Here is a 72,089-nt window from a genome sequence, read left to right on the forward strand (position 1 = left end):
TAAGCTTAGCTTATGCTTACTCTTGTAAAACTGGTATATTGAAGCAAATATTTCTCTATATAAGTGCCTTTGAATGAGTATTTTACAACTAACTCTAACCTATGTGCCAATCAACTTTTCCTTCTTCCATTATTAAACGGCACGTCGAGCGCCCATCAATACATTTATACTATCTGATCAAAACCCTACTGTCTTCTGTTTGTAAAACCGCAAGTTAAATTCAGTGAATGCATTGTTAATAGCCTCCAATATTCCCGATGTTTATTGTGTTTTCTGGCTGTTCTTGACTTAAGTATATTTTTAGATATTAGTTTTCAAGAACTTAAACAATGATCCCCTCTTTCTCAGTATTTGCTCTGTCACTGGATCCGTCACGTAAAAGAAACTGAAATAGCCGGCATCATATAATAGACTGTAAACATTGTCACAATACTCCCCACCTATGTCATTACTTAATTTTTGTCACTTTTACCATTAACACATGCGTCTCCTAAAATGTTTTGCAGTTCAATCATTTTTTCAAAGTCTGTTAAAGGTTTCTAAAAAAACGCGTGAGACGATCTAACTAGGCGATCTTTTTGCGGGTTTTAAGTTTCATTTTAGTTTTTATACAAACATTTATTGAAAAGTAGACTTTTTTACAGTCGCCACATCAGCGTTGTTTGTGCCGTGTGGAGGCTGTAAAAAGTCGCCCCGTACATTCAATTAGGGATGTTATATTTCCGATCCTTAAAGATCGTTCAGCACGGCATTATTGTTGAGCTTGTGGTATTTTAGTTCTTTCTATTAGGCATCTTTCTTGTTGGGTAGTTCCAGTATTCCTCAATTGAATGCTGTTGAATCACCTTTAGGATATGTGGCCTGCTTTTTAAATTTGTCTTTAAACGTCATATCTGTGATATGCCGGCTTCAAAACCTCAGATCCCATATCAAAATGCCATTTTAATTAGTTCCGCCCATCGTTTTCTCGTTTAGGGCACACGGATTTTTTTACTTGGGGACCATATGCCGCTTTTCATGGAATGACACTAACGTGTCACACTGAAGGTTACATGATAACTGCCATATGAACACATCTGCGGATGTTTCAAAATTCTAAATTTTACCAGTTCAATTCTGCTTAAGCCGGTGCTAGAGGGCGTGAACGGTATTTGTTTTTACTTGACAGTACCGTCCATGAACAGGCTCAATCAAACCGAGCCTGCAACATTTTCAATTTTGCCGTGTTAGGCTGTCTTTAGGGATTCTTATTTCTCTCTATTTTATAGACTTAAGTTATTTTTTATTCACTCGCTAAAATATGCGAGCGGCTTTTATTGTTACCCGCTATTTAGACATTCTACAAATAAGTAGCGAATATGCGTGTCTACATTCGAACCATGCAGTCATGTTTAGCTATGTCAGCGAGAGATATGACCAAAAACTGTGATGAATCGGAGTAATACCAAACAAACAAAAAGCGAACTTCGTGACTCACTGACTTTTTTCGAAATCCAAAATTCAATCATATATCATTGTACTGTACACGTAAACAATAGGAAACAAACTCATTACATTTGCGGTTAGAAATTCTATAAGTGACAGGGACATTGAACACTAAAATTGAGAAAAACAGAATCCCTAAAGAAAGCCCAACAAAACTAAAAATGTTGCAGACTCGGGTTTGATTTAGACTTCTATGGCAGGAAGTAGTAATTGCAAGCTTCCGTACATGCCCACTAGTACCGGCTTAAACGTTTAACATGAACTTGTAAAATTTTGAAACAGTCACAGATATGCTCGTATGACGGTTATCATAAAACCTTCAATTTAACATTAATGCCATCCATGTAAAGCGGCATATGGTTTTCAAGTAAAAACAACCCGTGTCCCCGATCAAGAAAAAAATGTGCAAAACTAAATAAAATGAAATTATTAGGGGGGTAAGTGGTTATGAAGCCTTTATTTTACAGATAAGGTGTTCCAAGACAAATGAATAAGGAGGCAACATATACTAAGGGTGATTAAACAGTTTTCCTTGTACGCCGTCCTTCCTTGTTTGATCTTGTTTTTTTTTCAAGTGAGGAATAAACCACACGACTAGAAAAAAACACCAATTCCGAATAAAATGTTAATTTTCTACATTATTAATCGTAACAATAAATAAATTGAAAAAACTTTTATTCAATCATCATTTTTAAGGATAAAGAGCATGTTTTCTGTTTACAGTTATCAAAGATATAATTCGGATTTCAGGGTTTATCATATTTTAAATCACGGTATACATTTTGTGTGTATACCTAACTAGTAGGCAAATTCTTCCTTTCTGTAAACGTTATGAACAAAACAATGTTCTGAAAATGCATAAATGTTCAAAAAACACGCTCATCCATCACAGATAACATTTACACAAGTGATATCAGGAAGACTCTCTTAAATTAACTTCTTCCAACAAAACGTTCACTCATGAAATAAATCTGACACAAGTGAATATGCGGGCGAAAATGAAATTAGTTTTAACTGATTTAATTTGAATGAGAAAATAATTGTGTTCAAGTAAAGAAATCATCCGGTGTTACTATTGTAGAAACATGCAACTAAAATAAATCAAATAAGAAATAATGACGAAGGACGTAATTGATAATTTACAATTTTTTTCTTTATTTTCAGTTACAGTGCTATCTTTATCTGCGACAATTGATCTCGCACAAGGAGTCACTTGATTAAGATACTGGTCAGTTACTTGACGGGGGCCAGCAGATGGTTACCCATTTGTGTCGCAGCCTTCTTAGTCCACTGCCGGTTTAACCGGAGGGGACTTTAGGTTTACCCTCCGTCCGTCTGTCCGTCTGTCTGTCTGTCAGTCCGTCAGTCCGTCCGTCCACAAAACTGGATCCCGCGATAACGCAAAAAGTACTGAAAATATTTTTATGAAACTTGATATATGGATAGATGGCAGTATGGAGATAATGCACGTCTTTTTCTTTTCTTCCTATGTTAAAAATTCTGGTTGCTATGGCAACAAATATTCTGAAAATATGGCAAATTTAACACATAAACTGAATCCAGTGATTACTCAAAAAGTACTGAAAATATTTTTATGAAACATAAAATATGGGTAGATGGCAGTCTGCAGATTATGCACATCTTTTTCTTTTCTTCCTATGTTGAAAATTCTGGTTGCTATGGCAACAAATAGCCTGGAAGATTTCTGATTTAATTTTTTCAGCTTTTTCACTATAAGTTCTTTATTTCTTAAGGTGTTTACTTTAAACTTTAAATATAAGTTTCTGGTCATCAACCACATCATATGTGACAAGGTTTACAACTGTAGCACAAAAATTATCAGTATTACCTCCCTTGAACTTAGAATTTTTATGGAAAAAAATGTTGTCTTTTTTAAATAACTTCTTTATTTCCTAATGTATCTACTTCAAACTTCATATATATGTTTCTTATTATCACTCAACATTTTTGAGAAGGTTAAATACTCTAGCAAGACTATTTCCAGAATTATGTCCCGTTTGAACTTAGATTTTTTTCGAGAAATTGGTATTTTTTACTCCAACTTCTTCATTCCTTATAGGATTTACTTTAAAATCCCACATCGTAATAATATGACAAGGTTGTATAAACATAATTGCCTTACTAGGCAGGGAAACTTAACACATTACTGTGAAATAGACAAACTTAGAACTCAAAAGTTTTAAGATCATTCATGTCATTCATTCACTGGTAAAATTGAAATCAGAATGTTGCTGGGGTTCTAACCGGTAGGGGTCTTATGGATTGCTTGCAATACTATGATAATTGCTTGTTAAACAAGTTAAAACTGTAGAAAAGTTTCAGAATGATAAGAGGAATATAAGAAATATGCAACAGTTGACGGGTAAATAGCAAAAATAGGATGCCCAAAGTCAAGCGAATATGAAAAAAAGAGTTAAAATCATTATTAATGAAGACAGACATCAAACATCAGACATTGTAATATTTCAAAAATGTTAGACTGTTAGATTTACTGACTATGCTGAGAATTTTAAAAGACAATTTGTGTATTTCAGGTATAAGTAGGGAAGTAGCTTGACACTTTAAAAAGGAGAAACATTAACCTTATGTCACAGAATGTAATTTTAACATTGGAGTCTAGGAATCATTGCGTTACCAGATATTTTTTTAATTTGTTCTGTGTAATCAAATTTAATGATTTTAATGATTTTGCATGTTCACTGAACAATGGCGTATTAAATACAGGTAAAAATGTTTTGAAGCCCATTGAATATTTTATATTTAAACGCTGTTGTCAGATTGTCATTAATTACTGTTACCTGGTCAGAATGCACACACAGGTATACAGGCTGGTCACGCAATATGCTGATGGCAAAGGAGTAGACCTGTATGATTACCTGTCTTTGTTATAATAGGTTTTGTCGATGTTTCTCATAAAAACAATGAACTCATTTTACTTGCCGACATTTTTCTATATTTGTTTATTAATATATTCTAGACAAGATTCAAAATTCGAGAGAACAAACAAGAAAATAAACATCCAGACACACAGAATGTGTTCAACATTATCAACTACAATAATTATAGTGGCTTTAATTATATTTTTCAAAGGCAACTATCATTTGTACATGGCAACATATTAAATGCTGTTTAAATAATTATTATTTTTTCTGATACTTAAACAGATTAAATATCAAGCTGATGATTTCTGTTTTGTGTTTTAGTAAACATGTTTTAGAGTCAAGGGTCCCTAAAAGTCTTTCATTTTTGAGAAATTAACTTTGCTTACATTCGTCTTCTAAATGAATATAAATCAACACTCTGTGAAGGCGAATATGTATCTTTTATCGTATCGTCACTGACGTCATAATTCGTATTATAATCTCCCCAAAGTTCATAAGCTGGATACTGTTCAACTTCGGCTCTTAAATGAGGTTCTGACTGCAATGGTGGTGGATCAGCAACATGTCCGAGTCCTGTGCCCAAGTCGTTCAACAATTGGTTTGCTTCTTTCATGTCCTCATAGGTTTCCATGTTTGGCTCAGAATAAGGGATTCCTTCTATTTCATCTTCTATATACTTTGATTTCAATGATGGAAATAAATTCAATACATTATCTTCATACATTGGAAAACCATAATTGGGTTGCTCATTTTGTAGACTCTTAGAACTGAACAGTTTCTCTTCTCCCGTTCTATGTGACGATTTCGAGTCCTGATTTGCATCGTTTTGTTTATATTTTCTTTTATACACTTTCAGTTCATACAGATCATCTAGTCCCCCTTTAACTGGCTGAAATATGAATTATGCATATACGAAAATACATAAGAAAGGACAGATCAGATTAAAAAAGGGCTTTTCCTTATTATTGTTTTACTGATGGTTTATGATAAATGTATTTACGTACCCATCAACAAAATAATCAGGCATCATATAAGTGACTGAATTAAATAAACAAAATTTATAACAGTTTAAGACATAAAAATCATAAAAAAATTCTTTCCTTACTCGGTACATGAAATGTTTTATTCAGAACACATATTTGTTTAACTTGATTGGGTAATTTATTGTATGAAATCTACCTATTGGTAGCTCTTATTATACATGTATGATTAAACTTTAAAAAAATGGTATTTTTATTTAATAGCCCCCACGCTGTATCATAAATTTTCATAGTTAAACCTTAATCATTCTGTTATCAACTAATGTATACTTACGTCTTCGATAAGTCTTTTATGAAACTGAAAATATATAAAATGTTTTCAGAGATAGATTAAATTATGCTAAATGGATTATGATTGTAGATATACTTATTGAAGCAAGTGCTTGGCGTATTTATCAAAGGTTGACTGTTTTTTTATTGTAAAATAATTGACTATATACACCTCGGTTCAAGTATTTTTGATGAATAAAATTAGCCTGATGTTTACTGAATTTCACTTTTGAATTGAAAACGGGTTTACGTTACCCATTCTTTTAATAAAGTAGTTTCATTAGAATGTGAACAAATCACATATGAAGATTTTATGTACTTACACCTCCTCTGCAGTTGCGAGGATGCAGCTGAAATAGAATGGTAAAAATAAGATAAATCGTCTCCATACGGACGACATGGCAAACACATAAAATACTTGCTTAAATTTGTCAATGTGCAAACACAAACATAAAGTCATAAATATCTGTAACAAATGTATATAAACCAAATTATCCAGATATAGCAACAGGGGCCTCCGTGGCCGAGTGGTTAAAGTCGCTGACTTGAGATCACAGGTCCCTCACCGCTGTAGGTTCGATCCTCACTCGGGTCGAAATCTTTCATGTGAGGAAGCCATCCAGCTGGCTTACGGGAGGTCGGTGGTTCTACCCAGGTGCCCGCTCGTGCCTGAAATAATGTCCGAAGGGGCAATTGGGGTCTTCCTCCACCAATAAAGCTGGGAAAAAAATCGACGAAAAAATATCGGCGGGACGATCTAGGATGGCCCGACTTGAGTGTATGGTCGCCCATATGGACTTTCCGGCGGCGACCTTAAATAAACGCATTAAAAAATATATATAGCAACACCAGTTCTCAACATTTAAAGAGGTAAAAAGATTTGTTCATATATATTGTATTTTCCAAACATCTTTGAATCTTTAATAATTAAAAACAAAACAGAAGTATGTTGTTGCTGTTTTTTTTTTTGTTTTTTTTTAATAAGTAAGAAAACACAATTTTGTATAAATATATTTTGGTGCCAAATCATGACAAATTTTATTAAGTATTGTGTATTGATCTATAATGGAAGATCTGCAATTTCATTAATAATTATATCATTCGTAATAACAAACCATAAAGGAAACATTAATTAATGTTATTAGTTAATGCGATATACATGATCCGATATCATGTATCATTATTTACCAGATTTAAACAAAATATTATTCATCATAAAAATGCTTATATTAAAAGTTTTAACGCTCTGTAAACAAAGTTTTTTAGAAGAGATACTTTATACGAGTATCAAATTGATACATTTGTATTGTTTTGATCGACACTTGAACTAGTGATGACAAATGTGTCCATCTATCCACTTTAAGTTTTCTTTATGCGCAAGACGTCGGATTATTTGTTTACTGCAAATAAGTTTCATATTGCAAAAGGATAAAGAAAATAACAAACATCATTTATGGGCAGTTGTGCAATATACATAAAAGGTTACTTACAAAACACATCTGTTTCAGGCAGCGTGAAAAAAAGATAAATATAATAAGTCGAATGATAAAAATCACTTCAAATACCGTTTATAAATTTTCTTTTAATGAATTTAATGTTATTTGTTTGCGGAAAGTAAGAAACACTGAACATGTTAACAATTTGTGAAAATGACAAAAAACAGATGATTTTAAAATCTGATAATCACTTAGAAATTTTATCGAAAAGTATCAAATAGGGGGAAATTTTGGGGAATATAAGGGGATATAATTACCAGATACAGATGTAATACAACACAATATTATTTATCATAAAAAATGCTTATATTAAATGTTTTAACGCTCTGTCTTTTACAAAAAAAATACTGTATACGAGTATCAAATTGATAATTTTTTATTGTTTTGATCGATACTTGAACTTCTAATGAAAAATGTGTCCATCTATCCACTTTAAGTTTTTTTATGCGCAAGACGTCGTATTATTTGTTTACTACAAATAAGTTTCATTTTGCAAAAGGATAAAGAAAATAACAAACATCATTTATGAGCAGTTGTGCAATATACATAAAAGGTTACTTACAAAACACATCTGTTTCAGGCGGCGTGAAAAAAAAAAATAAATATAATAAATCGAATGATAAAAATCACTTCAAATACACGTTGAATAAATTTTATTTTGAATTTCGCATGAATTTAATGTCTATTAAGTCATATAAATTCGCGAAAGTGAAGAACACTGCAACTCAATATAATCAGACATGTATATGTATATAACTCAAATTTGTGAAACTCTCTGTAGACATAATGTGAAGCAATTTAATATTGAATAAATGCTTCGGAAAAATCACGAAAATTATCTAAATACTGTTATTTATATCAATTAGAAATTACATGAAACTAAAGCTTTTTATCTTTCAAAAAATTAATCAATAGGTAGAATGTTTTGTGAAATTTACGACATATAGAAAAAATATCTTAGCAAGGGGAATAAGCCTTTATCATATGGTACAAATAATATAGTGTAGCCAAAACGAGTTTGTATTTGTGTGTAAAAGAATCTATCAGATGGTTCTATGAGAGTTCTAGACGTATGACGTTGTATGCTAAGATATGCAAATCTATTTGACTTAGTTGATTTCGTTAACAAAAATGATACGCAGTGAGATAATTCTTTAACAAAATACTAGTAGTTATTATGTACGGTTCTGTCGCTGTTTGTAAACATGCTATGAAAATTATTAAATAATCAGGGACAAAAGAGAGAAAAAAGGATACCTATAAATAACATCCGGTTTGACATAGAACTAAAATATATTACAATAATACAATCAAGTACATGTAATACACTTCACAAACACAATTAAATGAAGGATATTGAAAAAGATTACATGCTTGTACTCACCACCTGTCAAAGTAATTGAAAAATATAACATTAATAAAAGAGCAAAACATAACATTATTTTTAAGAAATGTTCTGATTTTAAAAGACGGACATTAATTGTATTTTATAAATAATGATGATATTTGTTTTAGAATCTTCAGTATTTATTTATACTTCGAAAAAGGCTTTTTGCATGCCAATGAAACAAAGTTTTCTTTAATTGTGTTACACTTAGCGAATTTCGATTGTAAAGATATACTCAATTATAAAAACTTAAATATAAAATGATAGAATGTAAACTTATTACTTACACGTGACCCCTGAAATTAAAACAAAAAGACATTGTATTTGTTAGATAATTGTTATTAGCTTCTAATGTGATTATGTTGTTAAACATACATCAAAAACATTGATTATATTATTATTTTATCTAATCATTGTCTTTGGAAGCATGAACATTCGTTCTAAATGCTTTAATTTTACTAGTATTGTAATATTTTCGAGTCAGTAGCTCAATAGGGAGAGCATATGGCTAGGCAACATTGCTCCATGACAATTTGACCTCGAACATTTAATCTTATGGTCATTTGTCTCTCAACACTGATTAAGGAAATTATATTGGATTAGAAGTCGGTCACTTGTGGAGAAATTGGTAATTATAAGATACTTATCAAGAAAGTCGTTAGGTGGACCGACTGCCGAGATGTGAGCACACATGAATGAAACACGGCATGAAACCCCAAAGAGACAAATAATCAATAACACACTTGTACGAAACATAAAAACATTATTTATAAGAACATGTATTTCTCTTTAAATATAATTGTTTCTCGAGCCAATATAATACAAAATGAGCATAGCAGCTGTGTGGTCAATATGTTTGTCGCTCTTTTCCGGTATCGTAGGTTCGAGCCCTTTCTGGTTCATGGTTATGTTTCTTTATAAGACACATATACTGGTTAGTTCCCGAAAACGGGCTCGAAATTTATTAATATGAGCTGCAAGGATTTGTTTCACAATCGAGTTTCAATTGATATAACTAAACTAAATAAAAGTGTTTTTAACTTAGTATACTGTTTAATGAATAGCAGTTTTCTCTCTTTATATTGAAATATGATTTTAAGTCAACCACTCTCATAATGATATGTTACATATTCTGATAACTGAATATAAACGTGTACTCACGTGGTTCTGCAGAAAGCATGGAATGTAAAAAAAAAAAAGATCAGCAAAAGCATACTAAAATGTCCACGCATAATCCTATTTCTTGAAAAATGTTTCTTAGTAAAAGCTGTTTAACTATTTATATTTTGATTCATTCAAATATACTTAAGCATTGATGCGAAACGTAAATTTGCTCGACTTATACTATTGGCATATAGACGTATTCTCTTCCTGCTTTCTGATAAAATGGTATATGACATTTCTATATACATGCTATTTTCTGCACTTTGTCAGTGGGTTCAGAATTTTTAAGAATAAACTTATTTGAAGCATTTACATTCTGTCATTCCGCCATCTGTGCTTTAAATCGAGAAAAATTAAGTTGGAAATGTCTTGCGATGAAATTGATTTTATTATATGTTTAACGTTCTCCTTTGAGTATTGAAGAGACTCTTTATCGGTACAATCATTTTAATGGATAATGCTGTATGTTTAAATAGTTTGCCAAGGGTTTTCTGAATTATTACATGAAGAAAGTGCCAATACTGTGTTATTCTTCTGAAAGCTTTAATCTTTTCCTATATTTGACAACGTCCCTGTGGAACAATGCATAATATTGCGCTGATTGTTATGACAGATATAACTTTCTGAGGATTTGGAAAATTGTTGCTATTGAATAAATATGCAATGTCGTTCATTTATGTATAAGTGTGTAAGAATAAAATAAAAAGAAACAGCCAATAATGATATTTAATATTGCTTATGAAATATTCCCTTAAATAATGTAGAGCAAATAATCCATCCAGTCGCAATTTAGAAATATTATTACATTTCAATCAACGTTGAAAATCAAGCATTCAAACATGCTAATTGTAAAAAAATATTTAACTATTTAAGACTTGATTAAATACTATAAAATATAAAATTGTTTAAATTTTCTTTCGACGGATTATGTCATTGCTTACGATTCAAATATCATATGCATTCAAGAGGATATCTCGCTTTTATTATACCGGGCAAAACGAGTTTTTTAAATTACTTTTTTCAGATTTATGTCGTTTGTTAATTCAGACATTTTAGATAATTATATAGACACATTGTATAAAAATTTATTACAGCCATAGATGTATCGTTGTTTACCGACTGAATGTGTATGTTAAGTGTGTATCATACTTACGCCTTTTTTGTAGATCTTGAACGGTACTAATTGACCATTTTCGTTTATGATATATCCTAAAAAAAGAAAATAATGGCATGTATATCTTTACATCATGATAAACTTATTTTAACATTTCTACTATGTTTACAATAATCAACACAAATTTATACCTTATATTGCATTGTTTCTGGTATGCATGTGCATATGAATCAAAATAGGTTTTATACGCACATATGTGCGGGTATATTTGTTCGCATGCAAACACTCGATATATTACATTGTTGAATGTTAATTTAAATTTTGAGAAACACCATATCGCGCCATTAAGTTAGAGAATTCCCTCTCGAGGATATTAATTTGATTCATTTACATAATTAACTAAATAGTCGATACACATTCTGTGTGTCGCTAAATGTGACATCAGAATGTGGTATTTTCAGTAAGATATAGAAATATTGTTTTTGTTTATTGTAACTGTAGTTTGAGGTGTTAATTCATTATTTTTTTTTTTGCTTCTTAAGGAAATTCCCCATTATGATACGTATATCTTTTAATTAACAAATAACTGTAAAGAAATAAACGACGACAATAATCGTAATAACAATGTCTTATGGTTTATGAGGTTAATTAATATCATTTTTGATATTAAAATCATTGTACTGCAAGCACTTTCATTCATCTTTTGGCGCGTCTTAATAACATTTTACTTGACTCAAACAATGAATGACAATGTTATCATATAATTCAGACCGAAGTGTAATTGATTAAATATATACGAGTAATACGGAACAAATTGCATATATAAATAACATAATGTGAATCAAATGCAATGTTAAAAAAACGACGTTATTATATCAGAAGATGAATATTGTGCAATGAAATTGACAACAAGGGTGTATTATAAGTTAACATGAAACTCTTCATTGAATGGCATTTATAATACTTAGCTGATTGAGTTTATGTATGAAATATTTCTATTTGAAAGAATATGAGCGTAAAATAAATGCATATAACGGTTCTCAATATTAATACTGTTAGCTAATACTGGTTATTTTTTTCTGTTGTAGGAACGAATGCGTTTGTTCCATTAAATAAATCAAAGTCTTCTTCTCGCGAATACATTCAAACGTAGCTGCTTTGATGAATGCATGTTTATTGATATAGCTAACTTAAAACACCCGTATTTGATATACAAACAATTTCTTGTTTTGCCTTATATTTTAATTTTTTTAACATAACACGCAAACACAATACAGGAAGGAAGACGCTCCTATGATAGCCATTGATTCAATTTCAAATCTTCCTTCATTTAACCAACAATTAACTCTCACGTTTGTGGTTTCATTACTTGCCTATGTCGTTCATTTTTAATAACAAGAGAGAAAAGAATAGTTAATTGTGAAAACAGATTCATATTTAAGGCAATTAAATCCTACACCACTACCTAAGTGCAATAAAACCACGAAGAATCGTACATTATTATTAATGATTAGGTCAATATTTTTAATAATGAAACAGTTCAATTTAAAAGATATTCTGTACAAAATACTCTAACCGAACATTTGTAAGCATTAAATACCCCCAAAATTTATTTCCAGATAACCACTAACTTACAATGACACATGGTTTGCGCTTGCACACATCTTTAGAGTGCATCTAACAACAATTGTTTTTAACAGTGTATTTATAATTCAGGACTGTTGTTTTAACAACAAGGGGGACTGGGAATGTTTATTCTTATTTCGTACTAGGTTGATACGGTTGACAATTATTTTCAATCTTTATGCAAACGCAATTATACAATTTTTGAAATTTAGAAAATAACAGTATAAAAGATATTCATTCACTTAAAAGTGTGTAAATATATATATTTCATGTCTGTAGTTAATAAACTTATCGTTAGAATTTGGAAAAAGCATGTTTGTATATTTTCTTTAAAGCGAATGGCATATGCACTAAATGGAGAAAAGAAAATCCTATTCAAAAGAGCAAAATAATAGTTTGTCTCGGAACATTTAATTTGGTACACTATTCGTGTGTTTTTAAAACAAATATATTTATCTTACAACTCTTTGAAGAATTTACCATAAGTTCAGAGAAACAACATAATTTCTAATGTTTATAAATTTTATATATAGCTTTATACGCTTTTACAAATTTTATATGATTTTATTTGAATGAAAATGTGCAGTTCATACTAACAGGGATTGTTGTAAAACCCTGAAGCAATAGAAACTACAAAACCTTATACCAAACATATTTATTCAATGTAATACACATTCATAATTCATTCATTTAAACTATATGGTTATTTTTTATGTTTTGCATTATATGTAACATCAATTTGTGAACTTTAACGCAGCAGTCGTATAATTAAATAACAATAATTTAGAAAAAAAATAAGTAAAATGCTAAAAAAACGTTATGGAAGACTTTTTCAGCTTGAAAGTGGTTATATTTATTTGCATACATTTATAGAAATTAAAATTAACCTTCTTCATCGAGATGCTCCGGAACGTAAAACGAATATGCTCCTTTATGTTCACGAAGCTGATACTCCAGTACAAGTTTTAGAAACTCCTCGGGAAAGGAAAACTTTTCATCCGTTCTTATGTCATATACAGGTAATAATCTCGAGCAGTACCTAGGCACGAGACTTTGATAAAGCACGAGAAAAACAACTATCACACGCGCCATTTCATAAATAAGAATACTCTGATTTGTTTAGCACAACAGTGAAAAGGATTATCTTAGCTCTTTCTGACACCAACACAATAATAATGATTCGCACGAAGTGATTTATTTTTCCCAAAAGGCAAATGTATATATATGGCACCAAAAAACTCATTAAAGTCAAACACCCAATTACGCCAACCAGAAACAACAAATATATAAACCTATCCTAACTATGTTAAATACTTATTTACCAGATCCATTCAAATCTAATGAAAATGTACTTTATTCCAGTACAAATACCATATGAATCTTATAACAATAAGTTATATGGCCCCTAAAATGTAAATTACCCTTGTGCTAAATTCAGAAAAGTTGATTCAAGTTTCTGTTCAAGTGCCTGTAATAGTTTCCGCGAGGGAGTATGCCATCAATCATAATGTGTAACCTAACACTAAGTCTGAAAAGGTATAACAGTACCTGTTGTCACATAGTGACTAACTCTTATTTAAGATGTCATTAATTTAAGTACCAGTCATTTATAAATGTATTTATGTTAACGAATTTGTATAGAAAGGAAACAGGACATATGTCAAACTCCTTTATTTCGCCTGATAATTTCAGAAACGAGCGCAAATTTACTTCAAAATGTGGTAATTATCATAACACGGACATTTCTTGTAATGTATGCTAATTAAGGAAATCAAATTTCGCCTTTAAAATACTACTAAGTACATCTTTTGTGTGCATGATGTACTTTAACACAGTGAATTAATTAAATCACAAAGTCACAAACTTGAACAAATCTTTAAACGTTTATTTTTTATGATTTAAGAAATAAATATAAATCATGTATTTTCGATACATGTTTGTTATTTAAAACATTGTTTACCAACAAAAACATAAATGTGAAAGCTATGTTACTATAGATAATATTTGCTTAGATATGCTATGATATTTTTACTGTGAAATGCGCATAAGTACTCACATAAATAAAACAGATACATACTATTCAATACGGGTATAAGGCACCAGACACATTGAGCCTATATGTCACAAGGAAATAAAAAACGTTTATATTTCTGTCAAGTTCGTTCTTTTATACAAAGGATTGTAATTAGTGGAACAGGAAGAAGGATTAAGAATCACTGACGATAACTTCCTTGTAAGTTCAAAGTAATCAAATATTTCTAGCAGCCTAAACATGTTACGACAAATACTTTACACGAAACCAGGGATATAACATAATGATTTTTTTTAACCTTTTGTAGTAATAAAATGGTTTAGATAAATAGTGTTTTTTGTCACAAAAACTGATGTCTCCCAAAACAAGGTATGGTACTGATCACTGTGAAGTTTCTTTTACATCCCGCCAGCTGTTTTTCAATTTATAACTCTGACAGCCATTGTGTGCAGCAAAGCGGAACATGCCGGCGACATACACAACTAGGGATGGCACTGATCACTGTTCACAGCAGTTTGACCTGTGAAAAACGGACAAAATTGTTTAGCTCTTGCGGTTACTTGTGTAGCGTATGAACGCGCCGGCCAAATGCACATCTAGGGATGGTACTGATCACTCCTGTGAAGTTTCATTGAAATCTCGCCAGCAGTTGGACCTGTGAGAGCCGGACACGATTTTTCTATTTAAAGCTCTCGTGGCCATTCTGTGCAGCGAAGGGGAACGTGCCGGCGATATGCACAACTAAGGATGATACTGATCACTCCTGTATAGTTTCATTGGAATCAGGCAAGCCGCTTGACATGTGAAAGCCGGACAAGCTGAATGCGGACGTACGGACGGACAGACAGATGGCGAAGGGAAAAACAATTTGGCCCCAAATATTTTTGGAGACATAATTACATTCAGAGAAATGCTCTCATTGTCGTTAGCAACCCGATTTTTCCTTTCCCCATTTCCACCACACTAGTATTCGTTATTAAATATTGTCTCAAATTTTATCAGATTGTCTTTTAGTAATCATTTTAACTTAATTTGTAAATAGAAATGCAGTAATACTATTTTATAGAATATTTAAATTGCTAACTATTTGTATTTAACTCATGAATCCTTTTAATTCAAACTGTTTTATCGAGTATTTCTACTTGAATACTGTAAAATCACCCATCGGATATGTTGCCTGCTTTTTAAATTGTCTATTGACGTCTTGTATGATATACAGGTTTCATAACCTCAGATCCCCTTTCAAAATTCAATTTATTTAGTTCCGCCCATGGTTTTCTCGTTGAGGGCACACGCATTCTTTTACTTTGGGACCATTCACCTCTTTTAATGGAATGGCACTTCAGTAATAACCGACGTATGAACACATCTGCGGATGTTTCTAAATTCAAAATTTCACCATTTTTGTGTTTGAATACTACTTGTATTGAATTCTGCTTAAGCCGTCCTAGGGGGCATGGACGGTAACTTGCACTTGCCAGTACCGTCCATGAACAGACTCAATCAAACCGAGCATGCAAATTGTTTTATAGCCATGTTGGGCTTTCTTTAGGGTTCCGTTTTTCTCTATTTTATGACCTTCAAGAAGTTCCTTTTCATTTCAAGGTACCTGCATGTTGAACAACTCTAGTATTAAGTTCAACGGTTAATGAACAAACACCTAAAAATGTTAACTCCGTATCATGTATAGCATTATTCTTTAAACACGCTTTGATTTGACCTGTTCGCAGACACATTCGCAGTCGACAGACACAAGCTGTTTAAATTGCCCCCATTCTTATCCGGCCTCTTGTCCTTCCCGTTGTTTTCTCGGTATCTGTTCGGTGTCGTGTTAGGTGTTTTTCCCAAATGGTCCATGGGCGCCGCTCTTCCCTTGTTGATCTTTATTATATTAGGGCATTAATTACTTGTTATGAAAAAGGTGTCAGTTATAATTGAAAGTAATATCCGCTGATGTGTTCTGACGTCGTTATAGAATCATCATTGAGACACGTTCGTATAATTTCACGAAAACGCGCCAAACGATCACTAAGTAAAAGAATGTGTGAACCCTTAACGAGAAATTAATGGTAAAGTTAGAGGAATTTTAGATAGCCAACACATCAGGATGACGAACTTCAAACGAATTTCATGGACTGGAAATATAATAAATCTCTGATGTGATGTACATGTACTAGGTGACCTTTTACGGCCACGGTACGGTATTAAAAAAAACGCTTGTAACAATAAAGTAGTAACGATTCGCACCCTATAGGTCGCAAAAGTAGCAAACAATCGAAATAAATGTTTTAGACTGTTGAAGTATATTTAATTACATCATTACACCTTCAATGTTACACAGTCGTGTACTTCTTGCGTCATTTTCGGACTAACCTCACGTAATATTTCTTAGATCATTATTTGAACGGTGATAGTAAATCAAACTCGATTTCTAATTAAACATAAATGGTCGATAATAATGTTTTCCATATGTCTGGGATAATTTCCGCGAGGGAGTATGCTATTAATTATAAAATGTCATCTTACATGTACACATAAAATACCAATTAAAGTGACATAAATATTGTCAGTGACGAACCCGTATTTTCCTGCAAAATCATGGTTATAACCCAAAAATATCAGTTTTCAAGGACATATATAAAATGCAAGACTATTTAAAATATGCGTACTTAATGTTAACCAATAACTCCAAGCTAGAGTATTTCTTAATTGACATTTGCTACATTTTTAAGACTGCACGAAAACTGAGAAAATATTGAAACCGCATTTTTACTGTATATGTAAATAGTAGCTATTTGCTGTTACATTGTTTCAATTATGATGTGTTTCCGAATATTTATGTACGTTATCGATAATATTAGTAAATATTTTCTTTTTATAATGCCAGTTTAGATGGATTTGTGACAGTTTTCATTATGACTATATTCCAGGGAACATTTTATTGCCGCTCATTTTTATTTGTGGCTTTAATTATCTGCTGTTAATTCTAAATATTGTGTTCTTCTTTAACCATACAACAAAGCAACGGAACATATTACTAATATATTTTGTAATGCAACTGACAATAGAATTCCCGTTAGATCGTTGCTTTGCAAGTTTAAGCAATTCATCATTAAATTTGTAATACAAACGCAATACATCAAAGTCCTAATTCAAAAGAAGTCTGAAAAAGTTTTGTTTCATACAAAGATCAGTGACTTAGTGAGATACTTTTATCGAAAATTAGTTTGTCTGTGTACCTTTTTATTTCTAAAGAAATAAAGCATAATTTATAGTACATTATCTCATATTCTGTCATATGTACCTAGAATATACAACGTGTATGTAGAATAGAAAAAAAACACCGTATGTACGTTTCTCCTTTTTTCTCTATTGTTTTCTAAGAGAAAAAACATACAATGTCTAGTTTGCCTTTTATACTTTAATACATCTTTGACAAATTGAACTGTAGGTGAATGAAGTGGCATTTTGTTATCAGCTTAATAAGATAACATTAATGCAGTATGACAATTGGATTGATTAAGTACTTGTTACGCATTCCCTATGTCCGGTGTATATTTCATCGGAGTTAATAAAGCGTAAAATCTCTTTTATCAGTCTTATCACGGCCCCGCTCGTTACCCATTCATCTTGCATTCATTTCGTACCATTATATTTATCTGTCCCTCTGTTCACAATATTGCAATGCCTTTGAAAGCCGTCTGAGATCTATGTGTTTTTAATTATGCGGAAATCACGTGACATATTAGAAGAAGGAAATTACTTCAAATAAAACATTATCTCCAATCAAGATTACGATCTCTTCTTATTTTATAGCTTTTCGATGTTGTATGGATATTTCTTGTATTGACAATGATGACATCGAGATATGTAGGAGTCCATTCTTAAAAGGGCTTGATGTCGCGGAGTAATTCAAGCAGAAGATCAATCCGTACAACAGTCGCGCTTAATATCTCATTTCTTATTGTTCGTAGATTTCAATTACATTTATTCAACTTCTCAAACCCAGTAAGTAAAATACTGTGGTTTAAGAAATATCAAGCCATTCGGTTTCTATCACATATTACGTAATTTAGCAATACATGTAAAATTTTACGACATTTACGATTATATCTGAAATGAATCAAAATAATCAAATTATTTTGTACTGTTTATATAGTTTTTATTTGCATATTTACAGATTCTTAAACAACAAAGTAGTATATATGAACACTCAAAACCGAAAGATATTTTCCTTGTCTGGACATATGTGCCAGAAAATAACTGATTTTTTGTATAAACTGTGACAATTGGTTTTGAATATTGAAGTAAGACAAAAATCCACCCTGCGACGGTATTGATCTTAAAAAATAAATCAGCATTTATTTAGGGTTTGAGGATAATGATACATGCAAGTATGTTTGGCAGATCTCTGATCTGTCGTTATACAAATATCATGTTTAAATTGTATAAATATTTTTGCATTTAAAATTAAAGTGTGAGATATGATTGCATGAAAACTGCGTGCCAATGTGCATGAAAACTGCGTGCCAGTGTGCATATTTTACAATATAACACTTTTGCCTGACCAGAAGACTTTATTTTCTTGAGACTTTTGACAGTCAATAAAGTTTTTGTTAGTGGCATTCAAATATTAAATGTTAAATTATTATATTATTTCTGATGTTCAATGCTTTAAGATAAATAGCTAAACAACTCGGAGAAAAGGTCTCTTTGACACTTTATTTCAAAGACATCATTACATGTAATCAGTACCGCCATTGCAGTCTCCGTGATCAATTAAGCTCCTCTATATTTCGAATTTAGTAATCGCTTATGAAGTGAACAATCAAAGCATAAATATTTTAGATTCAAATATCATTTCAATTTGCTTGAAAAAGTCAATCATTAGATTCTTGGAGTATATATTTTATATATCATTTGTCTTAAACTCTTGTTTTCAATTCCCTGGGTATCATGTGTGGAAGTATAATAATATTAAATGAAGAATGCCTCAGGTTATAGGTGATTGACACACGTTTGATATCTTTTGTTTATGAATGAAAACATTAAACAAATATCAAAAGGATTTATCATATGTTAACAAAGACAAAACTATTCAAAAATAGTTGGCTCGTGTATACGAGTTTTGCCAGAAGGTATTTTCAGTTTTTTCATATTTCAGAAGGTGTTCTTATAACTGATCAATAGCTATGAAGTACACATAATTGATGTATTGTCAAGTGTTTCCTATAAATTCTTCTTGATACAAATGCTAGTGTTGTTAATATTAAGTCTATAACAAAATATTTGTCCCCAGTCCAAATCATGGAGTGATTTATTTTGTACCATTAATCAAAGAAGCTTGGTGATAATGACAAGATTAATTCTGTACGAGTTCTTTCCAGAAATGATCAAATGATAAGATTGTAAAATCATCACAACAATTTCACAAAGTTCCTTTTGTGACGTTCGTGATGTTGATTCCAAAAGAGCCACAATATATTCATTCAGTGCTTTTATTAAAATAATATATTTGACCAACTTGTTACTTTAAATTATAGTGTAAAAAGATGAGGTGGTAGACTGTAAATCTAAATAAAATTACAATTGCGACATAATTGTTTTATAGTTCAATTTTATTGTTATTACTAGAATATTACAGTATTTCTATTATGTTAGAAATAGAATAAAAACATAATTGCTAAAGGCACATATTGCTTTTAAAACGAAGATATTTTTCCTTTTAAACAAAGAACAAATATTTTTATAACATTTAAGTAATGGTGTGAGAGCATGTTAGATGCTTATTAACTGCAAAAGAAGCGTTGTATGTGAAATGAAATTATGTATTATTAATGGAGACAAATGTTTGTAAACAACTAAGTAGCATTTTGACTTTTATACAAAATACTGAATCCATATACCAAAACGCATCTGAAGCAAGTGTGTTTTAGGTAATTGGCCAATGAGTAATTATACATGTAGTTTGTGGAACTATAACCAGACACCAAAAACAATAGGATTTCTATGATACAATTGGCAAATATAAACGATATCTGTCATGATAATATACCGGTAATCAAAAATGAATACAACTCACATGTTAATCAAAATTTAATGTTAAACATCACACTCACTGATTCCCTTTCAAATTTCCATTTTATTTAGGTCCAAAAATTGTTCTCTCAATTTTAGCCATACGAATTCTTATTCCTAAAAACGTTATACGTGGATTGACACGAAGCGTCACATTGAAGATTCCATGATGACCGCCGTATAAAAAACACCTCTAATTATTTCTAAATTTTATATTTTTATCATTTCATGTATAAATATTGATTTTATTAATTTTATGCCGGTGTAAGGGGTGGGAAAGTTATCATGTTATACAAATGATCATCGTCCATTCAGGTCTCAATCAAATCAATCCTGCAACCTGTCAAATTTTGTTGTGATGGATGACCTTCACGATTTCCTCTTTTGAACTTCAAACACTTTGACCATTTTGTTCGTCACAATGAAGGACGTATAAACCATTGTACTGTTATTTTGATTTTGTGAATTATTTAGAATTGAATATGGCCTGTTCATATTATGGTTTGATAATATGTTTGATTATTATTATTTTGAATTTATGGACACTCCTCGTGGTAATTTAGGTTAAACACTCTATCTTTCTCAATGATTGTAGTAGTAATCATTTTATGATAGATATACACTTACAAAACCAATTGAAACCAACTCGTTTAAAATGATCTAAACTGTGGTCAGTTATGTTTACTTAGTGCTTGTCTGTACAGAAAAATAAACAACTGTATATAAGTACATATCTACTTAAATATCACAAAACTATTATGAAAATTTGTATCGTGATTTACTGTTATTTTTAAAGTGAATGATGGTAGAAAATCTGACGGTAATTTGCGATAATAATTGATTTAAAGCTCAATTTGTATGAAGTTTAAATGTCTTTGAATGTTAATCGAAACCTGACCTTCCAGCATTTCTTTATTTCCACATCAAAGTATGTCAATCGAAACCTGACCTTCCAGCATTTGTTTATTTTCACATCAAATGTACCGTCATAAACCACAACGAATGATTTGTTTTTACAAGCACTTTTTCTGAGGATTTATTTGTATTCTTGATAAATTGTGTTAAGACGTTAAGAAGGACATGATAATCAACGCCGAACAATGACCCGGTCAAAACGTTACAATAGGACAAATTTTACATTGTTTAGGGGTATGTTAAGATAAAAATATAAACAATCGTTTCGAGATAAAAAGAACTACGCTGTTAATATGATACGCTTTGCATGTGAGACATCTGACGCGATGTATTCTTAATGCGTAAAATATTTATTGTTTCTGTATTTAATTTGATGCGTTATTTTGTTTAATATCGCATTTCGTATTTGCATTATGACTTATGATTTCTGGAAAATAAGTGTCGTTCTTGACCTTAAAGAAATAAAAGTAACTTAAAATGCAATTGAGGCATCATGTTACATCCATTTACAAATCAACAAAAGTCAATGTGGTCTAATTTTAATTCTTAAATGTTAATTCTAATGTAGCATATTTGTTTAAATATGAATTTGATAATGCTTTTGAAGCAAGAAAACTAAAATGTCTGTATTTGATACCGTTGATCATATGACATTATGATTTTAATTAGTCAAATGTATACAAATACGAGAACTACCCCACAAATCAAACTAACATATTTACCCTTATCACGCTATATGACGTAAACGTACTTGTCTATCTTCTCCGCATTTTTAGGGAATTTACAAAATAAGTACAGACAGGATAACAATCAGGGTATACCATGATCACACGGACCTGATGTGCCGGGTGATCTTAGTTGGTCAGCACTGCTCGCATGTGTATAACAATTGCAGCCAGCAGGCGAGTGGTTAAGTTGTCTCGGTCAGTAGGCACAACAAAGTCACTTAGAAAACAGAGTATCTGATTGTGAAAAGGCGGGCAATAGATGGTTGAAGTCAAACGAAATAATAACTAAAATAGCGAACTAATGTGTATAATCACTATTAATATGTCATGTAAATTATTTAATGATAAAGAAATCACACTTTTAATTAGCTATTCATAATATCTATTATTATACGTCATTAATTGTTTCTATATAATCAGAACAAATAAATATTTATCGTGGATTAAAAAGTAACTATACTAGAATGTTAACATCTTGCCATACGTCATGACCTTATTGTACGAATATTATTACATATCTTTTGTATATATCATACACTGTATTACTAAGTCGTCTATGCGTTACTTCCTAACTACATCCTAATTCGTGCTTTTCTTAAAGTGGTAAAAGCAAGCACACTTCAAAAAAGGCTTTTCCACGTAACGATATACGGTTTAACTCAAATAGAAACAATGAACAACGTGCTTTCATCTATCTTGAAGCAGCTTTACGACTCAGATTTATTGGTGTAAAACGTTATTTAATTACTTTGCTCCATTACAAAACCTTCTCACATTATTTTTTATAATTGGGATTTTCCTTGTCTGAAAATTCTAGATATCATGTTGCCACGAAAAAGGAAAACAAAATAGGAATACCTAAACAAATCACAAACAAATTAAAATACAGTTTGAAAACGAAAATGAATGAAATAACGGGGGAAGCAAAATTACTACACGTATACCGTTACTTTGAACTTTCTTACCGTCAAAGGAGTTTGTATTTGGAATCCTGTTAAATTTCTTTTGTATAACACATTTATGTATTTCACTTTAGAAATAAGGTTATATTGTGATACTTAAAATAATAATTTAACAAAATTTATGTTTTATGGGAAAGATGTAACATACGTTCACATGTAACAAGGATTCATTGCAAGACCTACCTGCACACACTTGGAGAATTACTGTATAGAGTAGAAGTATCCATGACACGTTTTGAAGGATGGAGGGAAAGGTAAATCCTTTAGAAAGCTTCATTATCATACTATTATCCTGATTTATCATATCACTCCTGGCGTCCTTATCTGTAACCAACAATCTGCAACATAAAAACAACATTTGAAACAATTTATTCATTAAATGGTTTCCACGGTGGGTTTTTTTTACATACAATGATTACGGGACTTGAAATAAGTTTTCGAGAATAATGTTCCATTTGATGTAGGTCGCGACCGATAACATGTGTGCACAATCTTTTATCATTCGCCCAGAATAATTATTCTTATTGTAAAAATGACCTAAAATGGAAAAGACCCCTTGTGACTGAGGGGTTGACTTAAATTGTTTAGGCAGAAGAAATACAGCCATAGTTTATCCATACGTGATCTTACGAAGCGATTAAATTGGTTTCAATTATTGCAGTCTAAGCATCTCTTAGCTCCAGCAGGTGAGGTAGATTTGTCCCCTGTTATTTTTTAGGTTTTGTAAAACTAAATTTATTTGTTCTGTTTCGGCGCCAAATAACCTATATTGTGTTGCTGCGCCGTAAAACCAAACTATAAATAAATATTCGAGTTTTAAAAGTATATTTCTTAATTATCTTTTGCATGTTTTCAAGTTTAAAGTGCCCTTGCTGATCTATGTAAGAAATTCAAATTTTATCTGTTTAGGCTTGTTGACCTCCTTGGAGTTCCTTTAACGTTAAAAAAAGACTGTGCTTTCTGTTAAAATGTAACTAATCATACATTAACTGGTGTCAGAGTTGGAATCGTTTTATTACTTTTCAGGTGTCAAAGCTCCAATCATTCTGAAATATTAAGATCCCTGGAGTGTAATAAAATTCATAGAATTTGTGCAAATTGCAAGTTAATATTATTGTAATGAGTATGTTTATTAGCTTTGATGGTAAAGTAACGTAGCACATCTCTCCTTGCACCGCATTAAGTAGTATATGATGTTCAAAAATAAAATAAAAATGATTACTTTCTCTGAGATCTGTCTCTTGAGACCCAAATATTTATCTAATATCATCAACGTGTTGCATTGTTAGATTTTAAAAAAGGAGAAAATATGAACGAAAAATATATTACAAATATATTTTGAAAACATCAAAAGACCACCTATTGGCTTTAAGGGACTTTGTTGATTTGCTTTAAACGGTTTAAAAACAAAAATAGAACTTTGTTTCTATTTCGGTGCTTTCAAAGCTGCTGTTTCTGTAACTAAATTGACGTCATTATAAATAAAATAATTTGTCATTACCCGACTTATTTTTTGTGAAAAATTATATCTTAAAAAGTGAATTTGTTATTTAAGGAAATAATAAATGGGATAAATGAAACCTCCATCTTGTTTGAATAATGTGCTTCATTTTGTTAATATGTATCATATTCAAATAAAACAAGGTAAAAAAATAAAGAAGGTATTTATAAAAAATAGGGGATCAAATTTTTCGGGAAAAATTTTTTTTTTTTAAAATTATTTTCCCAAAAAAAAAACAAATTTTTTTTCTTTTTTTTCAAGGGAAAAAAAATTTTTTGGGGGTTTCCCTTAAAAAACATGTTATCTATAAGACAAAATGGATCTTTTTAAATGCGCTATCGTTTTTCTCATTCATGAATCTTTTATAAAACAAAATGAACCTGTCCTATTAAGTCATTAATAGATTAATTGGATAATTTTAATATCTTGGGGAGAAACGTTGCATGACCCAAAAATATCCTTGCAATTTTGAACAATCATTTTTATACAACTTACCCGTTTAACGAAGTGAAGAGCGTGCTATGGTTTTCGTATTTTATCTTTGATACATTTCGAAATAGCTTTTTATATGTTACTTACAATGGAAAATAAATAACTACACAACCTTTTGCAAACCGATTACAAACCCTAATGCAAATTCTAAATAAACAATTATTTTGGTTTTCTTCTAACATTTTCCTGATATCTATATTGGAAGCCTGCGGTCCAGGGATAACATGCTTGCTTTTGCATATATTGAAAATAAAATCTGAAATCTGGAAGTGAGAAGTCTGGAGTTCAAATCCCGGTCCAGGAAATTGAAAGAAAAAAAGTAAAATAGGTTTAAAAGTAGAAATGAATGTACATAAAGGATATTTTAATGCAAATAAGAAACTCTGGCCAAGCAGCATTTCATATGTATCAAATTCAAACTGTTATAGCAAAAACTCTAGGTGATAAAAGTGTTTTATATTTTAACAACTTATTTATACGATATTGTTGTAGTTTTTAGAAGGTAGGATGTGTCGTTAGTGTGCCTGTGAAAAGGAGAATTATTTCACGAACATGCACTTATTTAAGATGGGTTTTTTTTAACATCAGCAATGATCATTTGTTACTTTTAAAGTCACTTTGTCCAAATAAAAACAAAAACATAAATAATTTCTTCCATAAACTTCTTTCATATGCAAAAATAGTTCCTGTAAATATGCCATGGTAATTGAAATTTTGGTAAAAATGCAAAGACGGGATGTGGTACTAAAAGAATAACTCTCAAACCTTGGATGATAAGATTTGCTTATATTTCAAAATTAAATGTCCAGTACCATCTAGAAAAGAATAAAAGTAATGAAAAGCAGATTCACGTTGGTGTTTATTTGGGTCCGTAATCAATTACTTTTCATGAAAAAATGTAACAACACAGAACATTACATATACTATCTTAACTTGGTAATGTTTTTTTACAAAACTGTGATATAACTTGTAGGCATAACTCGTTTAACAATTATCGTTAATAGATTGTGTTCCAAAATGTCTGGAAAACTATTCTTTAAAGTATACCACGCAATATTAAGTTTTCACACTACCTTTCTTTAAAGTGTTTTTTCATTACGATTCAAATGTATAGAATGTTTTACTCATAAGGAGGGAAATAATCTTTGTTTGAAGTTCTCTACTTTAAAATTAATGATTGTATATTTGGATTTAACTGCTTATTACTTAGGAATCCCTAAAGAACATCCAAACCTTACCCGCTTCAATTTTTCAAACATATTACTAACGTTATTACGATCATTCTTTAAAACAAACAAAAAAAAATATTGAGATATTAAAATATCAACTTTAATCCAAATTACTTGCGTGCAAATTTATAATACTTTAAAATGATAATTTAATTATCAGTATTAACAGTATAAATGATACATAGCTCAATTAATACATCTTTCTTTGCATATATTGAAATCATATTTTGCAATGCATATTGGCAAAAAACACATTATGTCTTGAGTATACAATGGCAGTTTACTGTCAATATCAAATTGTTTCGTTCTTTTTATTTGAAGTAATAAAATATTAAGAATAAAACATTTGTCCGAAGTAATATTTTTCAACGTGTTATCTTGAGTAGGTCATATAATGCTACATGACATTTTTAGAAAGTATAACAGCCAATTAACCATGAAAGAGCACAATATAAATAGTACCATTGTTGTCCCGTGTGTATTTATCCAAGTTATTAATTAAACCACATTTTATTTCTCTGATAGAAAAAATACTTTCACATTATTAAATACAGATTACCAAATGCCAAAAACAAATAAAGGAACAGATACAAGCCACACAGAGAATCTTCACTATTTAGATGTCATTGAATAATTGACAGAGTTTCTCTCACCCGAGTCTGCTATCCAATAATTCCTCCGTTCATCAGTTGTGTCAGCTACGATGAGGTATCATTCCTCTACAAGGTACATGCTCTTATATGTTCTTCCCCCGCCTTTATAATATATCTTGTTATTGTCTCTTTGTAAGGTTCTTGCAAATGTTCACCTATGAAATATTCTCCAGCATTATATGTCAATGAAATTTAACTATCTTTCTACAACATGGTTGAGGTGGCATTTTCCCTAGCAAACTGTACTTGTTTCCTCGTACAATCAATGAGCATTACATTGTATATGAGTGTAATAAATCAGAAGAAATTAAGAGATATAATACTGACATAGTTAATGAATATATTAAATGTCATGAATGGATGCCGCATGCTTCATGACATATACATAAGCATTGTTTGTTTTTTAATTTGATAGAATTAGTAAACATACGGTTTTATAAATTAAAGATCAGCTTGTACTTGTCAACATATACAGAAATGAAATAATGCAAGTCATGCTTTAATTTATTTCAAAGTTAATATCGTTTATAAAAGAAATGCTCACATTAATAATAATATGATGTTTATAACCGTACGCAATGAGAAATGTGTGTTTCAGATCATCCTAAAAAGGCCAATTTTACTCTTCGAAACTTATTAAACCTCAGATCAATTGTTTTTATTATTGCCCATTTGGTATTAAACATTTTAATTTTCATTTCTTCACATAATAAGCCATCAATTAGATCCAGTGCAATAAATAATTAATAACATTTTACATGTTATATGCTTTAAGTACCTTAATATTATTTCATTTTTTCACTAACTATTTAATGTGTTCTTGAAGGTTCATATGAAACTCAAACTTAAAATTGATCCTCATTGTGATGGCGTTTTTTCAATCGCAACTTTTCGACGCTTTCCGTCAGTCTTTGGATAACCACCACAAAAACAAAAGTATGATTTCACAGAACGGATAAGTTATTTCGGTCTAAGACATGCTAAGAAACTTATCATGTACACAAAATGTAATTTAATGCTATATTTATACCAATGTATCGTGTAACAGTCCACATAGATTAAGAGAAGATTTACAGATATAATTTTAATTTACCAAAACCTCTCATTTTCCTTCCTCTCAATGTGTTTTACGTCTGTTATTCATTACTCTTTTAAACAATAGTTTCGACGGATAACATTTTGACCGTGTTCGTTTAAATGAGTGAATATTTTAATACGTAATGTGTAAATGTTATATGGTATATGTATAACATTTTTGGTTGTACAGTATGTTTCACAATATTTGATATGTATATAATTGTTATAACTTATAGCGTTACTTTTCACCCAGAAATGGGGAATTTTGAATATGTATATAATTGTTATGTTATTTTTGGCAAAAATAAATTTGCCCGTTTTCAATAAACCATGATATTTGTCTATGAATTTTCCCATACACAGTCCACAGGGTCATTGCTACACTATAAACAGATGCACATAGACAGCATATAATTTATAAACTTATTATTGTGGTTGTACAAATGTCTACCTGTTGATATTTATTCACATTTGGTTATATTTGTACATCAGTGGGCATTTTTAAATGGACCATCATTGTCAGACATATGTTCAATCAATCATAATTCTACTGAAATAGACTTTCTTTTCCTTTGGATGTCAAATATATACATCCATTTTACATTATCAAAGATAACACACTCTTTGTTTTGTTAAAATCTTAAATCACGTTGTAGAACTACTTTCAATCAGTAGTCCGATGTTGTTATTGCCAATAGCTGAGAGGTTCCAGTTAAGTTTTTTCATGAACATGCTCATATTTGAAAATGTGTTTTAAAGTTGTTTTCCTGATGTCACCAGTGCATGCAATATATCTAAAAAAACATATCCAAAATCAAGATCAAATTAATTAAATAATCAACTTTAGTTTGTTTGTAAAGTTTTATCCGACTGTAATGATAAGAAAATTGTTATTGTTTCTAATCTTAGTTGTCTTAGACATATTATGTCTTGAAGCAGACCAACGCTCCATGATATTCATCATAGTGTCCATGATCCTGCCATTATTTACTGTAGATAATTTTCATGAAATATTTTTGTAAATACACGTTAATATTCGCTATTCACCCAATGGTTGGTTATACTGCATATCAATATTTACACGTATCTGAATATCATGATACTAAAAACAAAATATGTCGCTATTATAGCATCCATGACATTCATAACAATATTAATATATTGATAGGTGACACATAAACGACTGCGATGTAATTCAATACTATCATAATACCTTTTACTATTATTTTCTTATTCTAAGTCTGTTCTTTGCCCTACCTTTTCGTTCAACATAAAAGAGTTAATTTCAAAATTTCTGTCATTTTTTCTATAAATTTCTATGTATCCAATGTTTATATAACCACAACAGGCATGTGTGAAAAAAAAGTTAACGCTTAACGTTAAACGAAATGGAAAAAAACATAATAATTTATCATTATATATTCTCTCTAATTTTGGTTGTTAAATTTATCAATTTTCTTTTTAAATATTACATTACATGAATATTAAATATTGCCATTTGATAAATGAAATCTTAAGGCAGGTTATTAAGAGAAAGCTTTATTTTTGCTCTCATTGAACTCTTTGATGTCCTTCTTTATATAAAAGCTTTATCAATATGTCTTGCATTATAAATCATTATGTTATCATGCACTTATTCAAGTCTGACATAATTCTCGTATGATACGTTAATGTTTAAAGGTTTATATAAATGATAATTTTGTCAAGGGAAGTGAGTTCACAGTTTTTTTGCCAGATGATCTCTTTAACATTTGAAATATGAGCATTCTATAATATAAAATTTCTTATTGACAGCTATTTACAGCTGTGAACTTTTAAAGCTACAATAGGTATCACTTAAAAGACAATAACCAACACATCATAATCGTAACAAACGATTGAATGTTTTAAATGAAAATTGTACGAAAGGCAGTATATTTGAGCCGCGCCATGACAGGGTTTGCGACCAGCATGGTTCCAGATCAGCCTGCGCAAACTCCATAACAAGTAGAGAAACTGATAACGAACAGCATGGATCCTGATCAGACTGCGCGGATCCATGCTGGTCGCAAACCCACTATGTTGGTTTTGTCATGACGCGGCTCATTTGTATTGAAATATCGTGGCAACTTTGGCATAACTAAGTTGGCAAATATGACACGTTACAGTAGTTTTGTATTAATCGACAAGTTCAAAACTAAAGAACAAATATTAATAAAAATAAATATAACGGCTCAATATATTTTAAAGATATTTCCTTTCAGTTAACAATCATAATATATAATAATTCTTTAAAATGCCATTTTATAAAGTTGAATACGAGCAATCGTCTCGGTTTTCGACATTTTAATTGCAAACTGGATAAGATAAATGGCGAAATTAGAAAGAGAAATGTTACGGAGTGTTCCATAAAAATAGACATGTGAAAAGCTGTGCAAATAAATCTGAACAATAACTAGCGATACTGATATCATAATTTAAATAATCTTATTCATATAGTTTTTAATAAATTTCGAAACTGACATATTTGTTGATATGCTACCTTACAACAAAATATAGGATATTGTGTAAATCAGTAGTCCACAGAGTTAATTAACCATTATTCCTGCTCTTCTGATATCCCGAATGTCAAAAGTGTGTTGCACCTATCAATGCGTGTTGGTCAAGTAAAGAACAGGCTTTTGCAAAGAAGCCAAAGTAAAACAAAATCAAACAAACATAAAGATCATTGTCAAACATTGTAAAACAATTGTATGGAACAATTTAAACAATTTATGTTGTTATAGATACCCCTCGCCGACCCGGATGATTGAAATTGAAACACTTGTCATAGTATTATCTAATCATGTTGTATCTTAATCATAATGAGAACTTTCATTTCTTTAAACGAAATCATGAGCAACTTTGAAAAAGAGAAAATTTTCTTTCCGTTTTACAAAATTGTTTACATTATTTCTTATAACTTTTCATATTCTACTTCAAAACATTAAAATTACTTTATTCAATTTAATAGATAGAAATATAAAAACATGTGTGTACTACAATTTGTGGAAAATAACACAAAGTCTAAATGACAACACATTGTTTTCTTGTTTAAGTAAACAACGAAATGAAAGCAAATAATGATGAAATAAACGAAAAGATGCGTAGGTTGTAAGCCGATAAAAACGCTCCAAGAAATCTCTACATAACAATATTATTCATTCCTGATTTTAATTTTATATTAGGGATTTCAATGACAGGGACTCCATTGAAGGCATGTATTCTCCACGGATGTCTGACTGATGTGTCCTGTCTACGAATATTGACCTTTATGTCCTTTTCTTTATAGGAAATTTTACATTTTTTCTGTTATCTTACAAGACTGTGTCAACATTGATCAATTCATACTTATCACAGTTAACTTCAGCCGTTTTTGCGCTGAATGGATAAAAGATAAAATTACTATATGTATATCATAAATATATTTCACTTACTTTCATAGTTTAAGAAATGATTCCTTTTATATAATTTGGACTGATGTTTATCTAGATTAAAATCAACAAGCAAACATAAGAAACAGTAAAAGGACCTAAATTAGGCATGGAACGTCTGTTTGGAGGTAAACATCTAATAAGATATTTTGCTTAGGCTTCATTATATGGGACTTTTGAGGATTATTGCAATAAACAGTTAATTAGTGAGGTCAATATGGCACTCATAAAAAGGCTTTTTGTCTGTCTTCGCACGAAAACATGGTAAGGAATTCTATAAAATCAATCAAAGGTTGATTTTATATGCCGCCTATAATTTTATTCGCAATGACCAGCTAGCAATGGAAATCTTATAACAGCGGTAAGGAACTTTATAATAAACTTATTTTTTTATTTATTTTCACCGAAAAGTTTATTTATCCAATTTGATGTGAAGGTAAAGTGTACTATTTCATGCACAACAAATTCCTCATGATACAAAAAATCCAACCTATGTTGCGACAACTTTAATTTAATAGATTTTACTTGACTTGACAATTACGAAGTTATTTCATCAAAGAAATGTTTTGAACTACTATGCATCCTACAAACTGAAAATGATCTTCAAAGAGATATTCAGTGGTGTTGGCTTTTAATATGATTTATGATTGAGCCGCGTCACGACAAAACCAACCTAATGGGTTTGCGACCAGCATGGATCCAGACCAGCCTGCGCATCCGCGCAGTCTGATCAGGATCCATACTGTTCGCTATTAGTTTCTCTACTTGTTATAGGATTTGTAAGCGAACAGCATGGATCCTGATCAGACTGCGCGGATGTCGCAAACCCAGTGTTGGTTTTGTCATGACGCGGCTCATTATTACTTAATTGATTTTAAACTGTTTTGTTTATTTGCCCTAATAATATAGAAACCTGTCGGCAATATACTACAATGGGAAACAATCAGTTTATATCAATTATTTTTAGTATAATCTTTCTTGTTCTGGATCAATGACTAGAAAGTATTACTTTATTCGATAACGTACGAAGGATATGCTTTAGTCTTTTTTTCAACATATTTGCGCACTGTGTATTTTAGCTATTGTTAAAGAAATGAATTATTAAAAGAGGTTTTACCGATTTACTGATATTAGAAAATACAATATAAAGTAAATCTTTATTTTTGTGTCGCATAGGAAGTTCCTGGTATTGGCTATTTTTCGAAAACATAAATCATTTCAAACATACATTTTGTAGAAAAACTGACTTTAATTTCATTAAGATATTCCCTTTTCACAGTATTAGTCCGACAGAAAATGGGATGGAATATTTAAAAAGACGTTTTGTTTCGCGAACACTTGTCAATACGTCAGAAACTCGATTGATTTAGTATTCATTCGTGGGCAATGATTATTTAATTATACTCTTTGAATAACACGTTTGAGCAGATAATTATTTGGTCTTTAGTCGCGCGTGTTGACGGGAAACTTCCGGTTATATTTCCCACTCTTCAAAAGGAAACAAAAGAAGGTCCATTAGTGAGATCAGTATCAATAATACGCTCTTAAATCATTTTGTACAATAAAGCGTTCAAGTTAGCCATTAAATTGCGTAAACTTTAAACTACAAAGAGTATAAATGCTTTACAAGTGGTTATATTAAAATGCCAAACATTTACTGCGTAATTAGGTGCGTATTTTTGTGTCATTCACTCTATTTGTGGACAAAATGATATAATTTTACACTCCAAAGTACTAATTACCTTATTCAATAATTTCATATGAAATAAGATAAATAGAAATGGTCTACAAAAAGCATAAAATTGACTTAATTAATATCGTCTTGACATTATAATAATGTATTTGTTTTTGAACATCTCTTTAAATTGGAATTCCAATTTGTGGACCATTGTAAAATACATTTGCAAACGAAGAGTGGGAGAAGAAAATTGTTTTATTTGTAATTTATTGTACGTACACACGATTCTATAATGGTGTCAGTTAAATTTTCATTTTCTTTAAAATGAACAGGTTTCGAGGACAGGAGTCGCTTTGGCTTTTCTATGAAAATAAGAATGAAATCAACTTTACACTTTTAAGAATAAGTTTAAGAAAAGGTAAAAAGTCTATGTAGATGTAACCCGATATATACTTACTCAAATTTAGCAGAACACTACACTTAAGATAGGGATAATGACATTGCTATAAGATTTTTTCTTAATCTGTTCGCATTATTTTATATTTATATGTGTGAATAATTCTTTAATCGCTAAAAAGTGCTTTATCATTCAAAAACCATTTTTGTCATATCTATAACCATAAAAGAAGATAAATTAATTTACCGTTACCTTTCATCTAAAGGTCAAAGAACAGACAATGCTTTAATTATATCAGACTGAATTACATTCAGTAAAAATAAATATAATACCACCTGCTTATGTCACGTGGATTGCACTCTAATAAATCAGCATTTAATGTTTATTTAATTTATTTAACTCGAAAAAAGTAACAATAGACCCAGTCATACTGTTGTCGTGGAAAGATAAACAACATAAATGTAATTACTATTCAAGTGAGTGTGATCCAGTTGTTCTTCATAGGAAATAAAACAAATATTATTTCTACATTCATATTCATTAAATGATTTTTTTTTTTCGTTTTTTTTTCAAATAGTAAAACTATCATTTATTAAGCATAGAAGTGTTAATAAAATGTTTATAGCCGATACAATTCTAATCTAAAAAATATTTTTTCAAGACAAACGGTAACTTAACAACTTTTCTCTTATATTCCTTTATTAAGGCATATTGTAGAGGAATAAAACGTTTATCATACAATGCTTCACTGAAGATTGCAACGAATGCAAAATGATTGCCAATATTTCTTCTAAATTTCATAAATATTTAACAAATAAATTTTGCCTAAATCGTTCCCATGCCCTAAAAAGGCGCATGTGTCTATTACTTTTATGAACGAAACGCTTGTCATCATAAAAAGTAAAAGTAAATTGTTTATTAAAGTGACATGTGTTATTTACAATATAATCATATACAAATTTTTTTTTAAAGGTATTTAAAACACCCGGCCTCATGGGCCTATTAGTCACTGTTGGCATTTGATACAGTATCTATGTATAATTCTCAAATATTCTAACCATAAAAGTAGTACAAGGTCAATTTCAAATATATAGAAGATGTACATGGAAGAGTATATCTTAATTTTCATCTTTATCAAGTAAATTAAGCAATTAGATATACGAGTAATTGATGGAATTAAATATTAGTGATACATATATATATATGTTTCTCTGCAACTCTCTATGAGTATATAAGGCTTCGTCTAAACATAAAAGCTTTCACAATGTATTTTGCTGTTTTTCTAGCATTTTCATTTACTAAAAAGGTCAGTCTATCCTCCTTATTTCTATTTATATAGGATGGATCTGAAATAAATCTTCGAACACTTACTGTCTTATATTATCATATTTTGTGCATTCTACGAGAAAATGAGTTTCATTTTCTATTTGTTCTTGGTAACAGAATGTACATATTCTTTGGTTTACATTTTCGCCAATAAAACGTCCTGTTTCGACTATTAAGGGTAAAATCCCGCACCGTAACTGTGCCAGCATCGAACGTTCATGTTTCTCTTAATTTAACACTATGGATTGTGCGGTTTTAAAATTTGTTTTAAATAGTTTATATGTTCGTAGTTTTGGACTATTTTGTACAGATGTATACCATTGTTCGGTAAACAGACTTAATATTTTTTCATTTGCTAGTTTTAAATCAACTGGTCTCTTTTCTGTAAAATAGGTACTGAGACCCAACAGTATCATTATTTGTTTTATATCGTTAGACCAATTATTTTGGCACATATTATAGTTAGCAGTGAAAACTGTTTTAGGTAGTCTTTGTTCGTCCATATTCATTAATTTATTCCAATAGCGTAGCATATTTATCCACCTTCTGAGTTTGCTTGGTAACCACCCGATATCCCCTGTAATGGCCGCTACTGGCGCAAATCTATGTTATCCTAAAAAGTATCTTACAGCTGTATTTTGCACACTGTCTAATGTTTGATATTCTTTGTATCCCCATACACTTGAATAATAATCTAGCACTGACACCACACAATTGTAGAACAATTTTTCAAAGGATTTAAAAATGTATTTTGTTAATAACTCCCCCTAAATCCCTGCCTGAAGCCTGAGTCAGTGTTTGACTGTGTGCGATATTATCTGTATTTTCACTAAAGATTACCCCTAGGTATTTGTATTCATTAACAGTTTCCAAGGTGTTATTCCCTGCGGTCCGAAGACCGCAGGGTATTGGTACGCGTTTAACTTTTGAGGCATGGAGGAGCACGTGACCTGTTTTCGGTACATGGAGGAGCATGTGATCTGTAAACCGTACATGATTGGTTTATTGACCTTTCGAAAACCTAGCTAAATACCGTTTGCCGGTACGTTACGGATTTACCTCTATGGAATTAGTCATTAACAACAAAAAACTATTACGTGATATTTCTAATTTTCTATAATTATTTTACCGTTTAAGGCGGAAAAACTTGAATGATGTGTTTGAAAATTACCAATGTTTCTTTAATATCTATCTCAAATTTTACAAACTATAAAATGTTTATACTGAAAATCTACAAAATTAAAATATTCGTAGTGACATCTGCAATACTAAATAGAGATATTTTATGCGTAAACTTGTGTGTTTACTTTTTTTTTTGCTCGGAATTATTCAGAAAATGGTATTTAATCATTTTCTTAAAAAGAAATAATTGTTGGTCTTCAACGGTCACTAGTTTCCAAAGACCTCCAATTATACATTTATTTACCCCCCCCCCCCCCTAAACAATGTTAGAAATAGTTAAATGAAATATCTTTATATCATTTAAATGTTCCCCGCAGGAAACCATTTTACTTGTTGCCTATATGGAAACTAAAATCTGACCTTGTACGTCTATCTTTACGAAAATGAATACATTGTACTTTTTTACTTTTATAGGACAAACACGTGTGAAACACAACCGAATCTAATTGTAATTTGTTTCTGAATCACTTTTGGGGCCGTGGAAATATGTGGACCTTTATCACTTTATATATAAGATAATTTGATACTTTTCAAATTTCAAATGAAATTTACAGTGTAATATTGTTATAAGATGTCTACTATGAAGTTGAATATGTGGTGAATTCTTAGCATAGCATAGCGTAGCGTAGCATGATGTAGCGTGGCGCAGCGCAGCACACAGTGCAGCATAGTACAAAATCGCATAGCATATCATATTATAATGCACAAGGTCGAGTTAATTTAATTACATTAAAAAGAAATGATTACATATTAGAATTATGTATAAAAACAACCAACAAATAAATTCAATGTAAAATCTCTTTTTTAAAAATCAATAATTATATGATAGAATAGAATAAAATAGAAAAACTTGTTTTGATCTTATTCAAATATTATGCAAATTAATTGAAAAGTTATAATAAATACATACATAATAAATTACAGCTGCATCATTGTTGATGATTGAACAAAAAAAAAATGCTAAAAAATAAATTCATTAAAAATGTTCACACTTTGTTTTTGAATGATTAAACAACCTATCGCTTCTGTTAAAGTAGTGGTATCTAAACTTAAATCACTGCAAAACATAAATGTCAACAATAAACAATTAAATGCAAGCAATGTAAACAATGATGTATTAATTAGACGGAATTTGTGGTTTTGATATTGAAATAAAAACTTTAAATTGAAAAAAAGAAGATTCATTGATCATATTTTGATTGATGTAATCACCGTAACGAGATATAAAGGATGTCTCTGCGGACAAAACTTCATTACATCTGGAATAACGTGCCAGAAAAAATCTGTTTATATTTTTAATTCAGCTGTGAACTAAAACAAACATGAAAACGAGACAGGTTATCTCAAGTTTAGTCTTATTAAGCCTGATAGTTACCATAACTGCCGATCCGAACGACGCCACGCAAGATACATATAACAATTTGGGTAAGTTATTTTGTTATTTAAATTGTTAACTTTTGTTTTATTACATCGATTCTAAAAATATTGGTCAGTTTTGTATTTTGCAAATTTAGCTTTAATATGACGTTTTTGATATTGCTTTGTTGAACCTCAATTTTCACAAAAACTTATATGACTGTACATGTGTACACAAATTACATATGCGCATAGTTACGCATGTTTCACTTTCACTCATGTAAAACTATTTTAAGCTATTCATTTTGCATGTGAATGTCACATGCATACATAAAGAGTCCGTATCATTAAACTACTTTTAGTTATGATGATACTGTTATAACAGGTAATACAAACGAATGATTAAAGGAAAATTTCCGTTTCAAATTTTTTCTCAAGTGATGAATGCTTTCAGAAACATAAACAAGTAACAGGCAAACATAAGAAGAATATATGTCAATCGGTATGGGTGTGTAAACAATGCAATCAAATGGTCGTAGGCACAAGAAAATCGCACATGTGTCATAAAAAGCCATGTCCGTTTGTCGCCCAGTGTTTAATATCCTTTTTTAAGCATATAAAACGAGGGAACAAATTTAGACGGCTACCATTTGTTGTCCGGTATATCCAAAGTCGAACGGTGCCCGTCCATAATTGATTGTTACTTGTATGTCGATATTTAATGGCACAAAAATTATGCAAAATATAAACAGAAAGTATCAAGCAAAGCTTAAAAAGTGAAGTATGTGGGTTAAATGCATGACCCTTTTCCTGGAAGTGCCCGTGTCTAAATAGAAACGATATTTTAGCTTGTGCATCTTAAACTATAGTCTGTACAATGACTCAAACATCTGTTTTCAGACTATTAACAAACGTACACGTCACATTGCCGATATGTGACGAACTCTCACGTATATGTCCTACAGGTGTGATGTATGCACACTTTATGACAATAAAAGTTTTGTGAAAATTGAGGTTCAACATTGCTTTATTTCAATAAAGCTTTAAAGTTTGGACAGGAAAAGAAAAAAATGACAACATAATTTTTGATTTTATCTGAGTACGCTAAATAATTAAGATTATCTTAATGGCAATCTGCGCAGGAACATTATTTAGTTTTTCACAATGCAATATTTTGGAGATTATAACATATTTATCTCAAAATCTATTATAACTTCTTCAATAGAAAGCCTATTGCGTCTTCTATCGACTTTGAAGACCATACTTTATTAAAGTTAAAACGTTTGCATGAAAATATATTTTTTTCATTATCAAGCACTTTTCGACACTGATATATCGTCATGTAAAATCGTACGGGAAAATGATACAAGTTGTGCATAGAAAGAAATTTTAACTTATAACAATATAGGAACTTGACAGTAGAAAATAAAAACTCTCTCAGGGAACTGATTATTTGTAAAAACTGTTTGAGAGCAGTGAACGAAAGAAAAAGAATAAATATACATTGTACAGCTGTCATAAGAGTTTCAGAATAGCAAATAAAATTACATTTCACACCTGGTGTGGAGCAGTAAATTGTAAGCAACGCAGGCAAACAAATTTATAAAAAAAATAGTATACTTGAGTAAATGGTAGTTAAAAAACCAAAGTGCTTATCTTGTATCCAGATATATTACTACGATTAATTACTATTATTTATAGCATTTAATATCAAGAATTAAATTCATTAACTTGCACTTTATACATTTATATTTAATTATGTTTCAGTTACTTTGCAAATGATAAGGCTTTGTCGCCAACTGAAAGGTGAAATGAAGAACTACTGTTTGATACAAGTGATGACTCGGCTAGGATATGATGTCAACATGCCAACACTAAACGATATTGTACCGTCATACTAGAAACAGATAAAAAAACATGAAAGATCTATATGTTAGTGTTAGAAAGAGATGTTTCTTTTATAATACTAGTATTCTACACGGACAGTTGCTTACTTGCCAATGCTTAATGATGTCACCAGCGCTGTATGACGTCAACAACGTTTGATGACGTCACCAATGCTTAAAAAATGTCACAAAGGAAAAATGATATCATGTACTTTCACTACCGCCAGAAAAAAACACAAATTATATGTTGCTCCAATGTATATAATATCTAGTGAATGTTTAAAAAGAAAAATGGAAAATAGTTTTTTTTTTCACAAAGGTTTACAATAATCAACAAATATGAAAATTGCAAAAACAAGATGCATTGAATTTGTTGTTCAGTGTTTTACATGAGATATTAGTAAACTGATTTTAATGAGAAGATAGATTTTTTTACTAAAGACTTCTAGTCTATCATTTTACTTTTTTATTTTTCCAAAAGCACTGATTTGATCACTTCTCTTTTTAGAAGCGTTTTTTAATTATGCTTTGATGTTGATTTCTTTCATGTGATGAATAAATCTAGATAGCTAACGAGTTGCTCTACAAGTATCTATAATATTGTCCATAAGAAGACCGTGTAAGAATGAATTCCAAATAAAAATTTCGAAATGAATCATCACTTGGATCAGTTTCATTGTGTTACAAAAATATTATCACGTAGTGCATTCATTGATATACGTGTATTTTTACATTTGAACTTGAAAATGAATAATTTAATTTCATATGAAAGAGCCATACAAATCAATAATATATTAATCGCAATGTCAAAATCTGAAAACATGGTGATCCCTCGGAGGCATTAATCACAAAATGACACGAAAAATTGCAGACTCGATTTGACTCAGTCTGTACATGTGGGATAATGAAAAAGTGCAGCATCCCTCTCACCTTAGCACCGTCTAAAGCGGTATTCAATTTTTAACACTTCAAGTGCTATTTAAAAAGCCGTAGTCTTTGGTGTTGTCCTTGTATAGCAGCTTGACAAGCACCAATGTAAACAAATAAGTGTTTATATATAAAACTTTACAAGAAGAACACCGATGGAGAAGTGGTAAACCTCAATAGAATTTATGATTGTAAAAGGGTATTTTGAAACATACATATTATTTAAAACAATTGTGATTGTGACAGCAACTATGACGTCATTTTGATAATTTAAATCAAGATCTGTCAATTGATTTACAATATCACCTGCCTATATTGCATTAGGTTTTTTTTCTATCAGCAATTGAATTAAATGCAGTCCTAGTATTGGCAATAAAACAATTAGAGTTATTTATTGGGATGATGCTCTGAAGAAATGATACTGGTACCGCCATACTTAACAACAGTTTGATATAACAAACGAACGTTGGCACTATAATGGCTTATTTTGTAACAACTTTACCATTAACACTGATTCTGTGAGTAAGGAAATAAGCTGAAACTTTTCACAATATCAGTTACCGAACGTTGATTGTAATCTGGAAAAATCTGATTTAATTTTGTTTAAATAAATTGTTTATGAACATTATTACAAAAAAAGTGTACAGGGCGTGAGTATAGCGCGTATGTTATGAATAAGCAAAATATATTTACGCCTGAATCCCAGGCTAACTTGTCATATACATGTGATTGTATTTTAATTAAGTGAGGGTATTCCTCTTGGTATTCCTTTTCTGTTAATGTTTATGGCACACAAACTTTGTTAGTTATGTAAGTCAATGAAGTTATGTTATTTCTCACAACACATTCATAATAAAAGACTTATATGAGCCGCGTCACGACAAAACCAACATAATGGGTTACAAACACTATTAAAAGTAGAGAAATTGATAGCGAACAGCATGGATCCTGATCAGACTGCGCGGATGCGTAGGCTGGTCTGGATCCATGCTGGTCGCAAACGCACTATGTTGGTTTTGTCGTGACGCGGCTCAATATACAGTTACATTTCTATTTAATTAAGGGGACCAATATCAACGTTTATAAAACGTGCACTTTGTTGTTTAGTTTGCTGAAGGCAGGAATTTAATATTTCTATAATAAAACAAAATTGCAAAATTAAATTGTAATGCGATGCCAATAAATTGCCACACAATGTGTGCACAGGTGTGCCTATAACTTATTACTTCATGAAGGCTTTTCAATATCAGCCCTTATTTATTACTATGAATAAGAGATTTTTATTTCTCTTCAATGCCAGAAAAGAAAACATAAAGTGCTTTAGGCAAGTGGTCGTGATGTTATCTTTCTACAGTATTCTAAATTCGTGAAGGTTTCATCCTTAATAAGGTCTAAACATTTTTTTTTATTTTCAAGCGCTTTGTGAATTTTTTAAAAATCAGTTTAGTACCAATTTGATTAAAAGGAGCTATATTCTGTTAATCACTTTATGTATAAAATTGTACTAAATTGTGTCAGATTTGTGTTAGATTCTAATTCGCACATCATTTCATATCTAAATGATGAATTTTGATAAAACCGGTGCCAGGGGGCATTTCCACTGCCGTCTATTAACATGTTTGATCAAATAAAACATTCAGCATTTTTTTGTTATCCTAATTTAATATAATTTTAACATTATCAGTTGTATATTTATATTTCTTACATGTGATATTAGATTTATTTGATTATGATTTTGCAGAAAATTATAGGTAGGGATTGGACAGACATCTATAATTACTGTCCTTATATAGGTATGGATTGCCCTGTCCTGATTTTGTTTGGGGTCCGCCTGGGCTCCTTGCCACTGGTTCTTGTTGCTGGGTCGTATGGGGGTTGCGTTCATTGAACGCCGCCTTTTCTTGTCGATCTTGTTTATCATATTTCATTGGTCTGTAAGGCTGTTAATGCTGTTCCAAGTTTAATTCCACATGTGATAAATGAGTTTTTGACAATTTTTCATGTCCATTTATAGTTTTGCGCCTAAGCTTTATATGTACACGCTGATTGCTCGCTTATATCTGGTTGAGAAGATCCAATTAATCAAATACATTTCGTTTATATTTGGCGTCACAAAAATATAATTATGATGATATTTTAAAAAAAAAAAAATGACTTTTTAAATAATAGTATCTTATAAATAAACGGAAATGTGCCAATTAAGAATAATTAATCATTCGATTATACAATAAATATTAATCACTATGCAGCCGTTGCATATTTACATTTTGTAGTGACCTAAGTTAATGATCGATCATCATAAGTAATTAAAATACTATCTATCTTTGTTTAACATTTGATACAAGCATCCTATTTGCCTGTTTAACATATGCTCATTCATATTATTAGCTATCTGTTGAAAAAACTCGTATTAATGATAAAAGATTTATATTAAATGTTTCTTATTTGTAAATTAACCGTTTTTATAGTTGAATTTGTAACTAAATTTTATGTTCATTATGTTCACTGTAGAAAATGATTAATATGTAAAAGTTTTTTTCATGACATTCATTGTATTCGTATAGTTCTTTATTAACCACGTATTTAACCTTTATGTAATGTGGGATGGTTGTTGCAATATTATAAATGCCTATAATTAAATGTAATTTTATTGTATGTCATTTCTAATAACAAAATGTCAGCGTATGTTGCCTAAACGGCTTCACTTTTGCGTTAAATTTGCTCCAATATATCTTGCAAAATAGAAAAATTTAGAATGCCCAAAGAAATCCGAACACGGCAAAATTGAAAATGTTGCAGGCTCGGTTTGATTGACCCTGTTCATTGACGGTACTGTCAAGTGCAAACTACCGTCTACGCCCCCTAGCACTGGCTTAATCAGTATTCAACACGAACTGTTAATATTTGGAGTTATGAAACATCCGCAGATATGTTCTTATGGCGGTTATCATGGAACCTTCAATGTGACACGTTAAGTGCCATTCCATGAAAAGCGGCATATGGTCCCCAAGTAAAAAAATGCGTTTGCCCTGAACAATGGGTGGAACTAAATAAAATGGAAAGGGGATCAGAGATTATGAAGCATGCATATAACAGATAATACGTGAATCATGGTTTAAATGTGGTATTCTTATTCTGCCTGTGTCCTGCTTCTCTTCGGTGATTTCACTCATAGAGTCCAGGAATTCCTTACATATGTTATAATACATATTTCAGTGGGTTCAGTCAAGCAATTGTGTTGCTTGTATGAAATTTGATATCGAATATCTAAAATCGACTTTCTTTTTTCTATATTTTCAAAGCAATTTGTTCCGGCAATCTCATAAAATTCTCAGGAAAACTTCATCTTCATCTATGATAATCTTTCTTGGTGATATGAATGTTGCAAATGTTAAAATTGAAGTAAATGGATAAAAATTGTGCCGTTTTCTTCCCTCTTATATATACGAGAAAGTACTAACATGCTCATAAAGGAAGCAATAATGTGTACAAAATTAGCGACATGTCTCACGTTTTAAATGATGTAAATTATCATGTTTGTCGTAAAAAAATGTTATGATTTATCATTATTAAAAAATAGAAATAAATGTTTGAATCATTATATATGCCAAAGCAATGTTTAACAAGACGTTTATTACCAGTTGTTGATTTATAGCAAGCTTGGTGTATCGTTATGCTGTATTGTAATTTAATTACCACTAACAGGCATGTTAAAAATGACATTTTACATGTTTTATTTTCAAGTTGAGTTGAATTAGTTATAATTTCAATAGATGGACTTTTATAAATGTTGTTGACAAGACGATAATATTACAATTTTTGTAATCCGTTTTGCTTATAAATGTAAAAATGTAATAAATTATTTTAAAAAAACTGCCTTAAATATAAAAGGACTGCCCGCACCTTATTTAATAGAACGTTACCGATATATTCATAAGTTATTTATATTGGTCACGTGGGTAATTGCTTATGCGAAGTAGATTATCAAATGAAAACTAATTATGATAAAATGTAAAGTTGTTTACACTTGTAACTGTACACTTGGGAAGGCCAAATACCACTTAATATCAGCATCAGTGTGCATATTAATGAGATCTGTGGTTATGTTAATAAGCGTTTAACACGCATGTAATAGATATATAACACAAACAATTTAGTCATATTTGTAGCTATAAAGTCAAAGAACATATGAAAATATTGATTCAATTAAAATGACAATATATCACAGAGATGTATGCATTTATATCTGTAAGCTGTAAACATGAAAAAGAGTTTGTTTTTTTCGTTATGTTTACCAAACCTGTGAATGAGCTTATAACGAACTGAACAACAAATATTAATTTTTTATAAAAGAAAGGACATTGTTCAAATATTGAATATTCAACAACATGAATGCTTTTCTTGTATGTATTCCTAATTTAAAAAGCATGATGATATCATCACCACCTACACCATTTTATACACCTGACCATAATAAAACGCAATGTGTAAAAATAATAAAGGTGACCCACGGGTAGCGTAAACGTTGGTATTAGTGAATACTGTTTTTAAAAGGCATGGTGTGTGCAACATACAATTTTTATGATTTAATTCAGATCATTTTGAAAATTAATATAAAATATTGACATTTGAATTGTACGATACTTCCAGCAAAGAAGCCAATGAAATATTCATTTCCTTATTTTTTTTAAATTCTAGGTAAAAGAATTGCGATTGATTAGTCCTTTTCCCATTGCATAAAATCGTACTTTGTTTAATTCGTTAAAAGTTCAACATGACTTATTGCCCTTATTCTTTTCTTCTTAATCGATATAATTGTATAATATAATTATATTAATGATAATTATTCTATCACTAATGGGATTAACTGATGTTGTTTCCATGAGACAAATATCGTTAAAGGGACTCAACTGATGTTATTTGACAAGAGGGAGCTGGAAATAATATTTCGAGATTAATGTTCCATCAGATGTAGGTCAATAACTTGTATACAAAATTTCAGATCATTCGCTCACTATGTTTCTCCTGAATAATTATTGTAATTGTGGAAAATGACCAAAAATTTAACGTTACGTTTTATTTATATCTAAATCAGGCTAAGAATAGTACAAAATATGATTTTCAATTCATTTCTGGGTATATTTCTGAGTATAATTATCTTTTGCATATATCTCTGTTTGAAGTGTCCCAGCTGATCTATTTAAGAAATTCAATTTCTTTGTTTTGTAGGCTTTTGGTCCACAGTGGAGTTCCTTTAACGCAAATGCATGACAAATAGAGCTTAAAATAGAGAAATACAGAATCCCTTAAGAAAGCCCAACACGACAAAATTGAAAATGTTGAAGGATCGGTTTGATTGTGCCTGTTTATGGACGGTACTGGAAAGTGCAAGTTACCGTCCACGCCCCCCCCCCCTAGCACCGACTTAAGCAGAATTCAACATTTAAACACGAAAAATGGTAAACTTTTGGATTTAGTGACATCCGCAGATGTGTTCATACGGCGATTATCATGGAACCTTCGAGGTGACACAGTACAGGAGTGCCATTCCATGAAAAGCGGAGTATGGTCTTTGTTCTCGTTTGTCCAATAAACGTGTTGTATTTGTATTTGTGTATTATCATTTGACTGGTGGGATTTTCCGTTAGACGACACAATGTTAAAGCAATAAAATTAAGGTTTTGAAACAACTGATCAGCTCTTCTCTTGAAAGCATTAGCGATGCGGTCATTTGTGTGGGTACAAATGAAAAAAAAAAGTTTTTACAAATGCTATGAACGGTAATGGGCACAATGCTGCAGGCACGGTTTGATTAAGTCCAATTATTGACACCCTTCCACCGAGTTAACTCAACGTTAACTCAACGTTTGAATATAAAAATTGTGAAACATTTCCATATTTAAATGAATCGTCGATAAAAAAAATTGCTGCAGCAAAAGATGTGAAATTAAACGGTAGAGAAGCTAATTCAAATGAATTTTCAAATTTTGTAGAAAAAATAACACAACACAATATAACGATGTATAAGATATTTAACAAACATGTACGTTTAAATACCGATTTGCAAATCATTTAACAACATTTTCTGTTTTAAAAACAAAAATAACAGAAAACATGACAACTAGAAAGTGTCTTGTCTAAATCGTACTGATTCTAAAAGTGTCAAATAAAAATGTTATATATTTAGAAGCAACATTTAATTAAAGTTTAATTTTCATAATAAAAGAAAAAACTTAAACATTAAACAGGCAGTTAAATGTAAAAAAACACCGAGTACATATTAAGCAGTTTATATTTTCTTCTTCATTATATTTCTGTTAATATGAGGGCACTATATCGTTGAATGTTGGCATGTTTACATCATATCCTAGTCGATTCATCACTTGTATCAAACAGTAGCTCCTCATTCCACCTTTCAGTTGGCGACAAAGCCTTATCATTTTTATAGTAACTGTAACAGAAAAGTTGAAATTAAAATATACAGTTTATTTTAATAATAGATTGATCCATAGAAATAAAATGCCTGTACCATATTACGTGTATATTGTATTTTAAATCGGCGAAAACATAATCAAGGTCAAAATTGTCATTACACAGATAATAAATTAGATTTTAAATTTCCGATACAATAATGTAAATTCATGTTTTCAACCATTTTGATGTTTTCTTACCCTTATTTTTACTGATAGATCATTAAATTTAAACATATAGCGTCTTGCATGCACTGTCAGTGCGACATTATAATTATTGATTTTCTTTCCAATAAATGAATGCATCATTACATAATTTACATTTTAATAGCTATTTAATTACTTTTGTTCTGACATATGTTTGATTTTCACATGTGCATCGTTTATTATGATGTATTGCACTAGAGATAGTTTAAAACCTTCAAATGAATCTTAAAAACAATTATGTACACCTGTCTTTAAAATCCAAATTGTTTCCTTGAAATGATAGTTATTTATATAGAAATAGGCTGTACCTTTATTACTTCCATGGTTGTTAACAAGTAAATAAGTACATAACAAAACTGCTTAGATATAGAAAAGGCGGAATCCCTAAAGAACGGCCAGAACGAAATTAAATAAAAAGGTTTGATTGATCTGTCATATCAGTTTAACCTTACAATAAACTGCTAACTAAGAACGATATCGGCCTTTTCAACTGTTCAAAAACCGAGACTAGTGCAAGGCAAAAATATTTGATGTACCGAAAAAGTCTTACTAAACGCCAGGTATTTTAAACAGTTTGAATCATTTAAAAATAAAAAGAAGAAAACGAAAGACTCACCCAGGTTGCTGTATGTGTCCTCTACAATGTCATCAGGATCAGCTGATATAACAACTACAAGATATGAAAGACATATGCTCACAATAATCAATTTTGTATTCATATTTTTACTAACACCTGAGAGATAACGAAATAGTGTGAACAAAGTTTAAAGATTGGAAGTAGTTTCCAGTGTAAGTTACTGTCAGAATATAGTGCAGTAGAAAAAAATACAGCCTTTTTATCTTGTTCTCAGTGATGAATCATAGTTATTACTATTGATAGATTAATGAATGTTAAGAGTATTTTATATAACCCTGCATTTTGATATTTATCATATGTAAGAACTATTAATTAATGATGGCTTATTATTTAAATTTTATAATTTATTGTTGACATTAATGTTGTGCACGTATAATGTTAAGACTGACTAAGTATATTATAAATAAGATGATAGGCTGTCTGATCTGTTTAGAGTAAAGTATGTCAAGTTTTATTGAGGATATATTTGTTTGACCCCAACTTCCTCTAATGAAGTTTTATGATTAATGACAATGATGCAGCTAAAGTCGTGTCAGGCCCACTGAATTTGTTACTATGTTTAAAGTATATTTGCATTTTATTATACTTTCTTAAATATATTATTTTGTTTTTATTACTTTATGTTTATATTGACGAAACAACAGTGCATTCATTTAAATTTACAACCCATTGGTGTAAATCCGAATTGCAAATGCCGAATTAAAAAAGGCTAACGGCTAACCATTAACTTTTTGTGTTTGGTTGAAACTTAGTGTTGGAAAAGAATGCCAACTTGCTATGAGTACATATATATTGCTACTAAGATCAATCTTAATAAAACATTTACAGTATTTGTTCTTATCTTACAAGAGGAGAAAAGCTAAGTTTATTTGTGTTTTAAAAACAAACAAAAATTAAGAAGACCACTGACACTTCGTTTCTTTGAGCCCGGATATTATAATCATAGATTATTTTTTACTAAAATAGATAAATGCAGAATCCCTAAAGAAAGCCCAACACGGCAAAATTGAAAATGTTGCAGGCTCGGTTTGATTGAGCCTGTTCATGGACGGTACTGGAAAGTGCAAGTTAACGTCCACGCCCCCAAGCAGAATTCAACATTTAAACATGAAATAGTAAAATTTTGAATTTAGAAACATCCGCAGATGTGTTCATACGGCGGTTATCATGGAACCTTCAATGTGACACAGTAGTGCCATTTCATGAAAAGCGGCGTATGGTCCCCAAGTAATAAAAAGCGTGTGCCCTAAAGTCCTGTACATAGTTTACATATTTTACTTCATAAAACTTTATCAGTAAACAAATAAAGTAAAATATATTACATCACATTACTATCAATAGACTTTCATTATCTAATTAAACTACTTATGTCTTTAAAACGACTATTATTAGTATATAAGAAGGTTAAAAAAAGTTCTGTAGAATCAGGCATCTTAAAGTAAATATGAACGGACAAATTGGATTATAAACATGATATTTTATTCATGTTTTATAAGAGCACATACGGTTCTTCGACAAAATTGGTTGGTAGGAACAGTAAACATTAGTCAAGAATAATGCACACAAAGACTTGCCACTCAGATTCTGGTTTTGTAAAATGCATATCGTGTCATCAGCCTTTAGCAGCATACACCTTTCATGGCATTTAGAATATTCTGAACATAGGTCTAAATTAAAACTACACGACACTCCATTCAATAAAATATTACACAAAATAGCCGAGGAAATATTGTGTAACACAGAACGCTCTCTCTCTCTGTTTGATTTATTCATTTCCCGGGCAATTCATTGCATCACAATAAGACTGAAATATATCCATTAATTATACTCTTTTCCTCCAGAATACGATTTTAGTAAAAGTGACATTGACCTAAGCTAAATCTGTGGGTGGCAAAAGTAAGTCCAATCGAGGTTAACCGAATCCTCAACATTTTTTATTCTGCCGTTTTGGACGTTCACTTGGGATTCTTTTTTTCTCTATTTACATACCGTAAAAGCTTTACACTTAAATACTTTCTATATAGAATTGCACTCAGAGAATATCTCCTTTTCCAGATGTTTATAGTCAAAACAACCGGTGTCGTGTCCTGTATGACAGCCGTAAAATGTTGTCCCGTATTTCACTTCGGAATTGTTATATTTTTCTCGTCCTTCGTGATCATTATTTTCAATAGCATATTACACTGAAAATTTAAATCAGCATAAAGCGATGCTAAAGGTTTGCAATTTCAACTTTTGAACTTTCTTTTTCATTTCTATCGAGGGTTATTAAAACATTTGAATAAATTTTAATAGAAAAACACAAGTAACAAAATGATGACATTTATACTATATTTACGAGAACCGGGGGAAAGACGGCGTTATACCTGAATTAATTGCCTTACCCAAAGTTTAAACCAGTAGTTATTCCAAAACATATTATGAAAGTACTTTATCACTAACGTCAGATAACATTAACAATACAAGCGTAATTTAGTGTCAACCAAGGTATTATGTTGTCTTATTGCATGTGTTTTGTAAATACTGCATCGAATATCAAAAATGGAAGAATACTCTATCCTGTAACTTTGATTAAAAACTCAAAGAAATAATGTTGATGAATTCTTGTTTGCATTGTTGTTGTTCAGCGTTACCCATTTTGCGAATTTAGCTTAGTAACGCTGCAAAAACTACAGTGCAAAATTAAATTAATCAACTTTACGTTCCCTTGAAACTTTGATTAAATCTACATGGTTTATATTAGCATTCCTTAATTACAAAAAAATGTTGTAAGACAACTATAAACCTAACTATATTGTTGGAGACATGCACTAGCTCGGAAGTAGCGATAAAGCAATTTATAGTAGGTAGATCTGTTGTTTACCCTGCGCGCTTAAATAATGTATGGTTTTGTGCCGATTGAAAGATTGACATATTTAGTAAAAAGAATTTAGGATAATTTATTGTAGATATCTTAAAAGAATATTTCCTAGCATTGTCATTTTTATACTTATTTGTTTTGAATATTACTATGTTCTGGCAATCACACCAAAGTCCAAGATTGTGACTTTTGCATGAATCAGGCGCCAGGCTATAAACCAATAACATACGTTTGAACCATCTAGTTGTATAAAGACTGTAATTGTAATGCTTTATCGTGTTATCTGACATTTGTTATTCAGACTTTGATATTTTAGTTCTTGGCAACTATACTGAAGTTAATAAAATTTTGATATTTTAGTAGGTTTCCAACAAAGTTTAATCTCCGACAACAGTATTTTTATATTACCTTCTAAATCCAGATTTCTCTTACGAACAGTATACTCTTTTTGCATTGCAATAATTAGTTTTCAAAATCAGAAATTATAGTGAATCACTGAGCGTGAATCAAAGAAATAATTAAAAATATGATTGCCAGTTTTCTGTCACTTAAGGGTACTGAAGGTCATGTTATATTATCAATTTATACTTTCCCGACAGGTATAAATATTTAAGTTTTTAAGATAAATGGGACTTAGTGCTTGCTAATTGATTGTTGATTGATTGTTGTGTGAAATTATAATATATATGACACATAAATTGATTGGAAACGTCGTTAAGGTGTGTCAAATAATGCATTTGTATAGTAATGTATGCTTAATTGATAACGATTGATTTGCTCAATGCAAGGCCTTTGACACGATTAGTATTTACAAGATAGTAATGTCATAGTATAATGGCGAACTATGAAGAATTAAATTTAAAGCTGAATAAATTTATTTGTCATTCGTTTATTTGTTAAATATAGCATGGTAACATAGGAACTTAGCGTATACTACATTACACAAAGATCATAATACAAAACAAAACAGTTCAATACATACAATTAACATTGTAATAATTTAAGAAGCAAACATTGCTTCAAGGTTATATTTTGTCTACAAATTTAGTAATTCTGAACAATAATCCTTTCTCAGTGACATTAAATAATTGACTTTCTGCAAGTTGGGCCAAGTAATGTTTCAAAGATACTTATTACGTATATCCCTATACATAGAACTGCACAAAAGAAAATGATACTCTGCATAAGTTACATTCAAATTACACAATTTACATATGCGATGTTCTGTCAGTTGCCAGGTTTTGCGCTTAATTTACTTTACTGTATTCTTACATTTGGTTTGTCTGATGTTACGGCACAAAAATATATGTTCATGTAGCGCCAAAACTGGAAAGATAAGTGTGGCTTACAACCGATGTTACAAAAATAAAGCAACACCAGGGGTTAACACTACCTCACCTGCTAAAGGTAATAGATGTATCGACTCCATTTTGTAACCTCTTACGATCACACAGGGATAAATGGTGGCTGCAATTCTTATGTCTCAACTCTTTTAAGACAACCCCTCAGTCACAGGGGGAAGTTACATTTGTTATTGACAATAAATCTAGTAAAGATCAAAACAAACATGTTCTAGTACCTAAGCTTTGACGAGTTGGTAATCAATGCATGTCAGTCTTGAATATATATTACACATATACTTTGTTTGAATAAAGGAAAACATTACTAATTAGAGAAAATAAGAATCCCTAAAGAAAGTTCAAAACATACATTTCACCTTTTGTTGTTGATGTGGAATTCAGCTTTAGCCAGTGCTACGGGGAGAGGGCGTAAACGGTTACTTGCTCTTTCCAGTACCATCCATGAATAGGCTCACCGAGCCTGCAACATTTTGATGGATTTTTTTAGGGATTCTGTTTTTCATTAGATATATAGGAGTTAACATAATCAACAACTCCAAGCACTAAATCACAATTTTTACATGTTCAGTTTCTTAGCATAAATTAGACCAAAATCGTTCTGTGTACTCTTACAATTGTGTTCGAGGTCCTCATCCGAAGACTGACGGAAAGGCCCGGAAAGTGATTGGTGTCAGGGGCTTCGTTCTGTGAACGTCGCCATGCATTCTTGATCTTATTTCTCATTCATTTTTGCTGAATTCTTTAAAATAACATGTTATTGATAGCAGTAACACGTTGCGTTAAATAACAATCTATAAGTAAAAGTAGTAAATGAAATACGCTAGATATTAATGTTACATGACAAACTGCTGGTGAGATTTCGACGAAATTTCTCGGAACTTGTTGTGCATGTCACTGGCACATTTTGCTTTGCTGCACAAAATGGCTGTCATGGCTTAGAATAGAAACAAGTCTTGACCGGTTTCCACAGGTAAATTAAAACTGCTGGCGGGATTGAATTTTCACTGTTCCACCCTGAGAGTAAAAACGGGGGGAAATGTTTTGGTGAGAAGTTTTAAGGTAATACGGAGATAGTGTTTTTATTTCTGATTGCTGATTAATTGTTTATTTGTTGTCGTGTAGAATTATATTAATGACATAACAATTTATTGGAGACACCGAACACGTCTGTGGGTATTTATCTAGTAATTTGCTCTTAGTTAATACAGATTGGTTTGCTCAATGCCAAGATCATCACAAAATAATTACTAGTACTTGTATTTAACTGTTGTCAATTGAAAGAAATTTTCCCAACTTACTCAAAAATGATCATTTAAAGCTTAAAAGGAATGTCTTAAAGAAATTACATGTACTATCTTCTTATCAAATAAATAAGAAACGAGAACAAAGATCAACAGTGCAAATGCAACGTTCACAGTACGCAGCCCCCGATACACCCCAGCAACAGCAGCAGGGCACACCCAGAAATAACCGCACTTATTGAATGCAAACATGTTTTGATGTTTTGTGTCCAACTTAATTTAAACATATTTCAAAACCATACTTTATTAATTAAGTTGTGGCGAAATCTTTATAGTGTATAAAGCTACATCAAATCAAATATTTTTGTAAAATTTAAAAACGGTTAAATGATGTTTCAATAAAGTTTTGGTCGATTCTCCATAAAATGTTTTTATTTAACCACATAAAATCTGTGTGTAAACAGAATAAAATATTCCGGAACAAAATTTTAGGCCTTTAGTAGTCATTTAGCTAAGATTCGTTGCATACCCCTTTCCATACCGGCATTTTTAAATATTTTGAAAGTTCAATCAAAAATTATGTAAACTGCTGGCAGCAAAGATACAACTTTATACAATTTAAGTTTACAGGATATTTCAAACACTCAAAAATTTGCTTACTTCATGAGAGGAGCTGGTGTTAGTTGAAGAAGCATAGCTGTAGTCTCAATATATAATACATACTTTAAAAAAGGATAACAAAGACCAACAGGGCAAAGCCAACATTCGCAAGACCCCCCCCCCCCTAATCAAAAGACCACCTTTCTCAAATATCAATTTTAATGACATTATGTCCAATGTAATAATAGACCTGATGACATTCATATGCCAGATGTTATTTTGTCTCATATGTCATGTCAAGTATATAAAATTTATTGCTATCTCTCATTTGATTTTCATGTAATCTATTTCAGAGAATGTAATGTTTCAGTAAGAAACCTTGTAGTGACATTTTTTTGTAAATGGGATTTCCTAGCAGAACCATTAATTTTAGAATCGTAATCTATTGTTTATTGAATGAGACTCATGTGTAAATTCCTTAAACGAGGAGAAACTTGATCGACAAAACCTTTAAAAAATAAAATATTTTGACATTTATTTATTTTTACTTTTTATTTGTGGAATAAAAAATAAAGAATATTGTTTTTTGGAATATAATTTCAACCACTAGAAGTCTTAGATCGGATAAGTTGAGAATCATTATGATCGTTCTGTTATCCGAAACAATATACGCACTTAGTTCATTGAACGCCGCCTTTCCTTGTTGATTTTGATAACCATATTTTTACTTTGCAAAGAACCTTAGAAATATTGCTATGTTTACATATGTGTACCTTGCGTAACTTAGCGGCACACCGTTGGTTGCTGTCAAGTTTGATAATACATTTTTATTTAGAGGGTATATGAAAATAACCTAATTATTCATAAGACCGCTACTGTGTTGGTGCGACGTGAAACCTTACATTAACAAAATAGTTTATTGTCCTTCGAAATAAAAAAACAACAACTTAATAATGTTGTATTTTGAATTTCCACACTCTACTTTTAGCATTACAATATGTGGATCGAATAATGAATAAAAAACAAGAATAAACAAGAATAAAGATCAACAAGGCAAAGGCAATTATATTTCAGAAAAACGAAATATCATTATATGACGTTATTTTTTAAAAAAACCAAGATCCCGCATAAGCATTTAAAAAAAAAAACAGAAGTACATGATGATCTTAGCAAAACTGTAGGTTCAGTTTGAATGACTCTACATCTTCAAGAAATTCATCACCGTCTTGCAGGTCCTATGTCATTATAAAAAAATTGTTTAATGTACATTGTGGAAAAGTTGTCTATTAAGATGTTAGTATTCAAGCGGCAAATTATTTAACTTTATCTTATATTCAAATGTTTCAAAATATATGTTTCAAAACGTTTATCTGTAATTAAGAGCATTACTGGTCTCAAGGTCGTATCTTATATCTTGAATGACAGCCTTAAATATGCTGTGACAGAAACTAATCATTTGCATGTGTTGATATTCTTCACCTATAAATGAGAATCATTTACTTATATGCTAATTAATTATGAAAAAAGCAGGTCAAACATTTATAATGGAATGATTGATTGCATTCAAAGGACAAGGGGAATTGTTCATAGAACTGCAAGTATTTTTATGCTGAAGAAAATTAAGAAAGATGTTATGCAGGTCAAAATTAAAATCAGTTGTAATAGGTGTGCTTAATTATTGTCACGAAACAAGTTTTGTATGAAATAGTAATAGTAATAGTAAAATAGGAGACTTAAAATCTACTTCAGCCGTTGATAGGGGGCATGAACTGTAGTTTGCACTTGACAGTACCGTCCATGAACAGGCTCAGTCAAACCGAGCCTTCAACATTTTAAATTTTGCCGTTTTGGTCTTTCTTTAGGGATTCTTATTTTCTCTATTGAAATGTCACTAAGCACGACAAAATATTGAAGGTTCGGTTTAAATGACCTAGTTCATGGGCAGCAGTAGAAAATGCAACCAACCACTCATCCCGCGCTTAGCACTGACATGAGCTTGTTTTACATTAAGTTTTAGAAGTAAGTACTATCCACCGATACACCAGACTTTTGTGTCATTCTACAAAAAAAACGAACGAAGTCCTCAAGTAAAAGAAAACCAGTATGAAAACATTATAATTAGAAAACTTGCTGTACCTCCAATGAACTGTAACTCAACTTCATTGGAGTGCAAAAGTTACAATAATAACATAATATTAAATTAGGATTAGTGAAACAATATCTTTTATTCGATGATATAAGAATAACGGCTAAATGTCGTTATTGTTGAAAGAAAACTATATTTTAAGGACATGTTTCCTTGTAAATGAAATATTATTAATATATCTCTATTATTGATTGAAGAGCTATTTTGTTGACATTTAGGAACTGGAATAACCAGACCTTCACCAGATAAAAAATGTTCTTAGAAGTCATTTAAACGATTGAAGTGGTTAATATAAAGATTTTTTGTAATTGTCTCGCTAATTCCAGTTTATCATTTCAATTATTCATGTTTCATTTTTTGTCAATTTAGCTATTATTAGAATTTAATTGCATGTTTCAGATTGTTAATGTAAACCACACTTTATTATTACGGATATTTGAAGCATATGTCAGGCGAATTAATCGCCTAGATTTAACGATATTTCTGTTATTTCATTTAGAGCCAGTTAAACAGTTTTATTTGATATTTAGTTTCATAATATTTTATTGCATATATAAGTGTACATCATTTCTTTACATCAAAATATCTACACAATGTACAACATAATGATAGGGCCAAAAGTTTTTTGCAACATTATCGTTGGCTCTCCCTTTTAAATGTTTACCATTAGTATGATAAAGTAAGGTTTATATTAAAGTAAATATGCATTGAATTATTATACATTTTCATTTATAAGGATAAGTAGTTGCTGTACTATCTAACAGTTGTGTGTCACAACACCCTGCTACTAACCAATCACCTATCCTACCAACATACCGATTGTGAAGCAGATGCATATTTGTTAGAGTTGTGTTTTAATAATACAAATGAAAAAGAAAGACATGACTTTTTAAGTAAACCTCTTTGTTTCTTTTATATGATTTTAAACATGCTTCAATAAGCGCAGTCGTTTAAGTTCTAAATGCAGAGTAGATTTTTAAGTACTAAGCAGATGGAACTCTTGTTTTTGTAAATAAAATGCTTTTTTGTAAAGTGTACCTATAACATTGAAAAAAAATGTTCGGCATCCTCTGATAAAGAATCACATATACTGAATAATAGTTAGATGATTTGTAAACAAGTCAAAATTTAGATTGCTACTTTTATTCATAAAACAAGCTTTGTAGACAGCTATAATATCACGCCACAGCCGGTGCTTTATATACAAATGTAATGCGTTATGCTTATTTTTGAATATAGATACAATTTCAGATTCCCTGATGTAAGTTGGTAATTCGGTCCAAAGTTGTTAAGAGGATGGAACGACAAACTTAGTTAAATCGCTGTTCTTCGACGGTTGGTGGCAATATCTGGGAAACGTATAACGGTAAAAAAAGTTGTGTTTTTCTTTATATTTCAATATATGTTTTTGATTTCTTCTCCTGTCTATTGATATCCATCCTATTTCATTTAAAATGTGTTAAATTGAAACAGTTCTGCTCAGAACCGTTACAACCCTACCTGCTGCAAATTGTAGATTTTCTAAAGTTTCTTTTTCATATTATGAACAGGTATTCCGAATTGATGAAGCATACGCGATCACTGAAAGAATATAAGAAGCATGCATATGGTTAAGAGTATTTGTGTTTCATTATATTTAAAAAAAACTAAGTCAGCCAAATTTTATGTGATTCCATGAATACAAGGAAATGAAACTCTAGATGCTTAGTCTGAAGTGAATCATTCTTTTTTTTTCTTTTTAACAGGAGACGATGCTTCATTTTGAATAGTTTGCAACGATAATTTCATGTCTAACATTTTCTTGAATGTCACGGCCTTGCATATCTTGGTGATGGTTTTATTGAATAAATTCACTTTCTTGACTTTTTGCCTCAGGTCTGTTCACAGCCCTCGCCAGTTACTTAAAAAAATACACTAACTAACTCGATTTACATACTAGGACTTACTCACTCTAGGCTTCATTATAACGGTGTTCGGCGCGGTATGATCATTTATGTGTAAAGTGTGCCGTTAAACCTGAAGAAACAAACAAATATTAATTTTGTTCAATCAAATTTCTATAAGAAAGAATGAATTTTTTTTTGTAAATATCTAAAAATCATGGAAAAAAACGTTAATTTTTAGGATTTTATTCAAATGTGTTTACAAATGAATTTGCTAAGCTTTTTTGTTCTACCTTCAACAGAAGTAATACGGAGATCTACCAATTATAGTCAGATATTTTAATAATTGTGAATTGGCAAATTATTTCCACGTTTCTTACTATTTTCTTTCATTCATTTGATTATTTATATAACTGCCTCCGCGGTCGAGGGGTTAGAGTCGATGACTTCTAATCAAGTTACCTTTCTGGCGTGGATTCGATCCCCGGGAGATGCTTTGGTAGTTTAGCGCGGAGGAAGGTAGTCTAGTACTGGTGTAACTCTCCAGGAACGATGTTTTGGAAACTACCCGCCTATATGACTGAAATACTGTTGGGAAAAGGCGTAAATGAAACAAACAAACAAAGATAACATTTTACCGTCAGTCAGTAACCTAGTTTGTTATAATACTACAAACAGTTTACTGCTTCCATGTTATTATTATAAAACTATTTTTATCAAGATTTTATAGTTTTTTTTCATTTCCTCATTACAAAGGAAAACGAAATATTGATGGATTTTAACAGCTTGTAAATGCTGAACAATTTTATACAAGTCAAGTGATTGTCTTCTACTAAGGAAAAAAATACATTTTGTTTAATATTTCAGTTCCGTGAATTTTGTCATAAATTTAATCATCAGTGAAAAAAAGTTTTTTTTAAGACCTTGTTATAGCTGTCAAAAATATGGAAAAGATCTAGACAGCTTTTAAAGTAAAGAAGGTCCTATTTGAAAAAAGAAAGAAATGGAAGAAAGAAAACATACTAATACATAAAGAGTGACCATATAACTATAAATATAAACAAAACTTCACAATACATTAATGACCCAGAAGATGTGATATTATTATCATTTTGATACGTTATATATTCGTATATTGGTAACTATTCACACCGAAAACAGATCAAACTTTCACAGATGTGTTTATATGTATTGCAACATTGCAAAGTCCATATTGTTCCCAAACTACAGAAACAACAACAACAACTACAACAACAGGTATTCTTTGATAGTTCGCTTTGAACAGAAATTTGAACTTTTCTATCTCTAACTCAAAAAAATGATAATCAAGAGCCCGGTTTGAGCCGGGTGATGCTCCCCGAATAGGTTTTGGACACAGGAAAGTACACCTCTTTCAGTGTCAGAGTTATGTCCCTGGAAAAGTTCAAAGTGCAATAATTCCAAAATTACGCAAGGCAGAGTTACTGTTCTTTGCACTGCACTTCTAATCAATGCGATCTATCAACCTACAAAGTTTCTTGTTGATATCTTTAATGGTTTCCGAGTTATGCCCCGGACAACATGAACAAAGGGCAATTAATACAAAATTTGGCAAGGCGGAGTTTAAGTTCTTGTGCACTGCACATCTACCGATTGAGATCCATCTACCTACAAGTTTCATGTTGATATCTCTTGTAGTTTTAGTGTTATTTGCCGGACAAGATTTTTTAAAAGGGGAGATAATTAGAAAATTGGACAAAGCAGAGTTATGTTTTTTTTGCACTGCACTTTCACTCAATGAGATTAATCTACCAACAAAGTTTCATGTTGATATATCTTATAATTTTAGAGAAATTCCCAGACAAAGTTCAAAAAGTAAACATAAACAAAGGGCAATAACTCCAGAATAAGGCAAGGCAGAGTTATGATTCTTGTGCACTGCATAATCTACCTATTGAGATATGTTCTACCTACAAAGTTCCATGTTGATACCCTTTTAGTTTACAGCTTTGTCCTGGACCAAGATGCTTTTTCTAAAAGGGAAGATAATTCTAATATGAGGCTTAAACAGAGTTATGGTTCTTTTGCACTGCACTTCTACTCAATGAGATTTATCTACCTACAAATGTTTCATCTGATATCTCTTATAGTTTTAGAGTTATGTCGCCGCGACAATGGCTTTCAAAGTGTTAAAAATTAACAAAGGGCAATAAACTCCAAAATTAGGGAAAAAAGTTATTGTTCTTATGCACTGCACATTTACCTATTGAGATCTATTCACCTACAAAGTTTCATGTTAAAATCTCTTATAGTTTAAGAGTTATGTCCCGGACAAGATTTTTTATAAGGGAAGATAATTCAAAAACCGGGCAAAATAGAGTTAGAGTTTTTTGACACTGCACTCCCCTTCAATGCCCTCTACCACTGTATGGTGCTTAAACAAATTATCTCCAAGGGTTTTCAAGTTATGCTCCGGACAAGACAACGGACGGACAGACGGACGGACAGACGGACAAGGCGCCCCGAAATTTTTCGGGGAGCATAAAAAATACCCAAAAAGAAATTAATAAATTAGAAAACAGTGTGCTATTAATAATCACCAATATTGTGTCGCCTAACCTTGTGTAAATTACAAAATGCAAGTATTCAAACCATTGTTGTTATTTTGAACAATCATCGATACGAACACAACTTTTGTAATATCAATGCTATATGACAATTGATGTACTTAGCCGCCCACAATCTTTATAAGGAAGATATATTGAAGATTGAAAACATGACCCATCCTTTCACGGCAAAGCAAATTGTTTAATACTTAAAAAAGTTTAAAAACATCTTGCATTTCTCAAAATGGCAAGCTTTAACCTTTAATTATTTGTTACTTATGACTTATTAATACTTGAAATGTCAAGTCTTTGGATGTAATTGTCTTATAATTATCAAGTAAGTAAATGAAATCTGGAGTCACTCAATTAAGTGTTCTAAATCTGTATTTGCTAAATAACAGAAGCATGAATTAAATAACCTTCATGTGATTTCTTTATCCCTAAATAAACTAACACTGATAAAAATGCTACGGAGAATAGAGAATTCGGGTATAACATTTTCATCTTCATACTGTTGCATGTCGCTAAAGATTCCCTTGCAGATGTACATACTCGGCTATCAAAAGCGACATAATATGCCCATAGTTAATTTAAATTAATTGCTTACAGAAAAATATTCCTATTTCAAGTGAAACGCGGTCATTCGTAGTATTATTGCTTGTTATTACATAACACTCTATGACTTATAAAATCACATGATAACTTATTGCCTAATGAAATATTGCGTTTAAATGATAAAATGCAATATATATATATGGGACTAATGTACAATGATATACTACTTAAAATTTAATAAGGAACATTAATATCGTTTATTTTTTCACATCAGGTTAAAACAGTTAGATATTTGCTTTTTTCTGAAAATATGTTGTTGTTTTTTTTTCATTTGACACCAGCTTTGTGCCAAAAAAGGATGCCAAAAAAGGAATGAGTCGACAAACTGTTGCTTGGAGCGGACAGCGGTTTAAACTTGGTTGGAAAGGTAGTTAACAAGTTGATTTTTTAAAGTAGTAGAGTGCCTGAATTTCGCTTAAGGGTCGCGTGTGGTGACCATTTGATTCGATTACTGCTCGATATCGCCGCTTCATACTGCTAATACGCCTTCAAATGTTTTGTTCTGAGATTCGAGCACACTCCTCTATCAGTGTCTTTTGGAGCTCAGGAAACATGGTTGTCTGGACTGCTGGGCAGATGTTGCAGTCTGCAGCATGTTCCAGGCTTACGCATTGGACACATCGCTGGCCAGTTCATTCTCTATAGTTGCTTTCGGCAGTTACTTGTTGGTAACTCATGCCTTGTGTGAATGGGCATTTTCGTCCATCATGGCCTATAGTACACATCTTAGATCTCATTGATCGTGCAGCCGTCAATATGACGTTTTGAATGAACACAAGTTCATTTTCCCTGCATGCTAACACCTGCCCACACCATGACCGGGCCCCCTCAAAAAAGGCCATGGTTAGCAACGCAAATCGCTCATTGAACGATCTCCATACTCTGACCCGTCTATCAGTGAAGTCAAAATACATTTTGGATTCGTCAATGAACAGTTTTGGCGTCCAGTCATCCAACGTCCATGTGACGTAAGTGCGCGGACATTTGAGAGTGCCTAGATGTGATTTTGCGTCAACGGAATGCAGATGGCTGGTCGTCTGGCCCTCATGCCGGCTCTATGAAGACGGTTTCTGAATGTTTGCGTAGAAACACATACACCGTTGGCATTTTGCAGGTGGCGTATGCCGATGGCGCAAGCTTTTTATGAGTATCTCTTCCCCTTTGGATGTCAAGCCATGTACAGGTTTAAAATCAATATCTAATGAGTATGTCGGGAATGCCCTTTGGAAAATCTACATAAATGAAAAATCACTTATCTTGAGTTTACCATTAAAGATATATTGAAAAAAATAAAAAGCGATCTCTATCAAATTTTAGTAGTATATTAAATGTTATATGCGTAAACTTGAAACTCGTTAATAATTGAGTCGTGTGAATTAAAACTTTTTAACATTATCATTGTTTTAAGACTGATATTCAAGAGCCATAATATACTTTATAGCCACAACTAACTATAATATGATATGATATACGATACAGTTTAACTAGCTGATCGTCAACTCGTGTCATAATTTTAAAACAAATTGAAATAATGTCGTTTATTTACAGACGCATCGAATACTGCAGTATCTAGACTAATACCTTAAACAAATTTAGAACAATTTTTGTTAGTTTACACCTGCATAGTTTTTCTGTTACATCTGTATGCATTTTATTCTGCTGGATCTATATCTAGTCACGTCTAATTAAGTATTCCAAGATAATTTATTTTGAAATATTAAAAAATAGGCCTTTTTGTCCCACACATGTCATATGTGTTCAATTATAAATGTGGCCAATTCCTTAAATAAATTACCTTTGATTGAAATTGATCCGCTGTTTCAAACGAATATACCATTTTGCCAATAGATCTTTTGTCAATGATAATCATATCTAATAAAATTTCTTACATATGTTTAAAAAAAAGTCATCAGTAAGAAATAAATTTAACCTATTAGAAATAAATAATTAATCAAAATAGTCTCGGCAGTTGGTGATTTCTTTATAATCATTCCTTTAGATGGAGCGTTCGACATTTGTTTTGTCTAATACATTGTACAGTTATTTGGTTTATTTTCCTCCGCACCGTAGTTTAACCAGTTTAATGTGGTTAAGCAATTTAAACAGAAGCAGAAGTGTTAAATGATTCATTGTTTCGTAACCGATAAGATATTCAGACACTTTCAAATAAACTTCGCAACCTTGATTATTTTTGCTTATCATGCTTGAATTTTGATTATCTTTGGACACATGGCTGTTCCAAACTTTATTTCTGGCTTAAATCAGACGACGGACCCAGCATCACATATTAGACATTCAATTTTAAGAATATTCTTTAGAATATCAGATTCAAAATTATCTATTGTCTACGGAAACGCATCGTGTGAATGTGTCATTTATTAGATTTAATCTCGTGTTTATTTGTCATATTTAGACAAATGCAAATAAACGAATATACACTAGGGTGTTAAATTTCAAATTAGAGTTATGATTTGATTTAAAAGCATGTGAGTAGAGATTTATAGTTTGTAATTTTCTTTTTTCGGCTGATAAATTTTATGTCTTATCTTGAAAGTTAAGGCAAAAGTAAATCAATATGTTTGCAAACATGTTGCTTGATCAGAATTATAAAAGAAGCTGAAAAATCAATTTTGCTGTATAAAATACACTATATTTCATTTAGTTTTATACTAAATCTAATAGAGTACGTGTACTATAGATTAACAAAAAAAATTGTTAAGATAAACTGTAAAATAAAACTCGTAAAAAAACAAAATTTTCTCTGAAATTTGAAGAACACTTATTCGCATGTAAAAACGCATGTAAAAAAGAAAGATGCTGGTAAGATTACTTCTTAAAGGGCGAGTGCCGCATATACAAAGTCATTGTTAAATGGTAAAAAAAACTATTTGAACATGTTCCGAAACATTGCGTAAAATATGCATGTGTGTTAAAAGCCAGGAGACGTTGTATGTTACAATTCATTTGCGAGTCGACAAAAAGTTTATGGAAACACCCTGATCAAACGTTTCTTAAATGTTTTGAAAATAGTTCATAAGATATACATGTAGCATCCTGTAATCAAAATTAATTTTGATACAATGGACTTTGTTGATGTAACAGTAAAAAGTGAACTTTAATCAAATCGTACGAACGTCATCCCTATGTAAACTAGAAACCGTCACTTTCCTCGCTATATGCTTCTCAGTACGTCTTCCTAGAAGAAAGTGTCGACATTAAACCAAAATAAACAAATCCTAGAAAAAATGACTTTCATGCCAAATTTACATGTAGTTTTCTCTTGAATTATAGAATAACTAAAGACAATTTAGGATTGAATATACGAAGTAATAAGAGAAATTTCAATATGAGAACATAGTAATATGAGCAAATAGTAATATTATATGGGAAAATAGTAATATGAGAAAAACTACGACACTTCATTAGAAAATGTTAGCTGGTCTTTGTACGATACGGCATTACACCTTTTCATTAAGCACTCATTGATTTTATTTTGACCATTCCTTATGATATACAAATGTATGTGGTGTAAAATGTCTCTGGGTATACAAAACTTTTAGAATTTATGATGTGTTTTGATGACATAAGTTAACTCATATTAACAATATATTTTGATTCTAAAACAGCTGCGCACGATATGTTATAACAATAACTATATTTTATATTTTTGTATTATCGTCGATAAAGCAGTGTTTTTTTATAGTATTTAGGACATTAAATTTGCAATCTCAATATAGGTTATATAACAAATCATCACAAATAAGTATCATTTCTTATAAATTTACCGAAGCACTTTTACAATATCTTTTTATAATGAGAAATAAAAAAGCCCCTGACAACGTCTAGGGTTGCCTCTGACAACGTCCAGGGAAATGCATCATATACAGCACCAAGCATATTTGGTTTTAGCAGACGAGGAAACAGGGAGGGAGCAAGTTGATCTGGCAAATATAAAAGGACAATGTAAACATTTAAGACTGCATTAAAAATGTTGATGTAGAAAAGGGGCGTGTCACGATGAAAGAAAGCGGATATTTAATGAAGAGTACTGTTTTTTATGAAAAGTTAAATTTCATATTTGGTTTAGAAAGTTGATTATTGCATATTAACGTTACATTTTATACGATCAAATATATAAGGTGTTATTCACCATGTTCATGCGTGGGCTTATAGTAATAAACATCACTTATCTATGACCAAAAGTACCCATATTGTTCAATCTTATGAAACAATGTATGCGCTTAATGTAGGTGGTTTCCTGTGAATAAGATAAAAAAACATAACTTACCACAACTTCCTTAATAATAGTGGTACTTTTTCTGACAATTGCATTCATATGACATTTTAACTCCAATAAATGGCGAAAAAGACAAGGTTACATCAAACTATTTTTAACGTTAAAGCCCCCGTATGCATGATGTTAACCTTTGTCGTTGGGATTTTATGATGAAGCAAAATTACTCATTTATGTAATGACCTAATTTATATACTTTTTTCTTCAATTAGTTTACTTTTGATACATTGACATAGTTTACTTTTGATACATTGACATTTTCAAACAGACACATTAATCTTATATATATTAATGACATCAGCATGACCTTTGTTTACTAAACTTACATACAAGAGTTACTAGCAATAAAATTTCAATGGATATAATTTGTTTTTCGTCCTCGTTAGCCTTAATGTATCTATTGCGATATTGTTTTGTAAAATTGAGCTGTAGATCAATACATTGAAGTAGTTTTGTAAAATATTTAAAAAGTGGGTTTTTGGGTTTTTTTTCCTGTATGGATAAAGTAGAATCTGGAACTAGTAATATTTCAAACAAAAATACAATGTATAGAGATTTTCTTGGAGGAGAGTTGTATAGCAGCCAGTACGAATCATTGTCATAAGAAAGTCAATTTGTACTCCTGATTTCATAAGAGATTATATAAACATGAATGTACGCAAATATAAACGAATTTTAAAATAAAAAAAATTAAACATGCTTCGAGTGCCAGACCAGTCATTTCGAACAATCATATTAGTACATAAAACATGTAATTCTTAGTTTAAACATATTTTATTTCGAACATTTTACACATACAAGATTTACATACAATGGTGAAATAATACTATACAATGCTGAAAAAGGATTAGATCCGAAAGCATAAAATGCTTATAAAGGCCTTTTCCTGACATAAGATTAGTTACAAAAAATATGACGGGTTTTGAAAAAGTTTGAAATATTGAAGTTTAGGTAAAAAGTAATTGATTATAAAAATGAAGAAGATTCGTTACTGTCGTCACTAAGTCAAATTAGCGACCTAGAAACAAAAAGGGGCGTTGAGTAGAAGTTTCTATCTGAAAGATGTATGAATAGGAACTTAATAGATTAAACGCAATAATTGTCTGTTTATAAATGTATAAAGTTTAGAATTTCATAATTTAAGATACACAAAGAAACTTAATTTAATAAGTAAGAAAAGAGGAGGATCTATTCGGTGAGTAAATTGGAGGAGCAATGTATCACTATAATAGACTATGAAAATCGTTTGCTGTCTCGGATAAACATTTGAACTGCCTGAAATATGCTGATATTGATATCGTCACTTAAGTTTGTATCGCCGTTAAGCAGTGTGTGAAGAGTGACATTACAGTAGGCTGAAAGAGTTTGGAAAAGGCTGTGTCTGATAGTACTGTATTGTTTGCATTCAAAGAAAAAATGATGGTTAGTTTCTACCAATCCACATTGACATAAAGGTGAGTTAACAATATTTTTTTCTGTATAAATGGTAGTTTAAAGAACTGCACTCTGTTCGTAGACGTACATGATATATTTGCCATTTTCGAACACCTGTATAGAAATATTTTGGACATTTTATTATGTTTCTATTCAAAAGACATTTAAAAGCAGATAATGTAGGTGCATTTTGTACATCAATTGGTAGTTCATTCCATTCTCTGATAGCTGAAGGAAGAAAAGCGTTATAGTATAAAGATGTTCTTGTATGAATGCCTTGTATATCGTTCGATTTCTTAAATTATAACGTGTGGTTTCACCTACAGACGGAGGGACAATAGTTGATAGATAGACAGGTGAGAGTCCATTTTTCATCTTATAAAGAAGAATCAATTTATGTTTCCTTCTTCTGCTGTCCAGAGGTTCCCACGGGACCTCTCGTTGAAGCTCATGAAGAGACACAAGTTTAGTAGCACCAGATACAATTCTAGAAGCTTCATGTTGGATTTTATCTAGTTCAGCTTTTTCATATTGAGTACAATTGATGTAAACAACATCGGGCATATTCTATAATTGGCCTGATGTAGGATAAGTAGATTATTTCTAAAGATTTTCGATCAAGTTGAAATTTTAATTTGCGCATTATATGTATACGTTTCCATGCCCTCTCCTTAACATGATTAATGTGAATATGCCAGGAACCATCGTCAGAAAAGTGTAAGCCTAAGTGTTTGTGAGATGTCACTGAAGATATGGTCTGGTTTTGCATTAGAAGGGGTGGATGGAACTGTTGTGATGTTTTACGTGTGATTAACATGGTTTTCAGATTTGGAAGGATAAAACTTGACTAGCCATTTGTCAGCCCATGAAGAAATCTTGTTTATGTCAGATTGAAGAATGTCAGCCGTAGTAACTGGATGATCAACGATCAAATACAAACTGGTATCGTCGGCAAAAAGATTTACAGAGGACCTTAAGTCAACAACAATATCATTGATATAAACTAAAAAAAGAAGCGGACCCAGAATCGAGCCTTGAGGAACTCCTGCGTTTATTACAGACCAATCAGATTTGACTCCAGGAAGGACAACAGATTGGCGTCTATTTGAAAGATAATCCGAAAACCAGTCAAAGAGGGGTCCCTGAATACCGGCACATTTTAGTTTAAGCAGGAGACCCTTGTGCCACACTTTATCAAAGGCCTTGCTGATGTCGAAAAAGACAATCCGGATCTCAAGACCTTCATCAAGAGCCTTTCAAAAAGAGTTGTAAAGAAAGGTTAGTTGATTCACAGTTGAGTCGCCAGGTTTGAAACCAGATTGAAGGGGCGATATAAAGTCATTATCATGAAGAAAGTTAAAGATATACTTAAACAAAATGCGTTCAAAAACTTTTTCCATACAACACAATAGTGATATAGGACGATAATTGCTGGGTAACGATGGATCTCCTTTCTTAAAAATTGGGCAAATGTTGGCATCTTTCCAAGTATGTAATTCTTAAAGGCGTGGATGATAACATGTACAATAATACCACCGACTATTGACAGCTTTATGAGCAAACTCAAAGCAAACCTAGCCTGTAATGTTTATGCGTCATCGTGTTATATGACAGTTATTGTTCAGATTTTAATACTTTAGAGTTTTTTACTTATCCGATTAAAAAAATAGTAGGTTTCCCATATAGTTTGATTTATCAACCAGTAATTCTTTTAGACATTCATATTACGAAACAAGAATATATCTTTATTTCAGCATTGATAAAACTCGATTCCTAAATACAAGTGTGAACGGTAAAACAATTTATCTGTAAACTTCAAACTAAAACATCTACATTTTTGTGAATGAAAAATAAGTATCACAAGTTGTAAGTTTTATATGAGAATTAAAAAAACATGTTTTAAACAATCTGGAAAAGGAAAGAGGATCCCTCGGAGGCAGTGAAAAAAACGATATTATATGAAAATTACAAACTCACTTTGATTGAGTCTGTTCTTAAGAAATCTTGTTAAAGTGAAAAATCATGAAAGTGTCTTTAGCCTAATAACAAAAAGAAAAAGAACAATTGAAGGTAATTAAATATTTTGTTTCTGATCAGTCACAACCTGGAAATGAAGATATCCACATGTGTACTTTTACAATAGGTTTATCACATTGAATTCAGATTAAAGGAAATGTGGGGCATGTTTTTTCTGTTTCTGCTTGGTAATTCATCGTTGATATAAATTAAGATGTCCTAATTGTCGTCTAAAATTATATTAATGAGACTTGAGTACTTGGAGCTTGGAGACACCGTGAATGTGTTCGTATAGTATAGTAATTTACAAGATGTCAATATGATTGTATAACTGCAAAAATTAAAGTTAGATTTATTTACCACAGTTTTCTTATAATAGCTTAATAAATAAAACGAAGTTTATAAATTTCTAATTTTATAAAGGTCCGTTTTTATTAGTTATATTGTGGTCAAAAACTTGCTATTTTAAACACAAACATTGTGTCTCTTTGTTTGTTTTGCTTGTTTTCTGTGGTTTTGGTTTTGTTCGCTTTTGTTTTACGACTTATGACTAGCTTCAAAGTCATGTTTTAAATTCTTTAGAACAACCTTAGATTTTTTATGACAGAAATTAATAATTAACATTAATAACTATTCTTTACATATGGCTGTGAAATAAAAATATGCCGTCATGAATACTTGCTACAATGTAATTTTCTAATAGATTTTTATTTGATTTTTTATTTATTTTGCCGAGGATGTTCTTCAAATGACGTTCTGTTGTTTTTGTTGTTACATGTACCTTTTAATTGGTTGTCAAATGTAATCTATATACATTTGCATGCGTTGTCATTAATTTAAGACCATGTTATCAATCTAAGAACATCAAATACATAGCATATTCAATAAACAGGATGTACAAATCACTCTTCTGTGAAATGGGAATAACAGACAATGATAAAAAAGATAAATGCTGGTAAAATTAAAAGACAGTTCAACAAATAGTATTGTGACAATGACAAAACTTATAACAAAATAATGAAAAAGAGCGTCTAAATTGTCTTCAAACGCGACAAAGTTTACAATATTGTAGACTCGGTTTGATTGAACCTTTCAATGCGACCAACCTTTCACACCGCCTAGCACCGACGTTATCTGTTTTTTTAATTAAGTAAGAAAAAAAATCATTATCCGCAGATAAACAACGTGATAGTTTTGTGTCTTTTTACGAGAAACGGCGTATGGCAATCGTGTAAAAAAACATAACACTTCATGACACTTGCGGTAATCTAATTAAATAATTAAAACACTTGTTTATTTATAATCGTTTACGCTTTTGAATCGTTTGTCAATTGTAAATGATGTACATTTTTATTGTCTTTTTTAGTTAAAAATCACATTATCAGTCTTATAGCAACAACATTTTAAATATCATTTTTAAAACATTCTACCAGTAGGATGTGCAGTCCTATCTACTGCCAATTGACATACACTTAAACTGACAATACAATCCAGCAGAAACATTTGTAAAGTCAAAATAACTTGACACGAAAATACAATATTTAAGTTAAAAGTCCATTTGAATAAGTAACATTGTATCTGTTTAGGACAGAAAACTAATTACTTGAAGAATATTTTTCACACGAGAACATGTCAGCAAATATATCTTAATCATCGATTAAAGTTCAAAGACATACCCTGGAGACTATCTCCATTTCATATATATCACTTTCATTTAAAGTTTTAATGTAAAACAATGAAAAATTGTTAAATATTCCAAGTGCTGGAATATACACGTATCTTAGGATATGATTGTAAAGCTTTCTTTCCAAGAATATGCTAATGATGACTTTAAAGGTAAAGGTTTTGATATTATTAAATTGGTTTCTGAAATCAAAAGTCATTCCCTGAAGTGTTCTAAATCTGATTTCGCAAAAATGAATATATTAAAGCATGAATTAAATTACCCCCATTTAGTATAATTTCCTTATCACCAAAATAAATAACATTCATAAAATAGTTACAGATAAAAACTTTTCATCTTTGTACAAAGATTTTCATGCAGATGTACATACTTAGCTATCTTAGTGACAAAAACCCATTGTTATTTGAAATGAATGACAAATAGTTCAATTGCAGTGAAACAAGCATATTCGTAGTAATATTGCGTTTTATTACATATCTGTCAGTTAATAAAACTTATAATAACTTTTTGCCAAATAAAAGGTTCTAGTTAGTTTATTTCATGCAATAACCTGATATCATTACAAAGGTAACTGCTACATGGGACATATGTACAACAATCTTCTATGATATAATATTTTATATATGCTCGAAGTTGAAACACGTAAACGGTAGAATTGACAACATATTTTTAAAGTCATGTCATCATTTAAAAGACTTAAAGTTATATCACTTATTTACTGACGCACTAAATGCAGCATTTATACCAGTAAATGGTATTTGTTTGTGTTGTGCCAAGTTAAACCTTTAAAAAGGTTTTATATTTATTTGATTTTATCATTGTAACTTTAGAAACATTTGAAACTTCCATATCATCTTTTAACAGACAAGAGACATGAAAAGTTTTCAAACAATAGTTTATTGAATCATTTTTAAAGATTTATTTTGTATTGTCTGAGCATAGGAGTTCCTTTTTATCAGATCAAATGTACAGAAACTGACGACGTTGGTTTGAATAAACGTCTAATAAATTTTGAAAAGGCTTTATTTTTCTTTCATGACATTATTATATATAACAATATCACATAATTATTGTCATGAGTCTACAACAAATAAAAAGCATAAAAATGAAAATAAAATGACTAAACCTTAATAATGACTAATAGAAATAAACACCTTAAACTGAAAGTGATAAACAGATAAGAAAGGCCGCGACAACTCTGAACAGTAACTCCCACACGACCAATCAACAAAAACAAGAACTAGTGGCAAGACTCCCTGGAGGACCCAAAACAAAACTATGGCAGGACGCAATGCAGATCACGGACAGGATAATCACTTAAATGATACTTAAAACTAAAAAAATAGTAACCGACAAAGAAATCAAAGACTTTATATGAAATATATCAAATACCTCCAAGTTATTGATAAAATGAAAAAAGGTACCAGGACATGTACTTATATACTTAGGATGACACAAAAAAGTGAGTGTGAACTCACTTTTTCCATTGTGGTCCAGGATGTAAAAATACAAGCCCTAGCAAGGCACAAGACCTTTGTATTACATTGCAATTAATCAAGGAGTCAAGAGTAGACTTATATGTGCAATCTAAACAAAAAACATTAAGGTGTCACATCATGAAAAAACGCTCTACATTATAGTTAAAAAAAAGTTTTTGTTTTTGTTTTATTTAACCAAAAAACCGTGAACTATTGCAAATT

General features: G+C 31.0%; 1 protein-coding gene and 3 long non-coding RNA genes across 4 annotated transcripts; 1 reads left to right on the forward strand and 3 right to left on the reverse strand.

Annotated features, from left to right (window-relative positions):
• Nucleotides 1-4,420: 4,420 nt before the first annotated feature.
• On the reverse strand, nucleotides 4,421-6,092 carry LOC132721874 (uncharacterized). The gene is made up of 3 exons (XM_060706252.1): nucleotides 6,022-6,092; nucleotides 5,703-5,726; nucleotides 4,421-5,277 (listed from the first exon to the last, which is right to left on the reverse strand). The coding sequence occupies exons 1-3, from the start codon at nucleotides 6,085-6,087 to the stop codon at nucleotides 4,771-4,773; spliced, it is 597 nt and encodes a 198-aa protein (XP_060562235.1). The 5' UTR covers nucleotides 6,088-6,092; the 3' UTR covers nucleotides 4,421-4,770.
• Nucleotides 6,093-10,897: 4,805 nt separating this feature from the next.
• LOC132721875 (uncharacterized) lies at nucleotides 10,898-27,059 on the reverse strand. The gene is made up of 3 exons (XR_009624534.1): nucleotides 26,885-27,059; nucleotides 23,384-23,538; nucleotides 10,898-10,954 (listed from the first exon to the last, which is right to left on the reverse strand). It is a non-coding gene; the product is annotated as an uncharacterized LOC132721875 (long non-coding RNA).
• Nucleotides 27,060-37,229: 10,170 nt separating this feature from the next.
• On the forward strand, nucleotides 37,230-40,090 carry LOC132721878 (uncharacterized). Its single transcript, XR_009624536.1, has 2 exons — nucleotides 37,230-37,612; nucleotides 39,311-40,090. It is a non-coding gene; the product is annotated as an uncharacterized LOC132721878 (long non-coding RNA).
• Nucleotides 40,091-46,551: 6,461 nt separating this feature from the next.
• Nucleotides 46,552-48,129, reverse strand: LOC132721876 (uncharacterized). The gene is made up of 2 exons (XR_009624535.1): nucleotides 47,650-48,129; nucleotides 46,552-46,807 (listed from the first exon to the last, which is right to left on the reverse strand). It is a non-coding gene; the product is annotated as an uncharacterized LOC132721876 (long non-coding RNA).
• Between the last annotated feature and the right edge of the window lie 23,960 nt (nucleotides 48,130-72,089).

Source organism: Ruditapes philippinarum, unplaced genomic scaffold (genome assembly GCF_026571515.1).
Source record: "Ruditapes philippinarum isolate M1 unplaced genomic scaffold, ASM2657151v2 ctg1822_1_1_1_1, whole genome shotgun sequence".
NCBI lineage: Eukaryota > Metazoa > Mollusca > Bivalvia > Venerida > Veneridae > Ruditapes > Ruditapes philippinarum.

What these genes read in the sequence shown, in the direction of transcription:
- LOC132721874 (XM_060706252.1), bottom strand. Translation starts at nt 6,087, where the DNA reads ATGGAGACGATTTATCTTATTTTTACCATTCTATTTCAGCTGCATCCT. An exon ending in CTCGCAACTGCAGAGGAGGT is followed by an intron (nt 5,727 to 6,021) that starts GTAAGTACATAA and finishes ATATATTTTCAG; the next exon opens with TTTCATAAAAGACTTATCGA. An exon ending in ATAAAAGACTTATCGAAGAC is followed by an intron (nt 5,278 to 5,702) that starts GTAAGTATACAT and finishes TTCATATTTCAG; the next exon opens with CCAGTTAAAGGGGGACTAGA.